General features: G+C 39.2%; 1 non-coding gene across 1 annotated transcript; it reads left to right on the forward strand.

Moving 5' to 3' along the window:
• The first annotated feature begins 25,007 nt into the window (after positions 1 to 25,007).
• LOC130964497 (small nucleolar RNA R71) lies at positions 25,008 to 25,115 on the forward strand. Its single transcript, XR_009080588.1, has one exon. It is a non-coding gene; the product is annotated as a small nucleolar RNA R71 (small nucleolar RNA).
• The last annotated feature ends 46,974 nt before the right edge of the window (positions 25,116 to 72,089 follow it).

Raw genomic sequence — 72,089 nt, forward strand, 5'->3', positions numbered from 1 at the left:
CTTTATATTTAAGGCTCAAGGATACCCCTCTGTAACCATGGAGAGGGAGCATGAAGAGCTTCCCTCAAAACAGAGTCAAACAGAGCCCCCACAGTCAAACTCTAAGTTTGGTGTTAGGAGGCCACAACCAACTTCTAAGTTTGGTGTTGAACCCCCACATTCAAACTCTAAGTTTGGTGTTGGGAGGTTCCAACATTGCTCTGAGTATCTGTGAGGCTCCATGAGAACCCACTGTCAAGCTACTGACATTAAAGAAGCGCTTGTTGGGAGGCAACCCAATGTTATATTTATCTATTTTCCATTGTTATTTTATGTTTTCTATAGGTTGATGATCATGGGAAGTCACAAAAATAATTGAAAAAGCAAAAACAGAATGAAAAACAGAAAAAAAAACAGCACACCTTGGAGGAAAAACTTGCTGGCGTTTAAACGCCAGTAAGGGCAGCAAATGGGCGTTTAACGCCCAGTCTGGCACCATTCTGGGCGTTTAACGCCAGAAAGGGGCACCAGACTGGCATTTAACGCTAGGAATGGGCAAGAAGCTGGAGTTAAACGCCAGAAAGGGGCAGCAGCCCAGCATTTAATGCCAGGATTGGCAGAAAGGGCGTTTTTGCACGCCACTTGGTGCAGGGATGAGCTATCCTTGACACCTCAGGATCTGTGGACCCTACAGGATCCCTACCTACCCCACCACTCTCTCTCTTCTTCACCCATTCACCCATTCACCTCAATACCTCTTTCCCAAAAACCCCTCACCTATCAAATCCCACCATTCTTTTCACCACTCACATCCATCCTTCATAAAACCCCACCTACCCCACCATCCAAATTCAAACCACTTTCCCTCCCAAACCTACCCATACATGACCAAACCCTACCCACCTTCCCACCCCCATATAAACCCATCTTCACCCCCTTATTTTCACACATCATACACACTACTTCTCTCCCTTGGCCGAAACACAAAGCCCTCCCTCCATCTCCTCTATTTCTTCTTCTTCTACTCTCTTCTTTCTTCTTTTGCTCGAGGACGAGCAAACTTTTTAAGTTTGGTGTGGTAAAAGCGTTGCTTTTTGTTTTCCCATAACCATTTATGGCACCTAAGGCCGGAGAAACCTCTAGAAAGAGGAAAGGAAAGGCAAAAGTTTCCACCTCTGAGTCATGGGAGATGGAGAGATTTATCTTAAGGGTGCATCAAGACCACTTCTATGAAGTTGTGGCCAAGAAGAAGGTGATCCCCGAGGTCCCTTTCAAACTCAAAAAGAGTGAATATCCGGAGATCCGACATGAGATCCAAAGAAGAGGTTGGGAAGTTCTTACCAACCCCATTCAACAAGTCAGAATCTTAATGGTTCAAGACTTCTATGCCAATGCATGGATCACCAAGAACCATAATCAAAGCGTGAACCCGGACCCAAAGAATTGGCTTACAATGGTTTGGGGAAAATGTTTAGATTTTAGTATGGAAAATGTAAGGTTGGCATTCAACTTGCCCATGATGCAAGGAGATGAACACCCCTACACTAGAAGGGTCAACTTTGATCAAAGGTTGGACCAAGTCCTCATAGACATTTGTGAAGAGGGCGCTCAATGGAAGAGAGATTCAAGAGGAAAGCCGGTTCAACTGAGAAGGCTTGACCTCAAGCCCGTGGCTAGAGGATGGTTGGAGTTTATCCAACGCTCAAACATTCCCACTAGCAACCGGTCCGAAGTTACTATAGATCGGGATATCATAATTCATAGCATCATGATTGGAGAGGAAGTAGAAGTTCATGAGGTTATATCCCAAGAACTTTATAAGGTGGCGGACAAGTCCTCTACCTTGGCAAGGTTAGCCTTCCCTTATCTCATTTGTCACCTCTGTAATTCAGTTGGAATTAACATAGAGGGAGACATCCTCATTGATGAGGACAAGCCCATCACTAAGAAGAGGATGGACCAAACAAGAGATCCCACTCATGGACATGAGCATGAGGAAACACCTCATCATGAAATCCCTGAGATACCTCAAGGGATGCACTTTCCTCCACAAAATTATTGGGAGCAAATTAACACCTCCCTAGGAGAGTTAAGTTCCAACATGGGACAACCAAGGGTGGAGCACCAAGAACATTCCATCCTCCTCCATGAAATTAGAGAAGATCAAAGAATCATGAGAAAGGAGCAACAAAGGCAAGGAAGAGACATTGAGGAGCTCAAGCATTCCATAAGATCTTTAAGAGGAGGAACAAGCCGCCATCACTAAGGTGGACCCGTTCTTTAATCTCCTTGTCCTTTGTTTTTCTGTTTTTCGAATTTTTATACTTATGTTTATTTATGTTTGTGTCTTATGATCATTAGTGTCTTAGTGTCTATGCCTTAAAGTTATGAATGTCCTATGAATCCATCACCTTTCTTAAATGAAAAATGTTCTTAATTAAAAAAGAGAAGAATTGCATGAATTTTGAATTTTATAACAGATTAATTATTTTGATGTGGTGGCAATACTTTGTCTTCTGAATGTATGCTTGAACAGTGCATATGTCTTTTGAATTTGTTGTTCATGAATGTTGGCTCTAGAAAGAATGATGAAAAAAAAGACATGTTACTGAGGATCTGAAAAATCATAAAAATGATTCTTGAAGCAAGAAAAAGCAGTGAATACAAAGAAAAAAGAGAGAGAAAACAAGCAGAAAAAGCCAATAGCCCTTTAAACCAAAAGGCAAGGGTAAAAATAAAGTCGTGATCCAAGGCAAAAAAAGTGTGCTTAAGAACCCTGGACACCTCTAATTGGGGACTCTAGCAAAGCTGAGTCACAATCTGAAAAGGTTCACCCAGCTATGTGTCTGTGGCATGTATGTATCCGGTGGTAATACTGGAAGACATAGTACTTTGGGCCACGGCCAAGACTCATAAAGTAGCTGTGTTCAAGAATCATCATACTTAACTAGGAGAATCAATAACACTATCTGGATTCTGAGTTCCTATAGAAGCCAATCATTCTGAATTTCAAAGGATAGAGTGAGATAACAAAACTATTCAGAGGCAAAAAGCTAAAAGCCCCGCTCATCTAATTAATACTGATCTTCATAGATGTTTTTGGAATTCATTGCATATTCTCTTCTTTTTATCTTATTTGATTTTTAGTTGCTTAGGGACAAGCAACAATTTAAGTTTGGTGTTGTGTTGAGCGGATAATTTATACGCTTTTTGGCATTATTTTTAGTATGTTTTTAGTATGTTTTAGTTAGTTTTTATTATATTTTTATTAGTTTTTAGTTAAAATTCACTTTTCTGGACTTTACTATGAGTTTGTGTATTTTTCTATGATTTCAGGTATTTTCTGGCTGAAATTGAGGGAGCTGAGCAAAAATCTGATTCAGAGGCTGAAAAGGACTGTAGATGTTGTTGGATTCTGACCTCCCTGCACTCGAAGTGGATTTTCTGGAGCTACAGAAGCCCAATTGGCGCGCTCTCAATTGCGTTGGAAATTAGACATCCTGGGCTTTCCGGAAATGTATAATAGTTTATACTTTGCCCGAGATTTGATGGCCCAAACAAGCGTTCCAAGTCAGCTCAAGAATTCTGGCGTTAAACGCCGGAACTGGCACAAGAATGGGAGTTAAATGCCCAAACTAGCACAAAAGCTGGCGTTTAACTCCAAGAAAAGTCTCTACACATGAAAGCTTCAATGCTCAGCCCAAGCACACACCAAGTGGGCCCGGAAGTGGATTTTTATGTAATTTACTCATCTTTGTAAACCCTAAGCTACTAGTTATCTACAAATAGGACCTTTTGCTATTGTATTAGGAATCTTTTGATCATGTTTTTATGATTGAACCCTCTTTGGGAGGCTGGCCATTCGGCCATGCCTAGACCTTGTTCTTGTGTATTTTCAACGGTGGAGTTTCTACACACCATAGATTAAGGTGTGGAGCTCTGCTATAAATCGAGTATCAATGCAATTACTATTGTTCTTCTGTTCAATTCTGCTTATTCTTGTTCTAAGATATTCATTCGCACCCAAGAACATGATGAATGTGATGATTATATGACGCTCATCATCATTCTCACTTATGAACGCGTGCCTGACAACCACTTCCGTTCTACAAGCAAACAAGGCTTGAATGTTTATCTCTTGGATTCCTTAATCAGAATCTTCGTGGTATAAGCTAGAATTGATGGTGGCATTCAAGAGAATCCGGAAGGTTTAAACCTTGTCTGTGGTATTCTAAGTATGATTCAAGGATTGAATGACTGTGACGAGCTTCAAACTCGTGATTGTGGGGCACTAGTGACAGACGCAAAAGAATCACTGGATTCTATTCCGACATGATCGAGAACCGACAGCTGAATAGCCGTGCTGTGTCAGAGCGCGTTGAACATTTTCACTGAGAGGACGGGTGATGAACGGATAATTTATACGCTTTTTGGCATTGTTTTTAGATAGTTTTTAGTAAGTTCAAGCTACTTTTAGGGATGTTTTCATTAGTTTTTATGTTAAATTCACATTTCTGGACTTTACTATGAGTTTGTGTATTTTTCTGTGATTTCAGGTAATTTCTGGCTGAAATTGAGGGACTTGAGCAAAACTGTGAAAAAGGCTGACAAAAGGACTGCTGATGCTGTTGGAATCTGACCTCCCTGCACTCGAAATGGATTTTCTGGAGCTACAGAACTCCAAATAGCGCGCTCTCACCGGTGTTGGAAAGTAGACATCCAGAGCTTTCCAGCAATATATAATAGTCCATACTTCATTCGGAAATTGGCGACGTAACATGGCGTTGAATGCCAAGTACATGCTGCAGTCTGGAGTTAAACGCCAGAAAAACGTCATGATCCGGAGTTGAACGCCCAAAACACGTCATAACTCGGAGTTCAACTCCAAGAGATGCCTCAGCTCGTGGATTGATCAAGCTCAGCCCAAGCATACACCAAGTGGGCCCTGGAAGTGGATTTATACATCAATTACTTACTCATGTAATCCCTAGTAGCTAGTCTAGTATATATAGGACCTCTTACTATTGTATTAGACATCTTTGGTCTCAGTTTTATTTTATTCTTCATCTTAAGAGGCTATTGATCACGTTATGGGGGCTGGCCATTCGGCCATGCCTGAACCTTTTACTTATGTATTTTCAACGGTGGAGTTTCTGCACACCATAGATTAAGGGTGTGGAGCTCTACTGTACCTCAAGTATTAATGCAATTCTATTTTCTTTTATTCAAATCTCTCTTATTCTTATTCCAAGATATTCATTCGTACCCAAGAACATGATGAATGTGATGATTATGTGACGCTCATCACCATTCTCAACTATGAACGCGTGTGACTGACAACCACTTCCGTTCTACATGCAACAGAGCTTGAATGTGTATCTCTTAGATTCCCCAACAGAATCTTCGTGGTATAAGCTAGATAGATGGCGGCATTTATGAGGATCCGGAAAGTTTCACCTTTTCTGTGGTATTCCGAGTAGGATCTTGGGAATCTGGAAAGTTTCACCTTGTCTGTGGTATTTCGAGTAGGATTCCGGTAATGAATGACTGTGACGTGCTTCAGACTCGCAAGTGCTGGGCGTTAGTGACAGACACAAAAGAATCAAGGAATTCTATTCCAGTAGGAGCGGGAACCAACCAGTGATTAGCTGTGCTGTGACAGAGCGCGTGAGCGTAGTTTTCACTGCGAGGATGGGATGTAGCCTTCGGCCAGTGTGATGCCTCCAGACGATTAGCCATGCGAGTGACAGCGCAGAGGACCATTTTCCCGAGAGGATTGAAAGTAGCCATCGTCAAACGGTGAACCCCTATACACAGCTTGCCATGGAAAGGAGTAAGAAGGATTGAGTTGAAGCAGTAGGAAAGTAGGCGTCCTTGAGCCTTACAGTCTCTCCATTCGCTTATCTGAAATTCCCATCAATGAATCTGCATAAGTATTCTATCCCTTTTATTACTTCTATTTTCTTATTTCTATTTTCGAAACCATAAACAAATTTAATCTGCCTAACTGAGATTTACAAGGTGACCATAGCTTGCATCATACCAACAATCTCTGTGGGATCGACCCTTACTCACGTAAGGTTTATTACTTGGACGACCCAGTACACTTGCTGGTTAGTTGAACGAGATTGTGGAAAGAAAGTGCTGAGTTAGTTTTTTTAGGCACATGCCAAAGTGCCATTATTGTTGATCACAATTTCGTCCACCAAGTTTTTGGCGCCGTTGCCGGGGATTGTTCGAGTATGGACAACTGACGGTTCATCTTGTTGCTCAGATTAGGTAATTTTCTTTTCAAAAATCTTTTTCAAAATTTTTCTTTTATTTTTCGTTTTTCTAAACTTTATTTTCGAAAAAATTTAATAAAAATCCAAAAGAATAATAAAATCATAAAAATAAAAAATATTTTGTGTTTCTTGTTTGAGTCTTGAGTCAATTTTTAAGTTTGGTGTTAATTGTATGCTTTTAAAAATTTTTTGCATTTTTCGAAAATCCCATGCATTCATAGTGTTCTTCATGATCCTCAAGTTGTTCTTGATAAGTCCTCTTGTTTGATCTTGATGTTTTCTTGTTTTGTGTTGTTTATTATTTTTCATATGCATTTTTCAATTGTTAGAGTCCATGCATTAAAAATTTCTAAGTTTGGTGTCTTGCATATTTTCTTTACATCAAAAATTTTTTAAAAATATGTTCTTGATGTTCATCATGATCTTCAAAGTGTTCTTGGTGTTCATCTTGACATTCATAGCATTCTTGCATGCATTCATTGTTTTGATCTAAAAATTTCATGCATTAAGTATTTTTGTGTTTTTCTCTCTCATAATTAAAAATTCAAAAATCAAAAAAATATCTTTTCCTTATTTCCCTCCAAATTTTCGAAATTTTGGGTTGACTTGGTCAAAAATTTTTAAAATTAGTTGTTTCTTACAAGTCAAAGTCAAAATTTCAATTTTAAAAATCTTATCTTTTCAAAATCTTTTTCAAAAATCATATCTTTTTCATTTTTTTTTCTATTTTTCGAAAACTTTAAAAATTATTTTTCAAAAATCTTTTTTATCTTTTATATCTAATTTTCGAAAATTAGCTAACAAGTAATGTGATTGGTTCAAAAATTTGAAGTTTGTTACTTTCTTGTTAAGAAAGGTTCAATCTTTAAATTCTAGAATCTTATCTTGTAGTTTCTTGTCAGTTAAGTCATTTTAAAAACTAAATCTTTTTCAAAATATCTTTTTATTAAAATTTCTATCTTAACTTTTTATCTTATCCTCCTCAAAATTTTATCTTTTTCAAAATTTGATTTCAAAATATCTCATCTAACTTCGTATTTTCTTATCTTTTTAAAATGTTGATTTCAAATCTTTTTCAATCAACTAACTAACTTTTTGTTTGTTCCTTATCTTTTTCAAAATTACCTAACTACTTTTCCCTCTCTAATTTTCGAAAATACCTCTCTACTTTTCAAAAATTTTTTTTAATTAACTAATTGTTTCAAGTTTTAATTTTAATTTTAATTTATCTCTAATTTTTGAAAATCACTAACCCCTTTTTAAAATTATTTTCGAAAATTCTCTTTCTCTTTTCTTCTTCTATTTAATTATTTATTTACTAACACTTCTCTTCACCTCTCTTCATCCATAAATCCGAATCCATCCTTCTTCATTCTTCTACCCCTTCTTCTTCTACTAATATAAAGGAATCTCTATACTGTGACATAGAGGATTCCTCTTTCTTTTCTTGTTTTCTTCTCTTTCATATGAGCAGGAACAAGGATAAAGGCACTCTTGTTGAAATTGATCCAGAACCTGAAAGGACCCTGAAGAGGAAATTAAGAGAAGCTAAATTAAATTATTCTAAAGGTAACCTTTCAGAAATTTTCGAACAAGAGAAGGAGATGGCAGCCGAAAATAATAATAATGCAAGGAGAATACTTGGTGACTTCACAAAGCCAACGTCCAAGTTTGATGGAAGAAGCATCTCCATTCCTGCCATTGGAGCCAACAACTTTGAGCTGAAACCTCAGCTAGTTGCCTTAATGCAACAAAACTGCAAGTTTTATGGACTTCCATATGAAGATCCTTATCAGTTTTTAACTGAGTTCTTGCAGATCTGTGAGACTGTAAAGACGAATGGAGTTGATCCTGAAGTCTACAGACTCATGCTTTTCCCTTTTGCTGTAAGAGACAGAGCTAGAGTATGGTTGGATTCACAACCCAAGGATAGCCTGGACTCATGGGATAAGTTGGTCACTGCCTTCTTGGATAAATTCTTTCCTCCTCAAAAGCTGAGCAAGCTGAGAGTGGATGTTCAAACCTTCAAACAAAAAGATGGTGAATCCCTCTATGAAGCTTGGGAAAGATACAAGCAGCTGACCAAAAGATGTCCATCTGACATGTTTTCAGAATGGACCATTTTAGATATATTCTATTATGGTCTCTCTGAATTTTCGAAAATGTCATTGGACCATTCTACAGGTGGATCTATTCACCTGAAGAAAACGCCTGAAGAGGCTCAAGAGCTCATTGACATGGTTGCAAACAACCAATTCATGTACACTTCTGAGAGGAATTCCGTGAATAATGGGATACCTCAAAAGAAAGGAGTTCTTGAAATTGATACTCTGAATGCCATATTGGCTCAGAACAAAGTGTTGACTCAACAGGTCAACATGATCTCTCAAAATCTGAATGGATGGCAACATGCATCCAACAGTACTAGAGAGGCAGCTTCTGAAGAAGCTTATGATCCTGAGAACCCTGCCATGGCAGAGGTTAATTACATGGGTGAACCTTATGGAAACACCTATAACTCATCATGGAGAAATCATCCAAATTTCTCATGGAAGGATCAACAAAAGCCTCAACAAGGCTTTAACAATGGTGGACGCAACAGGCTGAACAATAGCAAGCCATATCCATCATCTTCTCAGCAACAGACAGAGAATCCTGAACAAAACACTTCTAATTTAGCCAATGTAGTCTCTGATCTGTCAAAGGCCACTTTCAGTTTCATAAGTGAAACAAGATCCTCCATTAGAAATCTGGAGGCACAAGTGGGCCAGCTGAGTAAGAAAGTCATTGAAACTCCTCCCAGTATTCTCCCAAGCAATACAGAAGAGAATCCAAAAGGAGAGTGCAAAGCCATTGACATAGTCAATATGGCCGAATGCACAAGGGAGGAGGAGGACGAAAATCCTAGTGAGAAAGACCTCCTGGGACGTCCCTCAAGCAAAAAGGAGTTTCCTATTAAGGATCCAAAGGAATCTGATGCTCATATAGAGACTATAGAGATTCCATTAAATCTCCTTCTGCCATTCATGAGCTCTGAAGACTATTCTTCCTCAGAAGAGGATGAAGATGTAACTGGAGAGCAAGTTGCTCAATATTTAGGAGCTATCATAAAGCTGAATGCCAAGTTGTTTGGTAATGAGACTTGGGAAAGTGAACCTCCCTTGCTCATCAATGAACTGGATACTTGGATTCAGAAAATTCTACCTCAAAAGAAATAAGATCCTGGCAAGTTCTTAATACCCTGTACCATAGGCACCATGATCTTTGAAAAAGCTCTGTGTGATCTGGGGTCAGGGATAAATCTTATGCCACTCTCTGTAATGGAGAAGCTGGGGATCATTGAGGTACAACCTGCCTTGTTCTCATTACAACTGGCAGACAAGTCATTGAGACAAGCTTATGGAATAGTAGAGGATGTGTTAGTAAAGGTTGAAGGCCTTTACATCCCTGCTGATTTCATAATCTTAGACACTAGGAAGGAAGAGGATGATTGCATCATCCTTGGAAGACCTTTCCTAGCCACAGCAAGAGCTGTGATAGATGTCAACAGAGGTGAATTAGTCCTTCAATTAAATGGGGACTACCTTGTGTTTAAGGCACATGGCCATCCCTCTGTGACAAAAGAGAGTAAGCATGAAGAGCTTCTCTCAGTTCAGAGTCAAGAAGAGCCCCCACAGTCAAACTCTAAGTTTGGTGTTGGGAGGCCACAACCAAACTCTAAGTTTGGTGTTAAAACCCCATATCCAAACTCTAAGTTTGGTGTTGGCAACTATACAACATTGACCTGATCACCTTGTGGCTCCATGGGAGCCACTGTCAAGCTATTGACATTAAAGAAGCGCTTGTTGGGAGGCAACCCAATTTTAATTATCTAATTTTATTTTATTCTATTTTATTGTTATTCTGTGTTTTATTAGGTACATGATCATGAGAAGTCACGAAAAAAATCAAAAAAATTAAAAACAGAGTCAAAAACAGCAGAAGAAAAAAAATTTACACCCTAGAGGATGCACAGGCTGGCGTTCAACGCCAGTAAGATGCATCTGGCTGGCGTTCAACGCCAGAACAGAGCATCATTCTGGCGCTGAACGCCAGAAACAAGCAACATTCTGGCGCTGAACGCCAGGAATGTGCCCAGAGAGGAAAAACTGGCGCTGAACGCCAGTAACAAGCATGAAACTGGCGTTCAACGCCAGAAACATGCTTTACATGGGCGTTGAACGCCCAGAATGTGCACCAATGGGCGTTTAAACGCCAGAATGGTGTGCAAAGGCATTTTACATGCCTATTTGGTGCAGGGATGGAATTCCTTGACACCTCAGGATCTGTGGACCCCACAGGATCACCTCAGGATTTGTGGACCCTACAAGATCACCTCAGGATCTGTAAACCTCACAGGATCCCCACCTACCTCGCCCTCTCTCTCTCCATTCATGGTCATCCCTTCTGTTTTTCATTCACCACCCACATTTATCCACTCTTCCCCATACACCCCTCTCCCTATAAATACCCTTCCTTTCTACTTCATTTTCACACAACACAACCCCTTCTTCTCCCACATAGCCGAACCTACTTCTTTCCCTCTCCTCCATATTTTCTTCTTCTTCTCCTTCTCTTCTTTCTTTTATTGCTCGAGGACGAGCAATATTTTAATTTTGGTGTGGTAAAAGCATAAGCTTTTTGTTTTTCCATTACCATCAATGGCACCTAAGGCCGGAGTATCCTCTAGAAAAGGAAAAGGAAAGACAAAAGCTTCCACCTCCGAGTCATGGGAGATGGAAAGATTCATCTCCAAGAGCCATCAAGACCACTTCTATGATGTTGTGGCAAAGAAGAAGGTGATCCCTGAGGTCCCCTTCAAGCTCAAGAAAAATGAGTATCCGGAGATCCGACATGAAGTCCGAAGAAGAGGTTGGGAAGTCCTAACTAACCCCATGCAACAAGTCGGAATCTTAATGGTTCAAGAGTTCTATGCCAATGCATGGATCACTAGGAACCATGATCAAGGTATGAACCCGAGTCCAAAGAATTATCTCACAATGGTTCGGGGGAAATACTTGGATTTTAGTCCGGAAAATGTGAGGTTGGCGTTTCACTTGCCTATGATGCAAGGAGATGAACGCCCCTACACTAGAAGGGTCAACTTTGATCAAAGGTTGGACCAAGTCCTTATGGACATTTGTGTGGAAGGAGCTCAATGGAAGAGAGACTCCAAAGGCAAGCCAGTCCAACTAAGAAGACTGGACCTCAAGCCCATAGCTAGAGGATGGTTGGAGTTCATTCAACGCTCCATCATTCCTACTAGCAACCGATCTGAAGTTACTGTGGATCGGGCCATCATGATTCATGGCATCATGATTGGAGAGGAAGTAGAAGTTCATGAGGTCATTTCCAATGAAATCTACAAAATAGCCGACAAACCCTCACCCATGGCACGGCTAGCTTTTCCTCACCTTATTTGCCATCTATGTTACTCAGCTAGAGTTATCATAGAAGGAGACATCTCCATTGAAGAGGACAAGCCCATCACCAAGAAGAGGATGGAGCAAGCAAGAGAGACCCCTCACGGTTCTCAAGAGGTGCATGAGGAAGCTCATCATCAAGAAATCCCTGAGATGCCTCAAGGGATACACTTTCTTCCAAACAACTATTGGGAACAACTCAACACTTCCTTAGAAGGTTTGAGCCACAATGTTGAACAACTAAGGGTGGAACATCATGAGCACTCCATCATTCTCCAAGAAATAAGAGAAGATCAAAGAGCAATGAGGGAGGAGCAACAAAGGCAAGGAAGGGACATAGAAGAGCTTAAGAACATCATTGGTCCTTCAAGAAGAAGACGCCACTAAAGGTGGATTCATTCCTTGTTCTTTATTTTTTTTCTGTTTTTCGGTTTTTAATGTTGTGTTCATCTATGTTTTGTGTCTTTACCTCATGATCATTAGTATGTAGTAACCATGTCTTAAAGCTATGAATAAAATCCATTAATCCTTCACCTCTCTTAAAAGAAAAATGTTTTAATTCAAAAGAACAAGAAGTACATGAATTTCGAATTTATCCTTGAATTTAATTTAATTATATTGATGTGGTGACAATACTTTTGTTTTCTGAATGAATGCTTGAACAGTGCATATGTCTTTTGATCTTGTTGTTTATGAATGTTAAAATTGTTGGCTCTTGAAAGAATGATGAACAAAGAGAAATGTTATTGATGATCTGAAAAATCATGAAATTGATTCTTGAAGCAAGAAAAAGCAATGAAAAAAAAAAGAAGGAGCAGTAGAAAAAGCCAATAGCCCTTAAAACCAAAAGGCAAGGGTAAAGAGGATCCAAGGCTTTGAGCATCAATGGATAGGAGGGCCCAAGGAAATAAAATCCAGGCCTAAGCGGCTAAACCAAGCTGTCCCTAACCATGTGCTTGTGTCATGAAGGTCCAAGTGAAAAGCTTGAGACTGAGTAGTTAAAGTCGTGATCCAAAGCAAAAAGAGTGTGCTTAAGAGCTCTGGACACCTCTAACTGGGGACTCTAGCAAAGCTAAGTCACAATCTGAAAAGGTTCACCCAGTTATGTGTCTGTGGCATTTATGTACCCGGTGGTAATACTGGAAAACAAAGTGCTTAGGGCCACGACCAAGACTCATAAGTAGTTGTGTTCAAGAATCAACATGCTTAACTAGGAAAGTCAATAACACTATCCAAAATTCTAAGTTCCTAGAGAAGCCAATCATTCTAAACTTCAAAGGAAAAAGTGAGATGCCAAAACTGTTCAGAAGCAAAAAGATACAAGTCCCGCTCATCTAATTAGAATTAATATTCATTGATATTCTGGAATTCATAGTATATTCTCTTCTTTTTATCCTAATTGATTTTCAGTTGCTTGGGGATAAGCAACAATTTAAGTTTGGTGTTGTGATGAGCGGATAATTTATACGCTTTTTGGCATTGTTTTTAGATAGTTTTTAGTAAGTTCAAGCTACTTTTAGGGATGTTTTCATTAGTTTTTATGTTAAATTCACATTTCTGGACTTTACTATGAGTTTGTGTGTTTTTCTGTGATTTCAGGTAATTTCTGGCTGAAATTGAGGGACTTGAGCAAAATTCTGAAAAAGGCTGACAAAAGGACTGCTGATGCTGTTGGAATCTGACCTCCCTGCACTCGAAAAGGATTTTCTGGAGCTACATAACTCCAAATGGCGCGCTCTCAACGGCGTTGGAAAGTAGACATCCAGAGCTTTCCCGCAATATATAATAGTCCATACTTCATTCGGAAATTGACGACGTAACTTGGCGTTGAACGCCAAGTATATGCTGCAGTTTGGAGTTAAACGCCAAAAAAACGTCATGATCCGGAGTTGAACGCCCAAAACACGTCATAACTCGGAGTTCAACTCCAAGAGAAGCCTCAGCTCGTGGATTGATCAAGCTCAGCCCAAGCATACACCAAGTGGGCCCCGGAAGTGGATTTATACATCAATTACTTACTCATGTAAACCCTAGTAGCTAGTCTAGTATATATAGGACCTCTTACTATTGTATTAGACATCTTTGGTCTCAGTTTTGTTTTATTCTTCATCTTAAGAGGCTATTGATCACGTTATGGGGGCTGGCCATTCGGCCATGCCTGAACCTTTTACTTATGTATTTTCAACGGTGGAGTTTCTGCACACCATAGATTAAGGGTGTGGAGTTCTACTGTACCTCAAGTATTAATGCAATTCTATTTTCTTTTATTCAAATCTCTCTTATTCTTATTCCAAGATATTCATTCGTACCCAAGAACATGATGAATGTGATGATTATGTGACGCTCATCACCATTCTCAACTATGAACGCGTGTGACTGACAACCACTTCCGTTCTACATGCAACAGAGCTTGAATGTGTATCTCTTAGAATCCCCAACAGAATCTTCGTGGTATAAGCTAGATAGATGGCGGCATTTATGAGGATCCGGAAAGTCTTACCTTGTCTGTGGTATTCCGAGTAGGATCCTCTGAATCCGGAAAGTCTCACCTTGTCTGTGGTATTCCGAGTAGGATTCCGGTAATGAATGACTGTGACGTGCTTCAGACTCGCAAGTGCTGGGCGTTAGTGACAGACGCAAAAGAATCAAGGGATTCTATTCCAGTAGGAGCGGGAACCAACCAGTGATTAGCCGTGCTGTGACAGAGCGCGTGAGCGTAGTTTTCACTGCGAGGATGGGATGTAGCCTTCGGCCAGTGTGATGCCTCCAGACGATTAGCCATGCGAGTGACAGCGCAGAGGACCATTTTCCCGAGAGGATTGAAAGTAGCCATCGTCGAACGGTGAACCCCTATACACAGCTTGCCATGGAAAGGAGTAAGAAGGATTGAGTTGAAGCAGTAGGAAAGTAGGCGTCCTTGAGCCTTACAGTCTCTCCATTCACTTATCTGAAATTCCCATCAATGAATCTGCATAAGTATTCTATCCCTTTTATTACTTCTATTTTCTTATTTCTATTTTCGAAACCATAAACAAATTTAATCTGCCTAACTGAGATTTACAAGGTGACCATAGCTTGCTTCATACCAACAATCTCTGTGGGATCGACCCTTACTCACGTAAGGTTTATTACTTGGATGACCCAGTACACTTGCTGGTTAGTTGAACGAGATTGTGGAAAGAAAGTGCTGAGTTAGTTTTTTTAGGCACATGCCAAAGAGCCATTATTGTTTATCACAATTTCGTCCACCAACGGGACTGTAGCCATTGACAACGGTGATACCCAACATACAGCTTGCCATGGAAAGGAGTAAGAATGATTGGATGAAGACAGTAGAAAAGCAGAGAGACAGAAGGGACAAAGCATCTCCATACGCTTATCTGAAATTCTCACCAATGAATTACATAAGTATCTCTATCTTTATTTTATGTTTTATTTATCTTTTAATCATTAATCCTCCATAACCATTTGAATCCGCCTGACTGAGATTTACAAGATGACCATACCTTGCTTCATACCAACAATCTCCGTGGGATCGACCCTTACTCGCGTAAGGTTTATTACTTGGACGACCCAGTGCACTTGCTGGTTAGTTGTGCGAAGTTGTGATAAAGAGTTGAGATTGCAATTGAGCGTACCATGTTGATGGCGCCATTGATGATCACAATTTCGTGCACCACCAAGACATTGGGATCCAATCACTTAAGATTGCCAAGGAGGTCAATGAATGAATTGATTGAAGAAGAGATGAAAATGAACTTGATCCGGAGGATTGCAATATCTCTTGATCCCAATGTTCATTTTATTTTTAGTTCTTACATTTACTTTATAGTCACTTACTTTTCTGCACTTTACATTTCCTGCACTTTTCTTCCTTGTACTTTACTTATCTTGCCATTTTACTTTTATGCACTTTATAGTTTTCCTTTACATTCATGCAATTTACATTTCCTTATTGCTTATCACTCTAATATGAACTGTCTAACTAGGATAATCAATTAACCATTTATTTCTTAATCCGTTAATCCTCGTGGGATCGACCTCACTCTTTTGTGAATTTTATTACTTGATACGACCCGGTACACTTGCTAGTAGTTATTACGTAGAAATTAATTTTTTCCGTATCACAACCCAAATTCAAATTTAACAAAAATCTTTTTAGTTTTTTGAAAAATTTTCAAAGACAATGCAAACAAAACTTGCACTTCAAGCAAAATGCAATTTAACAACAACTATTCTACAACTTAAGGCTTAAATCTAATCAAACAAACTAGCAACCAAAACACTAAAACAAGAATATGCAAAGAAGAAAACTACCTAACAATGACAACTCAATTTGTTTATTGATTTTATATACAAGATAATGGAAAGAGTTTATCATGGTGGGGTGTCTCCTACCTACCACTTTTATTTGAAGTCCTTAAGTTGGACCATTGATGGGGTCCTTGATAGGGTGGCTTATGCTTGAACTCTTCCTTGAATCCCCACCAGTGTTTGCATTTCCAATAGCCTCTAGGATCCCAAATTAGGCGCATAAGGCCTTTAAGGAAGATTGAGCAAATGATAAGGCCCTAAAGATGATAATTGTCTATGTATATTCCGAGGTCCCATACTTTGTTTGTCAACCCCCTTTCTTCTTGATTTTCATGCTTCCAATTGGGTGACAAACTTATTGAATTCTAAAATTTGAGCTTCACTCCAACCATGAATCCTAAAATTTGAGCTACCTTTCACTATGCACCTTGATTCTTGTTGCCAACCAACACCCAACTCTTTTTTACTTTCTAACCCACACATAGCTCTAAGTTGACCATCCATTTCTAACAATGCATATTAATATGGGCCAAGGAAATTAAAGGGTGAGATGGTTACCCACTCAATTTGTAGCTTGGATGGTGACTTAGCAAGGAAGATATCCAATGGTCTTGACATTGTAGGCTCCACTTCTTTTGACTCCTCCTTGATGACTTCCTTCTTTTGATAACCTTCTTCAATCTTCTCTTGTTTGCTAACTTCCTCCAACTCTTTCTCATTAATTACAATATGTATTGGAGGTTGTGCACATTCCTCCTCAATATCGGTTTCACATTCAATGGAAGAAGCTTCAACAAGATCCTTAGTGTTGCTTGGTGTAGAGTTGTCTTCAATGATGGAGCTCCCCTCTTGTTCAACCTTACCTAGATCTCCTTCAACTTCTTCTTCTTCAAAAATCTCCATCCCTTCCACTTTTTGCAAAACACACTGGTGCATGAAATTGTGATCATCAACAATGGCACCAATAGACTTGGTGCTCTCAAACGTGAATCACACTTTGTCACAATTTCGCACAACTAACCAGCAAGTGCACTGGATCGTCCAAGTAATAAACCTTACGTGAGTAAGGGTCGATCCCACGGAGATTGTTGGTATAAAGCAAGCTATGGTCATCTTGTAAATCTAAGTAGGCGGATTCAAATGGTTTATAATGGTTTTCGAAAATAATAATAAGTAAACCATAAAATAAAGATAGAGATACTTATGTAAATCATTGGCGGAAATTTCAGATAAGTGTATGGAGATGCTTTGTCCCTGTTGAATCTCTGTAACATACTGGTTTCTTACTTTCAATCCTTCATACTCCTTTCCGTGGCAAGCTGTATGTAGGGCATCACCGTTGTCAATGGCTACATCCTATCCTCTCAGTGAAAATGGTCCAAATGCTCTTGTCACAGCATGGCTAATCATCTGTCGGTTCTCGATCATGTCGGAATAGAATCCATTAATTCTTTTGCTACTGTCACCACGCCCAACAATCGCGAGTTTGAAGCTCATCACAGTCATTCAATCCCTGAATCCTACTCGGAATACCACAGACAAGGTTTAGAATTTTCGGATTCTCAAGAATGGCCGCCAAAGGGTTCTAGCTTATACCACGAAGATTCTGATTAAGGAATCCAAGAGACATTCGCTCATTCTAAGGTAGAACGAAAGTGGTTGTCAGTCACACGTTCATAAGTGAGAATGATGATGAGTGTCACGGATCATTATATCCATCATGTTGAAGTGCAACGAATATCTTAGAACAAGAATAAGCTGAATTGAATAGAAAATAGTAGTAATTGCATTGAAACTCGGGGTACAGCAGAGCTCCACACCCTTAATCTTTGGTGTGTAGAAACTCCACCGTTGGAAATACATAAGTGATGGTAGTCCAGGCATGGCCAAATGGCCAGCCCCCAAAACGTGATCAATAGTCTCCTAAGATGAGCAATAGAATAAAATTGAGACCAAAGATCCCAAATACAATAATAAAATATTCTATTTATACTAGACTAGCTACTAGGGTTTACAGAAATAAGTAATTGATGCAGAAATCCACTTCCGGGGCTCATTTGGTGTGTGCTTAGGCTGAGCTTGAGCTTTACACGTGCAGAGACTTCTCTTGGAGTTGAACGCCAAGTTGTAACGTGTTTTTGGCGTTTAACTCTGGTTCGTGACGTGTTTCTGGCGTTTTACTCCAGAATGCAGCATGGAACTGGCGTTGAACGCCAGTTTGCGTCGTCTAATATCGAATAAAGTATGAACTATTATATATTGCTGGAAAGCTCTGGATGTCTACTTTCCAACCTGTTAAGAGCGCACCATTTGGAGTTCTGAAGCTCCAGAAAATCCATTTCGAGTGTAGGGAGTTCAGAATCCAATAGCATCAGCAGCCCTTTGTCAGCCTCCTATCAGACTTTTGCTCAGGTCCCTCAATTTCAGCCAAAAAATATTTGAAATCATAGAAAAATACACAAACTCATAGTAAAGTCCAGAAATGTGAATTTAGCATAAAAACTGATGAAAACATCCCTAAAAGTAGCTAGATCCTACTAAAAACTACCTAAAAACAATGCCAAAAAGCGTATAAATTATCCGCTCATCACAACACCAAACTTAAATTGTTGCTTGTCCCCAAGCAACAATTTAAGTTTGGTTTTGTGATGAGCGGATAATTTATACGCTAAAGCAACTGAAAATCAAATAGGATAAAAAGAAGAGAATATACTATAAATCTCAAAATATCAATGAATATTAGTTCTAATTAGATGAGTGGGACTTGTAGCTTTTTGCTTCTGAACAGTTTTGGCATCTCAATTTATCCTTTGAAGTTTAGAATGATTAGCATCTATAGGAACTCAGAGTTCAGATAGTGTTATTGATTCTCCTAGTTAAGTATGTTGATTCTTGAACACAGCTACTTTTATGAGTCTTGGCCGTGGCCCTAAGCACTTTGTTTTCCAGTATTACCACCAGATACATAAATGCCACAGACACATGACTGGGTGAATCTTTTCAGATTGTGACTCAGCTTTGCTAAAGTCCCCAGTTAGAGGTGTCCAGAGCTCTTAAGCACACTCTTTTTGCTTTGGATCACGACTTTAACCACTCAGTCTCAAGCTTTTCACTTGGACCTGCATGCCACAAGCACATGGTTAGGGACAGCTTGATTTAGCCGCTTAGGCCTGGATTTTACTTCCTTGTGCCCTTCTATCCATTGATGCTCAAAGCCTTGGATCCCTTTTTTCCCTTGCCTTTTGGTTTTAAGGGCTATTGGCTTTTTCTGCTTGTTTTTTCTTTTTCTTTCTATTTTTTTGCCACTTTTTTTTTCACTGCTTTTTCTTGCTTCAAGAATCAATTTCATGATTTTTTAGATCATCAATAACATTTCTCTTGTTCATCATTCTTTCAAGAGCCAACAATTTTAACATTCATAAACAACAAGATAAAAAATATGCACTGTTTAAGCATTCATTCAGAAAACAGAAAGTATTGTCACCACATCAATATAATTAAACTAATTTCAAGGATAAATTCGAAACTCATGTACTTCTTGTTCTTTTGAATTAGAAACATTTTTCATTTAAGAAAGGTGAAGGATTCATGGAATTATTCATAGCCTTAAGACATAATTACTAGACACTAATGATCATGTAATAAAGACACAAACATAGATAAACATGAAGCTTAAAAACTGAAAAATAGAGAAATAAGAACAAGGAATGAGTCCACCTTAGTGATGGTGGCGCCTTCTCCTTGAAATACCAATGATGTCCTTGAGCTCTTCTATGTCTCTTCCTTGCCTTTGTTGCTCCTCCCTTATTGCTCTTTGATCTTCTCTAATCTCATGGAGAATGATGGAGTGCTCTTGGTGTTCCACCCTTAGTTAGTCCATGTTATAACTCAAGTCTTCATGAGAAGTGTTGAGTTGTTCCCAATAGTTATTGGGAGGAAAGTGCATCCCTTGAGGCATCTCAAGGATTTCTTGATGATGAGCTTCCTCATGTATCTCTTGAGATCCATGAATGGGCTCTCTTGTTTGCTCTATCCTCTTCTTAGTGATGGGCTTATCCTCTTTAATGAGAATGTCTCCTTCTATGATAACTCCAGCTGAGTAGCATAGATGGCAAATAAGATGAGGAAAAGCTAGCCTTGCCATGGTGGAGGATTTTTCGGCTATTTTGTAGAATTCAAGAGAGATGACTTCAAGAACTTCTACTTCCTCTCCAATCATGATGCTATGTATCATGATGGCCCGATCCGTAGTAACTTCAGATCGGTTGCTAGTGGGGATGATGGAGTGTTGGATGAATTCCAACTATCCTCTAGCCACAGGCTTTAGGTCTAGTCTTCTTAATTGAACCGGCTTGCCTTTTGAGTCTCTTTTCCATTGAGCTTCTTCCACACATATGTCCATAAAGACTTGGTCCAAGCTTTGATCAAAGTTGACCCTTCTAGTGTAGGGGCGTGCATCTTCTTGCATCATAGGCAAGTTGAATGCTAACCTCACATTTTTCGGACTGAAATCTAAGTATTTCCCCCGAACGATTGTAAGATAATTCTTTGGATTCAGGTTCATACTTTGATCATGGTTCCTAGTGATCCATGCATTAGCATAGAACTCTTGAACCATTAGGATTCTGACTTGTTGAATGGGGTTGGTCAGAACTTCCCAACCTCTTCTTTGGATCTCATGTCGGATCTCCGGATACTCATTTTTCTTAAGCTTGAAAGGGACCTCGGGGATCACCTTCTTCTTGGCCACAACTTCATAGAAGTGATCTTGATGGGCTTTTGAGATGAATCTCTCCATCTCCTATGACTCGGAGGTGGAAGCTTTTGTCTTCCCTTTCCCTTTTCTAGAGGTTTCTCCGGCCTTAGGTGCCATCAATGGTTATGGAAAAACAAAAAAGCTATGATTTTACCACACCAAACTTAGAATATTGCTCGCCCTCGAGCAAAAGAAGAAAGAATAGAAGAAGAAGAAGAAGAAGAAGAAAATATGGAGGAGAGGGGTTTATGGTTCGGTCATGTAGGGTGGGTTTGGGTGGGAAAGAGATTTTAAATTTGAAGGTAGGTGGGGTTTATGGGGAAGAGTGGATGGATGTGAGTGGTGAAGAGGAGATGGGGAAGAGTGTTATGAAAAGGTGTGAGACAGAGAGAGAAAGTGAGTTGAGGTAAGTGGAGATCCTGTGGGGTCCACAGATCCTGAAGTGTCAAGGATTTAACATCCCTGCACCAATTAGGCGTGTAAAATGCAATCTCTATGCAATCCTAGCATTTAACGCCAGATTGATGCTTGTTTCTGGCGTTAAACGCCAACTCTATGCTTGTTTTGGGTGTTCAACGCCAGTCTGCAGCATGTTTCTGGCGTTGAACGCCAGTTCTCCTCAGGGTGTAACCCTGGCGTTTAAACGCCAGACTGTTGCTTGTTTCTGGCGTTCAACGCCAGATCCATGCTCTATTCTGGCTTGAACGCCAGCCAGATGCTCCTTACTGGCGTTTAAACGCCAGTAAGCCCTTCCTCCAGGATGTGCTATTTCTTCTGCTATTTTTTATTCTGTTTTTAATTTTAGCATTTGTTTTGTGACTCACATGATCATGATCCTAATAAAATATAAAAGAATAATAAAATAAAAAATAAAATTAGATAAATAAAAATTGGGTTGCCTCCCAATAAGAGCTTCTTTAATGTCAATAGCTTGACAGTGGGCTCTCATGGAGCCTCACAGGTGATCAGATCAATGTTGTGGACCTCCAATACCAAACTTAGAGTTTGGATGTGGGGATTCAACACCAAACTTAGAGTTTAGCTGTGGCCTTGATGAGCGGATATTTTATACGCTTTTTGGGGGTAATTTCATGTTGATTTTAGCATGTTTTAATTAGTTTTTAGTAAAATATTATTAGTTTTTAGGAAAAAATCATATTTCTGGACTTTACTATGAGTTTGTGTGTTTTTCTGTGATTTCAGGTATTTTCTGGCTGAAATTGAGGGAGCTGAGCAAAAATCTGAGTTAGGCTGAAAAAGGACTGCTGATGCTATTGGATCCTGACCTCCCTGCACTCGAAATGGATTTTCTGGAGCTACAGGAGTCCAATTGGCGCGCTCTCAACGTCGTTGGAAAGTAGACATCCAGGGCTTTCCAGCAATATATAATAGTTCATACTTTGCACGAAGATAGATGACGTAACTTAGCGTTGAACTCCAAGTACATGCTGCTGTCTGGAGTTAAACGCCAGAAACACGTCATGATCCGGAATTGAACGCCCAAAACACGTTATAACTTGGAGTTAAAGGCCAAGAAAAGCCTCAGCTCGTGGATAGCTTTAGTCTCAGCCCCAGCACACACCAAGTGGGCCCCAGAAGTGGATTTCTGCACCAATTATCTTAGTTTACTCATATTCTGTAAACCTAGGTTACTAGTTTACTATTTAAACAACTTTTAGAGAATTATTTTTGTATCTCATGACATTTTCAGATCTGAATTACATACTTTTTGACGGCATGAGTCTCTAAACTCCATTGTTGGGGTTGAGGAGCTCTGCAGCGTCTCGATGAATTAATACAATTACTTTGTTTTCCATTCAAACACGCTTGTTCTTATCTAAGATGTTCATTCGCGCTTAATTATGGAGAAGGTGATGATCCGTGACACTCATCACCTTCCTCAATCCATGAACGTGTGCCTGACAACCACCTCCGTTCTACATCAGATTGAATGAGTATCTCTTAGATTCCTTAATCAGAATCTTCGTGGTATAAGCCGGATTGATGGCGGCATTCATGAGAATCCGGAAAGTCTAAACCTTGTCCGTGGTATTCCGAGTAGGATTCTGGGATTGAATGACTGTGACGAGCTTCAAACTCCTGAAGGCTGGGCGTTAGTGACAGACGCAAAAGAATCAATGGATTCTATTCCAACCTGATTGAGAACCGACAGATGATTAGCCGTGCTGTGACAGAGCATAGGAACATTTTCACTGAGAGGATGGGAGGTAGCCATTGACAACGGTGACACCCTACATAGAGCTTGCCATGGAAGGGACCTTGCGTGTGGGAAGAGGATTTCAAGGAAAAGTAGAAATTCAAAGGACAAAGCATCTCCAAAACTCCAACATATTTCTCATTACTGCACAACGAGTAACACTTTTATTCTCTTTTATTTTTCCAATCTAATAATTCCAACTGATAATTTTAATTAATATCCTGACTAAGAATAATAAGATAAACATAGCTTGCTTCAAACCAATAATCTCCGTGGGATCGACCCTTACTCACGTAAGGTATTACTTGGACAACCCAGTGCACTTGCTGGTTAGTGGTACGAGATCATAAGAAATTTTGACTTTGATAATTGGGATTAAGATTTCGTGCACCAGGCCTCCCAGCACCAAACTTTGAGTTTGATTGTTGGGGCTTTGTTTGACTCTATACTGAGAGAAGCTTTTCATGCTTCCTCTCCATGGTTGCAGAGGAATATCATTGAGCTTTAAACACAAGGTAGTCCCCATTTAATTGAAGGACTAGCTCTTTTCTATCAACATCAATCATAGCTCCTGCTGTGGCTAGGAAAGGTCTTCCAAAGATGATGCCTTCATCCTCCTCCTTCCTAGTGTCTAAGATTATGAAATCAGCAGGGATGTAGAGGCCTTTAACCTTCAATAACACGTCCTCTACTAATCCATAAGCTTGTCTTTGTGATCCGTCTGCCATCTCTAATGAGAATGTGGCAGGTTGTACCTCAATGATCCCCAACTTCACCATTACAGAGAGTCGCATAAGATTTATGTCTGACCCTAGGTCACACAGAGCTTTCTCAAAGGTCATGGTACCTATGGTACAGGGTATTAAGAATTTACCAAGATCTTATTTCTTTTGAGGTAACGTTTGCTGAACCCATGTATCTAGTTTACTAATGAGCAAGGGAGGTTCACCTTCCAAAGTCTCATTACCAAACAACTTGGCATTCTGTTTCATGATGGCTCCTAGATATTGAGCAACTTGCTCTCCAGTTACATCTTCATCCTCTTCAGAGGAAGAATAGTCTTCAGAGCTCATGAATGGCAGAAGGAGGTTTAATGGGATCTCTATGGTTTCTATATGACCTTCAGATTCCTTTGGATCCTCAATAGGGGACTCCTTCTTGCTTTAGAGACGTCCCATAAGGTCTTCCTCATTGGGATTCACGTCCTCTCCTTCCTCTCTAGGTTCGGCCATGTTGATTATGTCAATGGCCTTGCACTCTCTTTTTGGATTCTCTTCAGTATTACTTGGGAGAGTACTAGGAGGAGTTTCAGTGACTTTCTTTCACAGCTGGCCCACTTGTGCCTCCAAATTTCTAATGGAAGACCTTGTTTCACTCATGAAACTTAAAGTGGCCTTAGACAGATCAGAGACTATGTTTGCTAAGTTAGAGGTGCTCTACTCAGAATTCTCTATCTGTTACTGAAAAGATGATGGAAAAGGCTTGCTATTGCTGAGCCTATTTATTCCACCATTATTAAAGCCTTGTTGAGGCTTTTATAGTTCCTTCCATGAGAAATTTGGATGATTTCTCCATGAAAAATTATAGGTGTTTCCATAAGGTTCACCCATGTAATTTACCTCTGCCATTGTAGGGTTCTCAGGATCATAGGCTTCTTCTTTAGAAGATGCCTCTGTAGTACTATTGGATGCATTTTGCCATCTATTCAGACTTTGAGAAATCATGTTGACTTGTTGAGTTAGCATTTTGTTCTGCGCAAATATGGCATTCAGAGCTTCAATCTCAAGAACTCCCTTCCTCTAAGGTGTTCCATTATTCACAGAATTCCTCTCAGAAGTGTACATGAATTGGTTATTTGCAACCATGTCAATAAGTTCTTGAGCTTCTGTAGGTGTTTTCTTTAGGTGAATGGATCCACCTGCAGAATGGTCCAGTGACATCTTAGAAAACTTAGATAGACCATAATAGAATATATCCAGAATGGTCCACTTTGAAAGCATGTCAGAAGGACACCTTTTGGTCATCTGCTTGTATCTTTCCCAAGCTTCATAGAGGGATTCACCATCTTTCTATTTGAAGGTCTGAACATCCACTCTAAGCTTGCTCAGCTTTTGAGGAGGAAATAACTTAGCCAAGAAGGCCGTGACTAGCTTATCCCAGGAGTCCAGGCTATCTTTAGGTTGTGAGTCCAACCATGTTCTAGCTCTGTCTCTTACAGCAAAAGGGAAAAGCATGAGCCTGTAGACTTCAGGATGTACTCCATTAGTCTTAACAGTGTCACAGATCTGCAAGAACTCAATTAAAAACTAGTAAGGATCTTCTGATGGAAGTCCATGGAACTTGCAGTTCTGTTGCAATAGAGCAACTAATTAAGGTTTCAGCTCAAAATTGTTTGCTCCAATGGCAGGGATTGAGATGCTTCTTCCATCAAACTTGGAAGTGGGTGTAGTATAGTCACCAAGCATCCTCCTTGCATTATTGTTGTTGGGTTCGGCTGCCATATCCTTTTCTTGTTCGAAAATTTCAGTAAGGTTGTCTCTGGATTGTTGTATTTTAGCTTCTCTCAGTTTCCTCTTCAGAGTCTGGTGCACGAAATTGCAATCACACTTTTGCAATCCGCACAACTAACCAGCAAGTGCACTGGGTCGTCCAAGTAATACCTTACGTGAGTAAGGGTCGAATCCCACGGAGATTGTTGGTTTGAAGCAAGCTATGGTTATCTTATTAATCTTTGTTAGAATACCAATAGGATTCTTTAGCCTCGATTGTAAAAGATAAAAGAGCATGAAATAAATACTTATTATGCAGAAATGGAGAATATGTTGGAGTTTTGGAGATGCTTTGTCTTCTGAATTCGTGTAACATAATGCTTCCTCACTTTCAAAAGTGCAAAGTTCCTTCCATGGCAAGCTGTATGTAGGGCGTCACCGTTGTCAATGGCTACTTCCCATCCTCTCAGTGAAAATGGTCCAAATGCTCTGTCACAGCACGGCTAATCATCTGTTGGTTCTCAATCATATCGAAATAGAATCCATTGATTCTTTTGTGTTTGTCATCACGCTCAACAATCGTGAGTTTGAAGCTCGTCACAGCCATTCAATCCTTGAATCCTACTCGGAATACCACAGACAAGGTTTAGACTTTCCAGATTCTCATGAATGCCGCCATCAATTCTAGCTTATACCACGAAGATTCTGATTAAGAAATCTAAGAGATATTCATTCAATCTGATGTAGAATGGAGGTGGTTGTCAGGCACACGTTCGTGGATTGAGGAAGGTGATGAGTGTCATGGATCATCACCTTCTTCATAGTGAAGCGCGAATGAACATCTTAGATAGGAACAAGCATGTTTGAATGGAAAACAGAAATAATTGCATTAATTCATCGAGACGCTGCAGAGCTCTTCACCCCCAACAATGGAGTTTAGAGACTCATGCCATCAAAGAGTATAAAATTCAGATCTAAAAATGTCATGAGTTACAAAATAAGTCTCTAAAAATTGTTTAAATACTAAACTAGTAACCTAGGTTTACAGAAAATGAGTAAACTAAGATGGATAGTGCAGAAATCCACTTCTGGGGCCCACTTGGTGTGTGCTGGGGCTGAGACTTAAGATTCTCACGTGCCTGGACTGTTTCTGGAGTTGAACGCCAGGCTGTAATCTGTTTCTGGCGTTGAACTCCAACTTGTAACCTGTTTCTGGTGCTGAACGCCAGACTGCAACATAGAACTGGCGTTGAACGCCAGTTTACATCATCTATTTTCGCGTAAAGTATGGACTATTATATATTTCTAGAAAGCTCTGGATGTTGACTTTCCAACCCAATTGAAAGCGCGCCAATTGGACTTTTGTAGCTCCAAAAAATTCATTCCGAGTGCAGAGAGGTCAGAATCCAACAACATCAGCAGTCCTTTTTCAGCCTGAATCATATTTTTGCTCAGCTCCCTCAATTTCAGCTAGAAAATACCTGAAATCACAGAAAAACACACAAACTCATAGTAAATTCCAGAAATATGATTTTTTCCTAAAAACTAATAAAAAACTACTAAAAACTAACTAAAACATACTAAAATCTACATGAAATTACCCCCAAACAGCGTATAAAATATCCGCTCATCACAACACCAAACTTAAACTGTTGCTTGTCCTCAAGCAACTAAATAAATAAAATAGGATAAAAAGAAATCAAGAAGCAATAATATCTCAGAGTTTTAAGTGAAGCTCAGATTCTAATTAGATGAGCGGGGCCAGTAGCTTTTTGCTTTTGAACAGTTTTGCCATCTCACTTTATCCTTTGAATTTCAGAATGATTGGCATCCATAGGAACTCAGAATTCAGATAGTATTATTGATTCTCCTAAGCACTTTGTTTTTCAGTATTACCACCGGATACATAAATGCCACAGACACATAATTGGGTGAACCTTTTCAGATTGTGACTTAGCTTTGCTAAAGTCCCCAATTAGAGGTGTCCAGAGTTCTTAAGCACACTCTTTCTGCATTGTATCACGACTTTAACCACTCAGTCTCAAGCTTTTCACTTGGATCTGCATGCCACAAGCACATGGCTAGGGACAGCTTGATTTAGCCGCTTAGGCCTGGATTTATTTCCTTGGGCCCTCCTATCCATTGATGCTCAAAGCCTTGGATCTTTTTTACCCTTGCCTTTTGGTTTTAAGGGCTATTGGCTTTTTCTTTTTCTTTATCCAATGATTCCTTGTAATTTTTTTTCACTGCTTTTTCTTGCTTCAAGAATCAATTTCATGATTTTTTCAGATCAACAATAATATTTCTCTTTGTTCATCATTCTTTCAGGAGCCAACAATTTTAACATTCATAAAATTCAAGATAAAAAATATGCACTGTTCAAGCATTTATTTAGAAGACAAAAAGTATTGCCACCACATATAATTAATTAGAATTTTTCTTATTAAATACTCGAAAAATATAAATTGCCTCTTTATTCTAAAAATCTACTATTTTATTCATGTTTGATGATGATGAGAAAAATAAATTATAACTTAATTAAAAATAAAATCAAAATAGATATACTAATTACCACTACTTATATATAACTTCTAAGGAAAATTCCTATAATAACAACTATCACAGAGTTAAAGCTAAAATTAGAACTCAACTACCTTTATTTTGGGAAGTGGATGTTCCTCTAGTCTGTGGGGTGCTTGGTCCTTCAAGAGATAATTTTTTACGCTTAAGTTCCTTTAAGTCATGCCCTTGCTCTTCTTGTTCCCTAAGCAATTTGCAAAGTATGCTATTTTGATTATTTTGTTCTTCCTTTACTTGGTCCATAGCTTCTTGCAACTTGGCAACAGATACTTCAAGATGTTCCCAATATTCAATTTGAGGGATTTTCGGGAGGAATTCCTGTGCTCTCCTCTTGATGGTGTCATCCTGTGCTTGTTGTTCCCATGTTTACTCAACTGAGATATACTCAGTTATTCCCATGTTTACTCCAGCATCTTTACATAGCATAGAGATTAGGCTTGGATAAGCCAATTTGGCATCCTTGGAGTTCTTGTTTGCTATTTTGTATAGTTCACATGAAATTAGCTGATGAACTTCCACTTTTCTTTCCAACATAATGCAGTGGATCATCACTGCTCTTTTAACAGTGACTTTAGAACGGTTGCTAGTGGGCAATATGGAATGCCCAATGAAGTCCAGCCAGCCTCTGGCTACTGGTTTGAGATCTTCTCTCTTGAGTTGATTTGGGACGCCCGTGGTGCTGCTGGTCCACCTGGCTCCAGGGATGCATATATCCTCTAGAATCTTGTCCAGGCCCTTGTTTGTTCTCATCATTCTCCTATTAAAGGAGTCTGGGTCATCTTTCAGCTGAGGCAGCTTAAAGATCTCCCTGATTTTGTCAGGGTGGATGTGAACAATCTTTCCTCTGACCAAGGTCCGATAGTCATAGAGGGCAATTCCAGATATTCTCTGCCTGTCTGTTTGCCACAGATTAGCGTAGAAGTCCTGAACCATGTTTCTTCCCACTTTTGTTTCAGGATTAGCTAGGATTTCCCAGTTCCTGTTTCGAATTTGCTCTTGGATCTCCGGATATTCATCTTCTTTCAGATCGAATTTGACTTCCGGGATCACTGACCTTAGACCCATTATTTTGTAGTAATGGTCTGAATGTTCTTTGGTTAAGAACTTCCCTTGATTCCAAAGTGGTTTTGGAATACTCTCTTTCTTGCCTCTTGGAGTGGGTTATTTTCCTTTGGGAGCCATGATCTTAGTGGGTATGTTTTAGTGATCACGGATAAACACACCAAACTTAGAGGTTTGCTTGTCCTAAAGCAAAAGAAAAGAAAGGAGAGGGATAGAAGGAGAGCTAGTGTCGAATGGTGGATGAGATGAGGGAGGCCGAATGTGGAATTAAAAGGGAGGGGGTGGGGTTTTCGAAAATTTTAAAAAGATAAGATAGAAGATATGATTTATAAAAGATAAATATGATAAGAAAAAAATATAATTTAAAAATAAAAAGTTGTGAATGATATTTGGAAAAGATAAATCTAAATTTTTATTTTGAAAAAGATTTTAAAAGATAATTGAGTTTTGAAAAAGAGTTGGATTGGATTGGAAAAAGATTTGTGTTTATGGATTAAGATACATTTGATATTTTTGAAAAAGGGATTTTAGAAATTAGGATTAAAATTTTTGGAATTGAAGGATGAGAGTTTGTAACATGTTTTGCAAGAAATCATGAATTGAAATATAAAAAATTAAAAAATTGTGAAGTAAAAACGAATTTACCTCCTCCCCACCATTCTGGCGTTAAACGTCCAAATGCTGCATGTTTTGGGCGGTTAACGCCCATGTGCAGCTTCTCCTGGGCGTTCAACGCCCAGCTGTTGCTTCTTTCTGGCGTTGAACGCCAGGGACTCCTTTGTCACTGGGCATTTTTCTGAACGTCCTGGACGCTGTAAATCTGGCGTTAAACGCCCAGAAGGTGCTTCTTTCTGGCGTTCAACACCTAGAAGATGCTCCTTTCTGGCGTTTAACGCCCAGATGGCTATCCTTACTGGCGTTGAACGCCCAGTAGATGCTTCTTTTGGGCGTTCAACGCCCAAAACAGCTTTTACCGGCTTTTTCGCACGAGTGAGCTTCCTTTTTGCTGTTTTATCCTGCGAATCCTTCTGTAACTCTGTGAACTTAAGAATTACTATTTTACCTTGAAGATAATTGACATAAACCTATAAAAATCAATTAATTAACAAATAAACTTTGTAAATGGCTGGGCTGCCTCCCAGTAAGCGCTTCTTTATTTTCTTTAGCTGGACTATTACTGAGCTTTAGTCAGGTCTCAGTTTTGAGCATTTTTGCTCAAAATTACTTTCAAGAGAATGTTTGACTCTCTATCCATTAACAATGAACTTTTTGTTAGAATCATTATCCTGAAGCTCTACGTATCCATATGGTGACACACTTGTAATCACATATGGTCCTCTCCACCGGGATTTTAATTTCTCGGGGAACAATCTGAGCCTAGAATTAAATAGTAAAACTTTCTGCCCTGGCTCAAAGACTCTGGATGACAATTTCTTATCATGCCATCTTTTTGCTTTCTCTTTGTAAATTTTTGCATTCTCGAAAGCATTGAGTCTGAATTCCTCTAGCTCATTTAACTGGAGCAATCGTTTTTCTCCAGCTAACTTGGCATCAAGGTTCAAGAATCTGGTTGCCCAGTAGGCCTTATGATCCAGTTCCACTAGCAAGTGATAGGCCTTTCCATACACCAGCTGGTATGGAGAGGTCCCTATAGGAGTCTTGAATGCTGTTCTGTATGCCCACAGAGCAACATCCAAACTTCTTGCCCAATCCCTTCTACTGTTAATCACAGTCCGTTCTAGGATTCTTTTAAGTTCTCTATTAGAGACTTCAGCTTGCCCATTTGTCTGTGGATGATATAAAGTGGCCACCCTGTGGCTAACTCCATATCGAACCAAAGCAGAGTAAAGTTTCTTATTGCAGAAATGAGTACCCCCATCACTGATTAGTACTCTAGAGATACCAAATCTGCTGAAGATGTGTTTCTGGAGGAATTTCAGCACTGTCTTAGTATCATTAGTGGGTATTGCAATAGCTTTCACCCATTTGGATACATAATCTACTGCCACCAGAATATAAGTGTTTGAGTATGATGGTGGGAAAGGCCCCATGAAGTCAATACCCCATACATCAAACAACTCAATCTCCAAGATCCCTTGTTGAGGCATGGCATAACTGTGAGGCAGATTGCCAGATCTTTGGCAACTGTCACAGTTAAGTACAAACACTCGGGAGTCTTTATAGAGAGTAGGCCAGTAGAAGCCACATTGGAGGACTCTTGTGGCTGTTCACTCACTTCCAAAATGTCCTCTATACTGTGATCCATGGCAGTGCCAGAGGATCTTCTGTGCTTCTTCTTTAGGCACACATCTACGGATTACTCCGTCTGCACATCTCTTGAAGAGATATGGTTCATCCCAAAGATAGTACTTTCCATCCGTGATCAATTTTTTTGTTTACTACCTACTGTATTCTTTGGGTATGAACCTCACTGCCTTGTAGTTTGCAATGTCTGCAAACCATGGCATTTCCTGGATGGCAAAGAGTTGCTCATCCGAAAAGTTTTCAGAGATCTCAGTAAGAGGGAGGGACGCCCCTTCTACTGGTTCTATTCGAGACAGGTGATCTGCTACTTGATTCTCTGTCCCTTTTCTGTCTCTTATTTCTATATCAAACTCTTGCAGAAGCAACACCCATCTTATGAGTCTGGATTTTGAATCTTGCTTTGTGAGTAGATATTTAAGAGCAGCATGGTCAGTGTACACAATCACTTTTGATCCTACTAAATAAGATCTGAACTTGTCAATGGCGTAAACCACTACAAGTAACTCTTTTTCTGTGGTTGTGTAGTTCTTCTGTGCGTCATTTAGAACACGACTGGCATAATAAATGACGTGCAGAAGCTTGTCATGCCTTTGTCCCAACACTGCACCAATAGCATGGTCACTGGCATCACACATTAATTCAAATGGTAATGTCCAGTCTGGTGCAGAGATGACTGGTGCTGTGACCAGCTTAGCTTTCAGAGTCTCAAATGCCTGTAGACACTCTTTATCAAAGATAAATAGCGTGTCAGCAGCTAGCAGATTACTCAGAGGTTTGGCGATTTTTGAAAAGTCCTTTATAAACCTCCTATAAAATCCTGCATGCCCCAGAAAGCTTCTGATTGCCTTAATATTGGCAGGTGGTGGTAATTTTTCAATTACTTCTACCTTAGCTTGATCCACTTCTATTCCCTTGTTCGAAATTTTGTGCCCAAGGACAATTCCTTCAGTCACCATAAAGTGACATTTCTCCTAGTTTAAAACCAGGTTAGTCTCTTGGCACCTCTTTAGAACAGGCGCTAGATGGTCAAGACAGGAGCTGAACGAGTCTCCAAATACTGAAAAGTTATCCATGAAGACTTCCAGAAATTTTTCCACCATATCAGAGAAAATTGAGAGCATGCACCTTTGAAAGGTTGCAGGTGCATTGCACAGACCAAATGGCATCCTTCTGTATGCAAATACTCCAGATGGACATGTGAATGCTGTTTTCTCTTGATCCTGGAGATCTACTACAATTTGATTATAACCTGAATATACATCCAGGAAGCAATAGTATTCATGACCTGCTAGTCTTTCTATCATCTGGTCTATGAATGGTAAAGGAAAATGATCCTTTCTGGTAGCTGTATTGAGCCTTCTATAATCAATACACATACGCCACCCTATAACTGTTCTTGTAGGAACCAATTCATTTTTTTCATTATGAACCACTGTCATGCCATCCATCTTAGGGACGACTTGGACAGGGCTTACCCAGGGGCTATCAGAAATAGGATAAATAATCCCAGCCTCTAGTAATTTAGTGACCTCCTTCTGCACCACCTCCTTCATGGCTGGATTCAGCCGCTGATAAATCACTATTTCATGGTTCATCTTGTGCTCAATTGAGTGGTTTTTATCAACCCTTTACCCATTTATTCATACTAATCGCATGTTTTACATTTTCCTTCCTGATTTTGTGCTATGATTGAAAACATGCTTCTTTGATCTTATATTTGCTTATTATTAATCATCTCTTATTACCATTAGATGCCTTGATATGTGTGTTAAGTGTTTTCAGATATTATAGGGCAGGAATGACTTGGAGGATGGAAAGGAAGCATGCAAAAGTGGAAGGAATACAAGAAGTTGAAGAAGTTGTTAAGCTGTCCAGCCTGACCTCTTTGCACTCAAACGGCTATAACTTTAGCTACAGAGGTCCAAACGATGCGGTTCTAGTTCTGTTGGAAAGCTAACGTCCGGGGCTTCGATTTGATATATAATTTGCCATAGCTGCTCTGATGCCAGGCGACGCAAACGCGTGTGTCACGCGGACGCGTGACCTGGCAGGAACGCAACCCGCACGGCCGCGTGAGCCATGTGGCCGCGTCACTTTTCCGCGACCTGTACGGACCAGAAAGCGCTGGAAGTGACTTCTGGGCTGTTTCTGACCCAATTTTTGGCCCAGAGAACACAGATTAGAGGCTATAAAGTGGGGGAATGCATCCATTCATAATCAGGCTTTCATAATTCACTTTTTGTTATTTTAGATGTAGTTTTTAGAGAGAGAGGTTCTCTCCTCTCTCTTAGGATTAGGATTTAGGACTTCTCTTAGTTTTAGGAGTGACTCTCAATCCCAGGTTCAATGCTCTTTGTATTTATTTATTTTCAATGTTCCATATTTGGATTGATTTTCTTAATTAATGTTATTTGAGGTATTTCAGTTTATGATTGTTTTATTTATGAATGCTTTTTATTTAATTTAGATAGTTTTCTTTTTGGCTTTGGTTAAATAATTGGTGACTCTAGAGTTATCAAACTCATTGTTGATTGAAAATTGGATTTCTTCATTTCATTAATTCATATTCCAATAAGTCTAGCCTTTCCCAAGGAAAGATTAGGACTTGAAGATTCGAATTAATTCATCCACTTAACTTACCTTCATAGTTAAAGGTTAACAAGGTGGGAGAAAGATCCAATTCTCATCACAATTGATAAGGATAACTAGGATAGGACTTCCAGTTCTTATACCTTGCCAAGAGTTTATTTTACAGTTATTATTATTTTATTTTACTTGTCATTCAACTAACCTTTTACCTTAATCCAAAACCCCAAAACATACCTTTGTATAACCAATAATAAGAACATACTTCCCTGCAGTTCCTTGAGAAGACGACCCGAGGTTTAAATACTCGGTTATCAATTTTAAAGGGGTTTGTTACTTGTGACAACCAAAACGTTTGCACGAAGGGATTTCTGTTGGTTTAGAATCTATATCTACAATGCGACTATTTTTATAAAATTCTTTACTAGCAAAAATCCTAACGTCAAAATGGCGCCGTTGCCGGGGAGTTGCAACAGTGTTAATTTATTGATTGGTATTTATTTTTATTGCAAATTTTTTTCCTTTTTATTCTATCACTATGAACTGCATGTTTCTTTCGTTAAATGATGCATTCGCTTCCTGATCCAAGCTTGCCAACATTTGACCCTGAAATTGAAAGAACTCTTTCACATATAAGGCGAGCTAGGCGTAGGCGACTCTTCTTTGAGGACGAACCTGAACTGTCATTTAAGGAAGAAACAAACCCCCTTTCTACTGATCCAGTTCATTTACGTGCAGATGACATGGCAACGCCTAGAAGAGTCACCATCCAGGAGGAAGGAGCCCCTGATTTTACGCTCCAACCATTCCAGGCACACCACCCAGCAGTAGCTGTAGATTTTGAAATAAAATCTTCACTACTCAACTTGATGCCCAAATTTCATGGCTCACCTGCTCAAGAGCCTATCAAGCATCTTAGAGATTTCCAGACCGCTTGTTCTACTGTTAAGCGTGATGGCGCTGATGAAATCTCTATTCTATTGAAAGCCTTTCCGTTTTCTCTAGAGGGAAAGGCAAGAGAATGGTACTACACTCAGCCCTGAGAAACTGTTTCCAACTGGGATACACTTAGGAGAGAATTTCTGGATAAATTCTTTCCAGCTGAAGTTGTTGATAAGCTAAGGAAGGACATGTCTATGATCGTTCAGGATGAATCTGAGACCCTCTATGAATACTTGGAACACTTCAATACACTTCGAGATGCATGTCCCCATCATATGATTGACAAGATAGTTTTGCTCGGTTACTTTACACAGGGTCTGAGATCTCAAGATAAGACCACACTGGAAGGTGCTTGCAATGGTTCTATGAAAAAGTACAAGACTACAGACGAAGCATGGCAATTGATCAGAGACATAGCTGACTCTACTAGGAATCATAGGCAGAGATAAAGTCGGTCAAGAGCTGTTGCGGAGGTATCCACTAATACAGAGACTACTGCTATAGCCCAGAGTCTATGTGAAATGACTAACATGCTGAAGCAGATACAACTGAATCAATAACAACCTCAGCAAGTTCAGCCTTCCCTACCACAGCACAGCCAGCAGTTAGTTCCACAAAGAGTGTGCGGTATCTGTGCAGATTACAGTCACTATACCGATGAGTGTCCGCAGCTCCAACCAGAAGACAATACTGTAGTAGCCACTCACAACTTTCATGACCGCCCCAATCAAGGGTACAATCAAGGTGGCAACTATAACCAAGAATGGCAGGATAACTCTAACCAAGGCTGGAGAGATAATTCTAACCTGGGTTGGAGGGACAATTCTAACAGAGGAGGCAGAGATAACAATGGAAATCAGAGGTGGAATAACAATAACAATTTCAGGCAGCAGAATCAGACTCAATCCTACAGAGCACCTCATTTAAGACAACCTCAAGCCTCCCAGCAAACTTCTCAAACCACTAGCATCTCTTCATCTCCTAATGATGAATTACTACAAGCCATTGATTAGAGACATCAGGCTATGGAGAATAGTATGAAAGCAACTATGAATGTTTTGACTTCTACTTTACAAACTCTTGTCTCACAGATTGGATAAATGAACAACTCCAACAACCAGTCCTCAAGCTCTAGTGGACTCCCCTCTCAACCATTACCCAACCCAAAGAGTGGTATTAATGCCATCACCCTAAGATCTAGAACCACACTGTAGAAGAGAAATCAAGAGGAGCCAAGCCCACCAAAACACGCCTCAGCTGAAGAGGTAGTAGAAGTAGAAGATGTTGAAGAGGAAGAGGACATACAGGACATAGCTGAGAGAGAAGAAGCTCAACCACAGGAGGAAGCACCAAAAGGTAGAAATCTTTAAAAAGGTTGAGGTAACTGTTTCCCTTTTTGATGTCATTCAACAGGTACTTAAATATGCAAAGTTTCTAAAAGGTTTGTGCATACATAAAGACAAAATTAATGAATTAGAAACTATTCCTTTAAGAAGCTCTATATCTGCTTTAATGGGAAATTTACCTGAAAAATGTAGTGACCCAGGTCCTTGTATAGTTAGTTGTACTATTGGAGGTGCAGTAATTTATGATTGCATGTGTGATTTGGGAGCATGTGTTAGTATAATGCCTTTATCTGTATATGATGTTTTAAGGCTCCCTCCCTTAAAAAGGTCGACAGCTCGTTTTGTGTTGGCAGATAAAAGCATTATTACAGTAGCTGGAGTTGCTGAAGATGTTTTGGTGAACATTAAAGGGCTCACATTTCCCACTGATTTCTATATCTTGGAGATGCCCAAGAATGACTCAGATAAGTTATCATCAATCCTACTTGGCAGACCATTCCTGAAGACATCAAGATTCAAATTAGATGCTTTTTCAGGAACATATTCTTTTGAAATAGATGGCCGAATAGTAATCTTCAATTTGAATGGAGTCACAAACAACCCTCCAGAAGATCATTCTATCTTCCATTGTGATATCATAGATGAAACTGTAGCTGAAATTTACCAGGAAGAGCTAGAAGAAAAGTACACAGAACAAAGTCCAAGTGTAGGGACTCTATTAACTGACAATAAGGATACTTCGGCATTTTCACAAGCTCCAGACAATCCAGAGCCTGCCCATGACCAGAAGATAGAATTGAAACCTCTCCCTCCACATCTCAAATACGCTTACCTAGAAGATGGGCAGAAGTTTCCAGTTATCATTGCACAGGACCTCACTCCTGAACAGGAAGAGCAGTTACTTAATGTGCTGACGAAGCACAAGAAAGCAATTGGATGGAGTTTGGCAGACATAGTAGGCATCAACCCTCAAGTATGTGAGCACAGAGTATTTTTAGAAGAAGGAGCAAGACCTGTCTGCCAACTCCAAAGAAGACTGAATCCCACTATTTTGGAAGTTGTCAAAAAGGAAGTGACCAGACTATTGGAAGCAGGTATCATCTATTCCATTTCAGACAGTGAATGGGTTAGCCCAGCACAAGTGGTGCCCAAGAAGTCTGGAGTCACTACAATGAAGAATGAGCATGGAGAGCTCATAGCAACCAGAGTACAGAACGCGTGGAGAGTCTGCATTTATTACAGGCGTCTCAACCAAGCTACTCGCAAGGATCACTACCCACTTCCATTCATTGATCAAATGCTGGATCGCCTATCAGGTAAATCACATTATTGCTTTTTAGATGGTTACACAGGTTATTTTCAGATTCATATAGCTCCTGAGGATCAGGAAAAAGACTACTTTTACATGTCCTTTTGGGACTTATGCTTACAAGAGAATGCCCTTTGGCTTGTGCAATGCACCAGCTACCTTCCAGAGGTGCATGATGAGTCTTTTCTCTGATCTTATTGAGGACTGTATGGTGGTTTTTATGGATGATTTTAGCGTTTATGGTGATTCTTTTAGCCTTTGCTTAGATGAATTATCTAGAGTATTAGATAGGTGTGTCAGTACAAACCTTGTATTAAATTTTGAAAAATGTCATTTTATGGTTAAACAAGGGATTGTACTAGGACATGTTGTATCTAATACTGGTATTTCTGTAGACCTAGCAAAGGTGAATGTTGTTTCTAGTTTACCTTACCCCTCCTCTGTGAGGGAAGTCCGTTCGTTCCTTGGACATACAGGTTTTTACAGGAGATTTATTAAGGACTTCAGTAAGGTAGCACTTCCCTTATCCAGATTACTGCAGAAGGATATTGAGTTCGAGTTCAGTGAGGATTGTAAGCAAGCATTTGATAAGCTGAAGACCAACCTGACTCAAGCTCCAATTGTGAGAGGACCAGACTGGAGCCAGCCGTTTGAAATCATGTGCGATGCTTCCAACCATGCAGTAGGAGCAGCTGGCTCAGCGTGAAGGTAAGGATCCTTTTGTTATTGCTTATGCGTCTAAGACTTTAGACGTTGCCCAGTCCAATTATACTACTACTGAGAAAGAACTTCTTGCTATTGTTTTTGCTCTGGATAAATTCTGAGCTTATTTACTTGGTACTAGAGTAGTAGTGTATTCGGACCATACAGCTTTAAAGTATCTATTAGCTAAAAAGGAGTCCAAACCAAGGCTCATACGTTGGATACTGCTTTTACAAGAATTTGATTTGGAAATAAAGGATAGGAGTGGTAACCAGAATCTAGTGGCTGACCACTTGAGTCGCCTTGAGCATATTAAGGATGATTCTGCTCCTATAGATGATAATTTCCCATTGGATAACCTGCAAGTAGTATCTGAAGTAGCCCCTTGGTACGCACCTGTAGCTAATTATCTAGTTAGCCTCACATTTCCTCCACACTTTTCTAAGCATCAAAGGGACAAGCTGAAAAGCGAGTCTAAATACTATATATGGGATGACCCATATTTGTGGAGATGTGGCGCTGATCAGGTAATTAGACGTTGTGTGCCTCAATCAGAATTCCCGTCCATTTTAGAGGCCTGTCACTCATCTGAGAGTGGAGGACATTTTGGCCCTCTAAGAACAGCTAGAAAGATCTTAGACTGTGGATTCTGGTGGTCTACTCTTTTTAGAGACGCTGCTGAGTTTTGTAAATCTTGTCTTCCATGCCAAAAATTTGGTAATATATCCAGGAGGGATGAGATGCCTCAACAAAATATGCTTTTTTGTGAAATTTTTTATGTTTGGGGCATTGACTTCATGGGTCCGTTCCCAAATTCTAATGGTCATTTCTATATATTGTTAGCTGTGGATTATGTTTCCAAATGGGTGGAAGCAATTCCTACCTGCACTGATGATGCTAACAATGTTGTTTCCTTTGTGAGAAACCATATTATTTGCCGCTTTGGATCACCACGAGCAATCGTGAGCGATCAAGGCACACATTTTTGTAACGGGAGACTAACAGGGTTAATGAAGAAGCATGGGATAATTCATAAGGTTGCAACAGCATACCACCCTCAAACCAATGGGCAAGCTGAGGTGTCCAACAGAGAGATAAAGCGTATCTTGCAGAAGATAGTCAAACCTCATAGAAAGGACGGGAGCACCAGGCTACAAGATGCACTATGGGCATACAGAACAGCAGATTAGAACCAGAGAACATGCAGAAACTGGAGACAACATTCATTCTACATAGTTTTAGTTTTTAGATCTAGTTTTTACTCCTCCTCTAGGTTTTTCTCTCTCTACACATTGATAATTTAGGATTTTATTTTTCTCTCACTTTTTTCATTGGGATATTGAGAAGAGTTATTACCTCATCAAGACTTCGTCATTCTAGTTCGTTTTCCTTACTTGGCTTTACTCTTCCATGTCCTTTGCTTTGTTAATTTTACCATTGGAATATTATTAGGATTTATTGAATACAAGGATTACTTTTATTTTTATTTGTTTATTTTGATTCTATTTACAATGTCTCTCTTTAATTCCTTTTCATATGTTATGAATTTTACATTCACAATGAGTGAGTAGTTTTCTAACTTGATGGGGAGTTGATTGAAAGGAACCAATTGAGTTGGAAGGCTTGAAAGAAAAATTGTAATTGGGTTATTGTTGGTTTGCCCTCTAGTCCCTAACATCAATCCCTTTTAATTAAGTGGGTTGCAATTTGTGAACGGGCATAGCATCCCAACTTGTTTGACTTTCCCTTACCTAGTAAGAGATAATTAAACAGGATAACCTTTGATTATCAATTAATCTAGAGAGTAATCTAACAACAGCGGAACTTCCAAATAATCAACTCCCAATCAAGGCTTTTATTTACATTATTCAAATTCTCCAATTTTATTTCCTGTTTACTCAACTCAAACCTTTTTGAAAACATCTGATTAATAAAATAGCACACTTTTCTACAACTCGTTGGGAGACGACCTGGGATTTATACTCCCAGTATTTTAAAATTTAAATTTCTGTGACACCTTTCTAAATTGATAAGTGGATTTCTGGTGAGTTAAGAACTATACTTGCAACGTACACATTTTAATAATTTTTAATTCACCAATTTCCGCATCATAAATTTTTCTCTGTGGTTGAACCACTGGCTTAGCGTCACCCTCCAATAGGATCTTGTGCATGCATCTAGCTGGGCTAATGCCCTTAAGATCACTGATGGACCACTCAAGAGCTGTCTTGTGTGTCCTTAGCACTTGTATTAGTGCTTCCTCTTCCTGTGGTTCTAAGGTAGAGCTTATGATTACAGGGATGATGGTAATGGTTTGAGCTCGGGTTTGGGAGGTTTCTCCTCTTCCTGAGGGATTTTCAAAGGTTCTATTATTCTCTCTGGTTCCTCCAGATCAGGCTAAGCATCCTTAAAGATATCCTCTAGCTCTGATTCGAGACTCTCAGTCATATTGACCTCTTTTACCAGAGAGTCAATGATATCAATACTCATGCAGTCATTTGGGGTGTCTGGATGCTGCATAGCTTTGACAACATTCAACTTGAACTCATCCTCATTGACTCTCAGGGTTACTTCCCCTTTTTGAACGTCAATAAGGGTTTGGCCAGTTGCTAGGAAAGGTCTTCCTAGAATGAGAGTTACACTCTTGTGCTCCTCCATTTCCAGCACCACAAAGCCAGTGGGAAAGGCAAATGGCCCAACCTTGACAGTCATGTCTTCAATCACGCCTGATGGGTATTTAATGGAGCCATCAGCAAGTTGGAGACATATCCGAGTTGGTTTAACTTCATCAGTCAACCCAAGCTTTTTGATAGTAGATGCATGTATTAGGTTGATACTTGCCCCAAGATCACATAGAGCTTGCTTGGTACAAGTACCCTCTAATGTGCATGGTATCATAAAGCTTCTAGGATCTTTAAGCTTCTCAGGTAAGCTTTTCAGAATGACTGCACTGCATTCTTCAGTGAGGTAAACTTTTTCAGTTTCCCTCCAATGCTTCTTATGACTTAAGATCTCTTTTATGAACTTAGCATAAGAGGGTATTTGCAAACGGAATCTTTATTTCAAGAGTCCTGAGATAGTCTGCAAAGCGGGCAAATTGCTTATCCTGTTCCGCTTGGTGGAGTTTCTGAGGATAAGGCATTTTGGCTTTGTATTCCTCAACCTTAGTTGCTGTAGGTTTATTGCTGATGAGCGGATAATATATACGCTTTTTGGCATTGTTTTTAGTATATTTTTAGTATATTTTAGTTAGTTTTTATTACATTTCCATTAGTTTTTATTTAAAATTCACTTTTCTGGACTTTATTATGAGTTTGTGTATTTTTCTGTGATTTTAGGTATTTTCTAGCTGAAATTGAGGGACCTGAGCAAAAATCTGATTTAGAGGCTGAAAAGGATTGCAGATGCTGTTGCATTCTGACCTCCCTGCACTCGAAGTGGATTTTCTGGAGCTACAGAAGCCCAATTGACGCGCTCTCAATTGCGTTGGAAAGTAGACATCCTGGGCTTTCCAGCAATGTATAATAGTCCATACTTTGCCTGAGATTTGATGGCCCAAACCGGCGTTGCAAATCAGCTTCAGAATTCCCGGCGTTTAACACCGGAACTGGCACAAAAATTGGAGTTAAACGCCCAAACTGGCATAAAAGCTGGCGTTTAACTCCATAAAAAGTCTCTACACATAAAATCTTCAATGCTCAGCCCAAGCACACACCAAGTGGACCCCAGAAGTGGATTTTTACGTCATTTACTCATTTCTGTATACCCTAGGTTACTAGTTCACTATTAATAGGACCTTTTGATATTGTATCTCTACCTCATGACACTTTACTCGTTTCTCATTGTATCTTCTATGGCATGAGTCTCTAAACTCCATGGTTGGGGGTGAGGAGCTCTGCTGTGTCTTGATGGATTAATGCAATTACTACTGTTTCTCATTCAATCACGCTTGCTTCTATTCTAAGATATCACTTGTTCCTAACTTGATGAATGTGATGATCCGTGACACTCATCATCATTCTCACCTATGAACGTGTGCCTGACAACCACCTCCGTTCTACCTTAGATTGAGTAGATATCTCTTGGATTCCTTAATCAGAATCTTCGTGGTATAAGCTAGAACTAATGGCGGCATTCAAGAGAATCCGAAAGGTCTAAACCTTGTCTATGGTATTCTGAGTAGGATTCAAGGATTGAATGACTGTGACGAGCTTCAAACTCCTGAAGGCTGGGCGTTAGTGACAAACGCAAAAGAATCATTGGATTCTATTCCAACCTGATTGAGAACCGACAGATGATTAGTCGTGCTGTGACAGAGCGCGTTGAACATTTTCACTGAGAGGATGGGAGGTAGCCATTGACAACGGTGAAACCCTACATACAGCTTGCCATGGAAGGAGCCTTGCGTGCTTGAAGAAGAAGATAGTAGGAAAGCAGAGATTCAGAAGATAGAGCATCTCCAAAACCTCAACCTGTTTTTCATTACTGCAAAACAAGTACTTATTTCATGTTCTTTTACTTTTTCACAATTAAACCTGATAATTATTGATATCCTGACTAAGAGTTACAAGATAACCATAGCTTGCTTCAAGCCGACAATCTCCGTGGGATCGACCCTTACTCACGTAAGGTATTACTTGGACGACCCAGTGCACTTGCTGGTTAGTTGTGCGGAATTGCAAAAGTGTGATTGCAATTTCGTGCACCAAGTTTTTGGCGCCGTTGCCGGGGATTGTTTGAGTTTGGACAACTGACGGTTTATCTTGTTGCTTAGATTAGGATTGTTTTATTTTTGTTGGTTTAGAGTCTTTTATTTGAGTTTAGTTTCACATTTTAAGTTTGGTGTCAATCGCATGCTTTTGTTTTCTTTTAATTTTTCAAATTTGCATGTTCTTAGTCCTTTCTTGATCCTTAAAAATTCTAAGTTTGGTGTCTTCTTTGTGTCTCCCTTTAAATTTTCGAAAATTTGTGTTTGATTTTCTAAAAATTTTAAGTTTGGTGTCATTTTGTTGTTTTTCTCTTTCCTCATTTCAAAAATCAAATCTTTTTCAAAATAATTTTCAATCATATCTTTTCAATTGCTAATTCCAAAATCTTTTCAATTAACTAATTGATTTAGTTTTTAATTTGTTTTGATCTTATTTTCTTTTAGTTTTCGAAATTTTATTTTATTTTCCATTTATTTTATTTTAATTTCTTTTTTTTCGGTCACCTTTAATCAAAAAAAAAATTTCTACTTTACTTGTGAATCCATATCATACTCCCTTTCTCCATCATGGACCTAAGTGGAATTGAGCAGTCCAGAAGGACTCTGGGGTCATATGCTAACCCTATTACAGCTGCATGTGGGAGTAGCATCTGTATACCTCCCATTAAAGCAAGCAGCTTTGAGCTAAATCCTCAACTCATTATCATGGTGTAGCAAAATTGCCAGTATTCCGGTCTTCCACAGGAAGAACCTACTGAGTTTCTGGCACAATTCTTACAAATTGCTGACACAGTACATGACAAAGAGGTGGATCAGGATGTCTACAGACTATTACTGTTTCCATTTGCTATAAAAGATCAAGCTAAGAGGTGGTTGAATAACCAACCTACAGCAAGCATAAAGACATGGAGACAGTTATCAGACAAATTCCTGAATCAATTTTACGCTCCAAAAAGGATGACACAGCTAAGGCTGGACATCCAAGGCTTTAAACAAGAGGATAATGAATCCCTTTATAATGCCTGGGAGAGGTATAGAGGTATGCTAAGAAAATGCCCCTCTGAAATATTTTCAGAGTGGGTACAGTTAGACATCTTCTACTATGGGCTTACAGAAGAAGCTCAGATGTCTCTAGACCACTCAGCGGGTGGATCTATACATATGAGGAAGACGATTGAAGAGGCTCAAGAGCTTATAGACACTGTTGCTAGAAATCAACATTTGTACTTTAGCAGTGAGTCCTCTATAAAAGAAGAAGTTATGGCAGTAGCCACTGATCCTAATCCTCAAGAACAAATTGTTGAGCTTAATCAGCAATTACACCTGATGACAAAACAGTTAGCAGAATTTAAAGAGATGCTCCAAGAGACTAAAATTGCTAACAAGAACATAGAATCGCAGTTGAATCAGACAAAACAGCAGTTATCTAAACAGATAACAGAAGAATGCCAAGCAGTTCAACTGAGGAGTGGGAAGACATTGAATAACACTTCTCAAAGTAGCAAAAAACCAAGAAAGGAACAATTGACAGAGGATAACCAAACCACTGTCCAAAATCCCTCTGAGGACAGTAAGAGCTCAAAGAGGAATACTCTTGGCGTTCAAACGCTAGAAAGGGGGGAAAAGCTGGCGTTAAACGCCCATTCCTTGCCCAGTTCTGGCGTTCAAATGCCAGAAAAGGGGGAAAAGTTGGCGTTAAACGCCCATTCTTCACCCAATCCTGGCGTCCAAACTCCAATGGGGAATCAGACACCTGAGAGTGCTGATAGTAACCCCTCTAAAAAGGCTTCTCCAACCACCTCTGTAAGGAATAAACCTGCAGCAACTAAGGTTGAAGAATATAAAGCCAAGATGCCTTATCCTCAGAAACTCCGCCAAGTGGAATAGGATAAGCAATTTGCCCGCTTTGCAGACTATCTAAGGACTCTTGAAATAAAGATTCCGTTTGCAGAGGCACTTGAGCAAATACCTTCTTATGCTAAGTTCATGAAAGAGATCTTAAGTCATAAGAAGGATTGGAGAGAAACTAAAAAAGTGTTTCTCACTGAAGAATGCAGTGCAGTCATTCTAAAAAGCTTACCAGAAAAGCTTCAAGATCCAGGAAGCTGTATGATACCATGCACATTAGAAGGTGCTTGCACTAAGACAACCTTGTGTGACCTTGGAGCAAGTATCAATCTAATACTTTCATCCACTATCAGAAAGCTTGGGTTGACTGAAGAAGTCAAACCAACCCGGATATGTCTCCAACTTGCTGATGGCTCCATTAAATATCCATCAGGCATAATTGAGGACATGATTGTCAAGGTTGGGCCATTCGCCTTTCCAACTATCACAGCACGGCTAATCATCTGTTGGTTCTCGATCATGTCAGAATAGAATCCATTAATTCTTTTGCGCTTGTCATTACGCTGGTGTATGGAGATGCTGTGTTCCTCTTGAAACTCTACTTCACTACTCGCTCTTCCTTCAATTCTTCTTACTCCTTTCCATGGAAAGCTGTATGTAGGGCATCACTATCATCAATGGCTACTTTTAATCCTCTCGGGAAAATGGTCCTATGCGCTGTCACTGCACGGCTAATCGTCTGGAGGCATCACCCTTGGTTGATAGCTACATCCCATCCGCTCAGTGAAAATGGTCCAAATGCTCTGTCACAGCACGGCTAATCATCTGTCGGTTCTCAATCAGGTTGGAATAGAATCCATTGATTCTTTTACGTTTGTCATCACGCCCAGCCTTCAGGAGTTTGAAGCTCGTCACAGTCATTCAATACCGGAATCCTACTCGGAATACCACAGACAAGGTTAGAGTTTTCGGATTCCCAGGATCCTACTCGGAATACCACAGACAAGGTTAGACTTTCTGGATCCTCATGAATGCCGCCATCTATCTAGCTTATACCACGAAGATTCTGTTGGGGAATCTAAGAGATATGCGCCCGGCCTAAGGTAGAACGGAAGTGGTTGTCAATCACGCGCGTTCATAAGTGAGAATGATGATGAGTGTCACGGATCACCACATTCATCAAAGTGTTGTGCAACGTATATCTTGGAATAAGAATAAGAGAGAATTGAGTGAAAAGTAATAGTAATTGTATTGAAACTTGAGGTACAGCAGAGCTCCACACCCTTAATCTATGGTGTGCAGAAACTCCACCGTTGAAAATACATAAGTAAAAGGTTCAGGCATGGCCGAATGGCCAGCCCCCAAAACGTGATCACAAGATTCAAAATACAATCCAGGATCCAGGATGATAATATGATAGTAAAAAGTTCTATTTATAATAAACTAGCTCCTAGGGTTTACATGAGTAAGTAATTGATGCATAAATCCACTTCCGGGGCCCACTTGGTGTATGCTTGGGCTGAGCTTGATCAATCCATGAGCTGAGGCTTCTCTTGGAGTTGAACTCCGAGTTATGACGTGTTTTGGGCGTTCAACTCCGGATCATGACGTTTTTCTGGCGTTTAACTCCAGACAGCAGCATGTACTTGGCGTTCAACGCCAAGTTACATCGTCAATTTCCGAATAAAGTATGGACTATTATATATTGCTGGAAAGCTCTGGATGTCTACTTTCCAACGCCGTTGATATCGCACCATTTGGAGTTCTGTAGCTCCAGAAAATCCATTTTGAGTGTAGAGAGGTCAGATTCCAACAGCATCAGCAGTCCTTTTGTCAGCCTTTTTCAGAGTTTTGCTCAAGTCCCTCAATTTCAGCCAGAAATTACCTAAAATCACAGTAAAACACACAAACTCATAGTAAAGTCCAGAAATGTGAATTTAACATAAAAACTAATGAAAACATCCCTAAAAGTAGCTTGAACTTACTAAAAACTACCTAAAAACAATGCCAAAAAGCGTATAAATTATCCGCTCATCACAACACCAAACTTAAATTGTTGCTTGTCCCCAAGCAACTCCAAATCAATTAGGATAGAAAGAAGAGAATATACTATAAATTCCAGAATATACTATAATTAGATGAGCGGGACTTGTAGCTTTTTGCTTCTGAACAGTTTTGGCATCTCACTTTTTCCTTTGAAGTTTAGAATGATTGGCTTCTCTAGGAACTTAGAATTTTGGATAGTGTTATTGACTTTCCTAGTTAAGCATGTTGATTCCTGAACACAGCTACTTATGAGTCTTGGCCGTGGCCCTAAGCACTTTGTTTTCCAGTATTACCACCAGATACATAAATGCCACAGACACATGACTGGGTGAACCTTTTCAGATTGTGACTTAGCTTTGCTAGAGTCCCCAGTTAGAGGTGTCCAGAGCTCTTAAGCACACTCTTTTTGCTTTGGATCATGACTTTAACCACTCAGTCTCAAGCTTTTCACTTGGACCTTCATGACACAAGCACATGGTTAGGGACAACTTGGTTTAGCCGCTTAGGCCTGGATTTTATTTCCTTGGGCCCTCCTATCCATTGATGCTCAAAGCCTTGGATCCTTTTTACCCTTGCCTTTTGGTTTTAAGGGCTATTGGCTTTTTCTGCTTGCTTTTTCTTTTTCTTTCTATTTTTTTTGCCACTTTTTTTTTCGCAAGCTTTTGCTATTCACTGCTTTTCTTGCTTCAAGAATCAATTTCATGATTTTTCAGATCATCAATAACATTTCTCTTTGTTCATCATTCTTTCAAGAGCCAACAGTTTTAACATTCATAAACAACAAGATCAAAAGACATATGCACTGTTCAAGCATTCATTCAGAAAACAAAAGTATTGTCACCACATCAATATAATTAAATTAAATTCAAGGATAAATTCGAAATTCATGTACTTCTTGTTCTTTTGAATTAAAACATTTTGCATTTAAGAGAGGTGAAAGATTAATGGAATTTATTCATAGCTTTAAGACATGGTTACTACATACTAATGATCATGAAATAAAGACACAAAACATAGATAAATACAACATAAAAAATGAAAAGTAGAAAGAAATAGAGAACAAGGAATGAATCCACCTTTAGTGGCGTCTTCTTCTTGAAGGACCAATGATGTTCTTAAGCTCTTCTATGTCCCTTCCTTGCCTTTGTTGCTCCTCCCTCATTGCTCTTTGGTCTTCTCTTATTTCTTGGAGAATGATGGAGTGCTCATGATGTTCCACCCTTAGTTGTTCAACATTATGGCTCAAATCTTCTAAGGAAGTGTTGAGTTGTTCCCAATAGTTGTTAGGAGGAAAGTGCATCCCTTGAGGCATCTCAGGGATTTCTTGATGATGAGCTTCCTCATGCATCTCTTGAGAACCGTGAGGGGTCTCTCTTGCTTGCTCCATCCTCTTCTTGGTGATGGGCTTGTCTTCTTCAATGGAGACATCTCCTTCTATGATAACTCCAGTTGAGTAACATAGATGGCAAATAAGGTGAAGAAAAGCTAGCCGTGCCACGGGTGAGGGCTTGTCGGCTATTTTGTAGATTTCATTGGAGATGACCTCATGAACTTCTACTTCCTCTCCAATCATGATGCCATGAATCATGATGGCCCGATCCACAGTAACTTCAGATCGGTTGCTAGTGGGAATGATGGAGCGTTGAATGAACTCCAACCATCCTCTAGCCACAGGCTTGAGATCCAGTCTTCTTAGTTGGACTGGCTTGCCTTTGGAGTCTCTCTTCCATTGAGCTCCTTCCACACATATGTCCATAAGGACTTGGTCCAACCTTTGATCAAAGTTGACCCTTCTAGTGTAGGGGCGTTCATCTCCTTGCATCATGGGCAAGTGAAATGCCAACCTCACATTTTCCGGACTAAAATCTAAGTATTTCCCCCGAACCATTGTGAGATAGTTCTTTGGACTCGGGTTCATACTTTGATCATGGTTCCTAGTGATCCATGCATTGGCATAGAACTCTTGAACCATTAAGATTTCGACTTGTTGCATGGGGTTGGTTAAGACTTCCCAACCTCTTCTTCGGATTTCATGTCGGATCTCCGGATACTCATTTTTCTTGAGCTTGAAAGGGACCTCAGGGATCACCTTCTTCTTTGCCACAACATCATAGAAGTGGTCTTGATGGCTCTTGGAGATGAATCTTTCCATCTCCCATGACTCGGAGGTGGAAGCTTTCGTCTTCCCTTTTCCTTTTCTAGAGGATACTCCGGCCTTAGGTACCATTGATGGTAATGGAAAAACAAAAAGCTTATGCTTTTACCACACTAAACTTAAAAGATTACTCGTCTTCGAGCAATAGAAGAAAGAAGAGAAGAAGAAGAAGAAGAAAATATGGTAGAGAGGGAGAGAGGTGGTTTCGGCTAAGTGGGAGAAGAGGGGTGTGTGTTGTGTGAAAATGAAGTAGAATGGAAGGGTATTTATAGGGAGAGGGGGGGATGTGAGTGGTGAATGGGGTGGGATTGGGTGGGAAAATGTTTTTGAATTTTTGAAGGTTGGTGGGGTTTATGGGGAAGAGGGGATGGATGTGAGTGGTGAATGGGGTAATTAGGAAGTGGAATTGAGGTGATTGGTGAAAGTTGTTGGGGAGTGTGATATGGGGAAGAGTAATCACAAAAACTAGGATTAGGAGGTAAGGTGGGAATATGGTAGGTGGGGATCCTGTGGGGTCCACAGATCCTGAGGTGATCCTGTGGGGTCCACAAGTCCTGAGGTGTCAAGGAATTCCATCCCTGCACCAAATAGGCATGTAAAATGCCTTTGCACACCATTCTGGTGTTTAAACGCCGTGTGGTGCACATTCTGGGCGTTCAACGCCCATGTAAAGCATGTTTCTGGCGTTGAACGCCAGTTTCATGCTTGTTACTGGCGTTCAGCGCCAGCTTTTCTTCTCTGGGCACATTCCTGGCGTTCAGCGCCAGAATGTTGCTTGTTTCTGGCGTTCAGCGCCAGAATGATGCTCTGTTCTGGCGTTGAACGCCGGCCAGATGTATCTTACTGGCGTTGAACGCCAGCCTGTGCTTCCTCTACGGTGCGAATTTTTTTCTGCTGTTTTTGACTCTGTTTTTAATTTTTATGAATTTTTCGTGACTCCTCATGATCATGTACCTAATAAAACACAAAATAACAATAAAATAAAATAAAATAAAAATTAGATAAATAAAATTGGGTTGCCTCCCAACAAGCACTTCTTTAATGTCAATAGCTTGACAATGGCTCTCATGGAGCCACAAGGTGATCAGATCAATATTGTGTAGTCCCAACACCAAACTTAGAGTTTGGATATGGGGTCTTAACACCAAACTTAGAGTTTGGTTGTGGCCTCACAACACCAAACTTAGAGTTTGACTGTGTGGGCTCTTCTTGACTCTGAACTGAGAGAAGCTCTTCATGCTTACTCTCTTCTGTCACAGAGGGATGGCCATGTGCCTTAAACACAAGGTAGTCCCCATTCAATTGAAGGACTAATTCACCTCTGTTGACATCTATCACAGCTCCTGCTGTGGCTAGGAAAGGTCTTCCAAGGATGATGTAATCATCCTCTTCCTTCCTAGTGTCTAAGATTATGAAATCAGCAGGGATGCAAAGGCCTTCAACCTTTACCAACACATCCTCTACTATTCCATAAGCTTGTCTCAGTGACTTGTCTGCCAGTTGTAATGAGAACAAGGCAGGTTGTACCTCAATGATCCCCAGCTTCTCCATTACAGAGAGTGGCATAAGATTTATCCCTGACCCCAGATCACACAGAGCTTTTTCAAAGATCATGGTGCCTATGGTACAGGGTATTAAGAACTTGCCAGGATCTTGTTTCTTTTGAGGTAGAATTTTCTGAATCCAAGTATCCAGTTCATTGATGAGCAAGGGAGGTTCATTTTCCCAAGTCTCATTACCAAATAGCTTGGCATTCAGCTTCATGATAGCTCCTAAATATTGAGCAACTTGCTCTCCAGTCACATCTTCATCCTCTTCAGAGGATGAATAGTCTTCAGAGCTCATGAATGGCAGAAGGAGATTTAATGGAATCTCTATGGTCTCTATATGAGCCTCAGATTCCTTTGGATCCTTAATAGGAAACTCCTTCTTGCTTGAGGGACGTCTCAGGAGGTCTTCCTCACTAGGATTTTCGTCCTCCTCCTCCCTTATGCATTCGGCCACATTGATCACATCAATGGCCTTGCACTCTCCTTTTGGATTCTCTTCTGTATTGCTTGGGAGAATACTGGGAGGAGTTTCAATGACTTTCTTACTCAGCTGGCCCACTTGTGCCTCCAAATTTCTAATGGAGGATCTTGTTTCACTCATGAAACTGAAAGTGGCCTTTGACAGATCAGAGACTACATTGGCTAAATTAGAGGTGTTTTGTTCAGAGTTCTCTGTCTGTTGCTGAGAAGATGATGGATATGGCTTGCTATTGTTTAGCCTGTTGCATCCACCATTGTTAAAGCCTTGTTGAGGCTTTTGTTGATCCTTCCATGAGAAATTTGGATGATTTCTCCATGATGAGTTATAGGTGTTTCCATAAGGTTCACCCATGTAATTAACCTCTGCCATGGCAGGGTTTTCAGGATCATAAGCTTCTTCAGAAGCTGCCTCTCTAGTACTGTTGGATGCATGTTGCCATCCATTCAGATTTTGAGAGATCATTGACAAACCCCAATTTGACGGTTTATCTTGTATTGAATTTAGAGGATTTTATCACCTTTTACCCACATTTATTCAACGAAATAGCATGGTTGTGTATATTCTCCTTTAATTGTGCTTAAGAGTGAAAACATGCTTTTTAGGTCTTAAAATAGATAAATATAATTTACCTTGATTCCATTAGATGCCTTGATATGTTTGTTAAGTGATTTCAGATTTAGGAGGCAAAGATTGGATTAAAGGAATGAAGAAAAAGCATGTAAAGTTGGAGAACTCATGAAGAAATGAAAGAACCGGAAAGCTGTCAAGCCGACCTCTTTGCACTTAAACGACCATAACTTGAGTTACAGAGGTCCAAATGATGCGGTTCTAGTTGGGTTCAAAAGCTAACATCCAGGGCTTCGAAATGATATAAATTTTGCCATATGTTGCTTCGCGTTCAGGGGCGCGCACGCGCACTTTGCGCGCGCGCGCCGATTCTGTCCGTGGCCCACTTTAATGAAATCGTCCCCAGCGGTTTTAGGAGCCTTGTGGGCCCAATCCAACTCATTTCTGATGCTATTTAAGTCAAGTATTGAAGGGGAATCAACATACTTTAGATACTTTTGATCATTAGTTTAGTTTTAGGAGTTAGAGTTAGTTTTAGAGAGAGAAGCTCTCACTTCTCTCTAGGATTAGGAATTAGGGTTAGATTAGGATCTCATAGTTCTAGGTTTAATTCAAGTCTCCTTCTACTTCTACCTTCAAGTGGTGATTGCTACACTTTGGTTCTTCTTTCTATCCCTATCCTCTTGTTGTAATTTCTCTTATTTTGTTTCTAGGTTTTGTAATTGAGATACTCTTGTTCTTTTGTTTTCTTTTAATAATGCAATTTGAGATAATTCATGTGATTGTGGTGTTGTTGATTGTTGTTTTGTTAATTCTTTGTAATTGTTGGTTGTTGATTCCTTTTATTCCTACAAATAAAAATGCTTTCTTTCATTACCCTCCAAGTGTTTGATGAAATGCTTGAGAGGATGTTAGAGTAGGATTTTATGTTCTTGGCTTGAGAAGGTAACTTAGGATTTCTTGAGTCACTAGTGTCCAATTGATTGCTAGTTGATAGCCATTAACTCTAGCCTTCATTAATCCAATTAGTGGAAAGCTAGGACTTATGGACTAGGATTGATATAACTCACTTGACTTTCCTTTGTTAAATGATTTAAGGATGACTAAGTGGGATTAATCCTTGCAACTACCATACTTGTGGCTAGTGATAATGATGAAGACCCTTGACAACCAAACCTTGCCAAGACCATTTTGTTAATAAAGTTTTCTTACCATTTACTATTCATTTTTCTCATCTAAAACCCCAAAATCAACAAATCCATAACCAATAACAAGAACACTACCCTGCAAGTCCTTTGAGAGAACGACCCGAGGTTTGAATACTTCGGTTTATAAAATTAGGGGTTTGTTACTTGTGACAAACAATCTTTTGTATGAAAGGATTTTTGATTGGTTTAGAAACTATACTTGCAACGAGACTTCAATAGTGAAATTCTATACCGTCAAAAATCCAATCGTCAATCATGTTGACCTGTTGAGTCAACACTTTGTTCTGAGCCAATATGGCATTCAGAGCATCAATTTCAAGAACTCCTTTCTTCTGAGGTATCCCATTATTCGCGGAATTCCTCTCAGAAGTGTACATGAATTGGTTGTTTGCAACCATATCAATGAGTTCTTGAGCCTCTTCAGGCGTTTTCTTTAGGTGAATAGATCCACCTGCAGAATGGTCCAATGACATTTTTGAAAATTCAGATAGACCATAATAGAATATATCTAATATGGTCCATTCTGAAAACATGTCAGATGGACACCTTTTGGTCAGTTGCTTGTATCTTTCCCAAGCTTCATAGAGGGATTCACCATCTTTTTGTTTGAAGGTTTGAACATCTACTCTCAGCTTGCTCAGCTTTTGAGGAGGAAAGAATTTATCCAAGAAGGCTGTGACCAGCTTTTCCCAAGAGTCCAGGCTATCCTTGGGTTGTGAATCCAACCATATTCTAGCTCTGTCTCTTACAGCAAAATGGAAAAACATGAGTCTGTACACTTCAGGATCAACTCCATTCGTCTTTACAGTCTCACAGATCTGCAAGAACTCAGTTAAAAACTGATAAGGATCTTCATATGGAAGTCCATAAAACTTGCAGTTTTGTTGCATTAAAGCAACTAGTTGAGGCTTAAGCTCAAAGTTATTGGCTCCAATGGCAGGAATGGAGATGCTTCTTCCATCAAATTTGGATGTTGGCTTTGTGAAGTCACCAAGCATTCTCCTTGCATTATTATTATTATTTTCGGCTGCCATCTCCTTCTCTTGTTCGAAAATTTCTGAAAGGTTACCTTTAGAATAATGTAATTTAGCTTCTCTTAATTTTCTCTTCAGAGTCCTTTCAGGTTCTGGATCAATTTCAACAAGAGTGTCTTTTTCCCTGTTCCTGCTCATATGAAAGAGAAGAAAACAAGAAAAGAAAGAAGAATCCTCTATGTCACAGTATAGAGATTCCTTTACGTTAGTAGAAGAAGAAATGGGAGAAGAATGAAGAAGAATGGTTCGGATTTTTAGATGAAGAAAGGTGAAGAGAAGTGTTAGTAATTAAATAATTAAATAGAATAAGAAAAGAGAGGGAGAATTTCGAAAATAATTTGAAAAAGGGTTAGTAATTTTCGAAAATTAAATATAAAATAAGATTAAAATTAAAATTTAAAACAATTAAAAAGAATTTTTGAAAAAGGGATGAGATATTTTCAAAAATTAGAGAGGGAAAAGTAGTTAGGTGGTTTTGAAAGAGATAAGAAACAAACAAAAAGTTAGTTAGTTGATTGAAAAAGATTTAAAAATCAAATTTGAAAAGATAAGAAGATAAGAAGTTAGATAAGATATTTTGAAAAAGATTTAAATTTTAAAATGACTTAACTAACAAGAAACTACAAGATAAGATTCTAGAATTTAAAGATTGAACCTTTCTTAACAAGAAAGTAACAAACTTCAAATTTTTGAATCAATCACATTAATTGTTAGCATATTTTCGAAAATATGATATAAAAGATAAGAAAAAGATTTTGAAAATATTTTGAAAAAGATTTTTGAAATTTTCGAAAAATAGAAAAAATGAAAAAGATATGATTTTTGAAAAAGATTTTGAAAAGATAAGATTTTTAAAATTGAAATTTTGACTTGACTTGTAAGAAACAACTAATTTTGAAAATTTTTTGACCAAGTCAACCCAAAATTTCGAAAATTTGGAGGAAAATAAGGAAAAGATAATTTTCTTTTATTTTTGAATTTTTAATTATGAGAGAGAAAAATAACAAGAATACTCAATGCATGAAATTTTTAGATCAAAACAATGAATGCATGCAAGAATGCTATGAATGTCAAGATGAACACCAAGAACACTTTGAAGATCATGATGAACATCAAGAACATAATTTTGAAAAATTTTTGATGCAAAGAAAACATGCAAGACACCAAACTTAGAAATTTTTTATGCTTGGAAAACATGAATGCAAAGATGCACATGAAAAACAAGAAAAGACACAAAACAAGAGAATATCAAGATCAAACAAGAAGACTTACCAAGAACATCTTGAAGATCATGAAGAACACTATGAATGCATGGAATTTTCGAAAAATGCAAGAAAAAATTTTAAAAGCATGCAATTGACACCAAACTTAAAAATTGACTCAAGACTCAAACAAGAAACTCAAAATATTTTTAGTTTTTATAATTTTCTAATTTTTTTTGGATTTTTATTAATTTTTGTTTTCGAAAATATTTTTGGAAAAACGAAAAAGAAAAGAAAAATTTTGAAAAAGATTTTTGAAAAGAAAATTACCTAATCTGAGCAACAAGATGAACCGTCAGTTGTCCATACTCGAACAATCCCCGGCAACGGTGCCAAAAACTTGGTGGACGAAATTGTGATCCATATTCTTTTGTACTTGAATGAAATCATTATTATGGCACCGGTTGAATTCACAACTCCGTTCAACTAACCAGCAAGTGTACTGGGTCGTCCAAGTAATAAACCTTACGTGAGTAAGGGTCGATCCCACAGAGATTGTTGGTATGAAGCAAGCTATGGTCACCTTGTAAATCTCAGTTAGGCAGATTAAATTGGTTTATGGTTTCGAAAATTAATAATAAAATAGAAAATAAAAGGGATAGAAATACTTATGTAAATCAATAGTGGGAATTTCAGATAGGTGTATGGAGATGCTGTGTTCCTCTTGAAACTCTACTTCACTACTCGCTCTTCCTTCAATTCTTCTTACTCCTTTCCATGGCAAGCTGTATGTAGGGCATCACTATCATCAATGGCTACTTTTAATCCTCTTGGGAAAATGGTCCTATGCGCTGTCACTGCACGGCTAATCGTCTGGAGGCATCACCCTTGGTTGATAGCTACATCCCATCCTCTCAGTGAAAATGGTCCAAATGCTCTGTCACAGCACGGCTAATCATCTGTCGGTTCTCAATCATGTTGGAATAGAATCCATTGATTCTTTTGCGTTTGTCATCACGCCCAACCTTCAGGAGTTTGAAGCTCGTCACAGTCATTCAATACCGGAATCCTACTCGGAATACCACAGACAAGGTTAGACTTTCCGTATTCCCAGGATCCTACTCGGAATACCACAGACAAGGTTAGACTTTCCGGATCCTCATGAATGCCGCCATCTATCTAGCTTATACCACGAAGATTCTGTTGGGGAATCTAAGAGATATGCGCCCGGCCTAAGGTAGAACGGAAGTGGTTGTCAATCACGCGCGTTCATAAGTGAGAATGATGATGAGTGTCACGGATCACCACATTCATCAAAGTGTTGTGCAACGTATATCATGGAATAAGAATAAGAGAGAATTGAGTGAAAAGTAATAGTAATTGTATTGAAACTTGAGGTACAGCAGAGCTCCACACCCTTAATCTATGGTGTGCAAAAACTCCACCGTTGAAAATACATAAGTAAAAGGTTCAGGCATGGCCGAATGGCCAGCCCCCAAAACGTGATCACAAGATTCAAAATACAATCCAGGATCCAGGATGATAATATGATAGTAAAAAGTTCTATTTATAATAAACTAGCTCCTAGGGTTTACATGAGTAAGTAATTGATGCATAAATCTACTTCCGAGGCCCACTTGGTGTATGCTTGGGCTAAGCTTGATCAATCCACGAGCTGAGGCTTCTCTTGGAGTTGAACTCCGAGTTATGACGTGTTTTGGGCATTCAACTCCGGATCATGACGTTTTTCTGGCGTTTAACTCCAGACAGCAGCATGTACTTGGCATTCAACGCCAAGTTACGTCGTCAATTTCCGAATAAAGTATGAATAATTATATATTGCTGGAAAGCTCTGGATGTCTACTTTCCAACGCCGTTAAGAGCGCGCCATTTGGAGTTCAGTAGCTCCAGAAAATTCATTTTGAGTGCAGGGAGGTCAGATTCCAACAACATCAGCAGTCCTTTTGTCAGCCTTTTTCAGAGTTTTGCTCAAGTCCCTCAATTTCAGCCAGAAATTACCTAAAATCACAGAAAAACACACAAACTCATAGTAAAGTCCAGAAATGTGAATTTAACATAAAAACTAATGAAAACATCCCTAAAAGTAGCTTGAACTTACTAAAAACTACCTAAAAACAATGCCAAAAAGCGTATAAATTATCCGCTCATCACACGCCCAACAATCGTGAGTTTGAAGCTCGTCACAGCCATTCAATCCTTAAATCCTACTCGGAATACCACAGACAAGGTTTAGACTTTCCGGATTCTCATGAATGCCGCCATCAATTCTAGCTTATACCATGAAGATTCTGATTAAGAAATCTAAGAGATACTCATTCAATCTGATGTAGAACGGAGGTGGTTGTCAGGCACACATTCGTGGATTGAGGAAGGTGATGAGTATCATGGATCATCACCTTCTTCATAGTGAAGCACGAATGAACATCTTAGATAGGAACAAGCATGTTTGAATGGAAAACAGAAATAATTGCATTAATTCATCGAGACGCTGCAGAGCTCCTCACCCCCAACAATGGAGTTTAGAGACTCATGCCGTCAAAGAGTATAAAATTCAGATCTAAAAATGTCATGAGTTACAAAATAAGTCTTTAAAAGTTGTTTACATACTAAACTAGTAACCTAGGTTTACAAAAAATGAGTAAACTAAGATGGATAGTGCAGAAATTCATTTTTGGGGCCCACGTGGTGTGTGCTGCGGTTGAGACTTAAGCTTCTCATGTGCCTGGACTATTTCTGGAGTTGAACGCCAGGTTGTAACCTGTTTCTGGCGTTGAACTCCAACTTGTAACCTGTTTCTGGCGCTGAACGCCAGACTACAACATAGAACTGGCATTGAATACCAGTTTACGTCATCTATTTTCGCGCAAAGTATGAACTATTATCTATTTCTGGAAAGCCCTGGATGTCTACTTTCCAACCCAATTGAGAGCGCGCCAATTGGACTCCTGTAGCTCCAAAAAATCCATTCTGAGTGCAGAGAGGTCAGAATCCAACAGCATTAGCAGTCCTTTTTCAACCTGAATCAGATTTTTGCTCAGCTCCCTCAATTTCAGCTAGAAAATACCTAAAATCATAGAAAAACACACAAAGTCATAGTAAAGTCCAGAAATATGATTTTTGCCTAAAAACTAATAAAAATCTACTAAAAACTAACTAAAACATACTAAAATATACATGAAATTACCCCCAAAAAGCGTATAAAATATCCGCTCATCAGAGTCCTTTCAGGTTCAGGATCAGCCTCAACAAGAATACCTTTTTCCTTGTTCCTGCTCATATGAAAAAGAAGAGAACAGAAAAGGAAGAGGAATCCTCTATGTCACAGTATAGAGATTCCTTTATGTTAGTAGAAGAAGAAAGGAATAGAAGAAGGAAAAGAGGTAAGAATCCAAACACAAGGGGGAAGATAGGTTCGAATTCTTGAGATGAAGAGAAGTGTTAGTAAATGAATAAAAAATATAGAAAGAGATGAGAGAGGGAGAAATTCGAAAATCAATTTTGAAAAAGGGTTAATAATTTTCGAAAATTAAGAGAAGAAAAACAATTAAAATTAAATTTTAAAACAATTATTTAATTAAAAGAATTTTGAAAAAGAGGGAGGTAATTTTCGAAAATTAGAGAGAGGAAAGTAGTTAGGTGATTTTGAAAAAGATAAGAAATAGTAAAACAAACAAAAAGTCAACTAGCTAGTTGAAAAAGATTTGAAATTCAATTTTTGAAAAGATAGGAAGTTAGAAAAGATTTTTTGAAATCACACTTTTGAAAAAGATATGATTTGAAAAAGATATTTTGAAAAAGATTTGATTTTTAAAATTAAAATTGATTACTTGACTAACAAGAAACTAAAAGATATGACTCTAGAATTTAAAGATTGAACCTTTCTTAACAAGAAAGTAACAAACTTCAAATTTTTGAATTAATCACATTAATTGTTAGTAAAGTTTTCGAAATTTTGAAATAAAGATAAGAAAAAGATTTTGAAAATAAATTTTAAAATTTTCGAAAATAATTAAAAAATGAAAAAGATTTGAGTTTTGAAAAAGATTTTGAAAAGATAAGATTTTTAAAATTGAAAATTTGACTTGACTTATAAGAAATAGCTAAGTTTTAAAAATTTTTGACTAAGTCAACTCAAATTATCGAAATTTATGAGAAAAAAAAGGAAAAGATATTTTTTTATTTTTTTTAATTTTTAATGATGAGAGAGAAAAACACAAATATGACCCAAAACATAAAAATTATGGATCAAAACTAATGATGCATGCAAGAACACTATGAATGTCAAGATGAACACCAAGAACACTTTGAAGATCAAGATGAACATCAATACTTATTTTTGAAAAATTTTCAAGAAAAGAAAAACATGCAAGACACCAAACTTAGAAATTTTTAATGCTTAGACACTATGAATGCAAAAATGCATATGAAAAACAACAAAAGACACAAAACAAGAAAATTTAAAGTATTTTCTAATCTCGAATAAAGTATTGACTATTATATATTTCTGGAAAGCTCTGGATGTCTACTTTCCAACACCGTTGAGAGCACGCCATTTGAAATTCTGTAGCTCTAGAAAATCCATTTCGAGTGCAGCGAGTTCAGAATCCAACAGCATCAGCAGTCCTTTGTCAGCCTCCTATCAGACTTTTTCTCAGGTCCCTCAATTTCAGCCAGAAAATACCTGAAATCACAGAAAAATACACAAACTCATAGTAAAGTCTAGAAATATGAATTTAGCATAAAAACTGATGAAAACATTCCTAAAAGTACCTAGATTCTACTAAAAACTACCTAAAATAATGCCAAAAAGCGTATAAATTATCCGCTAATCACACACTCCATTTTCTTGTTCTCAAGTTGAGACTCTAAAATCTCCCTCATACTCCTCTCTTCAGTTGCTTCTCCACAATCATCTGTGGTCATGTTTTGCTTGTGGTATGAATCCCATGAGTCCAACTTTTGACGGATGGTTGCTTGAAGCTGATCCATTACTTCCTTGAGGCGATCCTTTTGCTCTTATTCCACTTTCCTAACATAAGTAGGATCATATTGCTCTTGGATTGATGGACATGGATATTCTTCTATGGAGGGTTGTGATGGAAAGGAGAATTCAGCATGTGGTTGGAAAGGAGATTCATCAAAGCCTTGAGGTTGGAAGGTGTTTTGATTGTTGGTAGAAGATAGAGGTATACGGAATATAAGCTCTTGGAGGGCGGAGGTGAAACCGATGAGTACTTTTTAGAGCTCTTCTTGCTCTTAAGGAATGATACCAAGTGTATCATCCATAGGGTAGTGATGTTGAAATGGTAGTGGTTCCATGGGTGCTTGTTCATAATGGTTATAAGTGTGTGCATATGGAGGATATGGATTAGGATTGTGTGGAGGTGATTGATGAAAATAGGATGTGGATTGAGAATATGGTGGTTTGAATGATGGTATTTGAGAACTATGTTGAAAGTATGGTGCATGGAATGATGGTGGTTAAGTGGTATAATCATGATAATAACCATCATATCCATTGAATGATATGCATTGTAGGAGGGGTTGCAATCATAGTAGCTTGGTTGAGGATGTTGCCATGGTGAGCGCTCATATGGATGTGGCTCCCTTCTCAAGAATTCTTCCCTCTCATAATGTGAGAAATCATTAAAGTTTTCATTACCTACAACATAGACACAACCATATCCAAAACCACAAGGATGAGAATTCATGTGGAAAAGAGGAAATCAAAACAAAAATATCAAAGACACAAAGAAAGAGTAAACTCCTAATTACTAGCAAGACCTAGAAATAACCAAAAAGTAAGATATTCACAATATTAACATATTCACAATAGCCAATAACATAACACCATTGTAATTTTCCTGCAACAGCGCCAAAATTTGATGAAAGAATATTATCGGTAAAGAATTTCACAAAAATAATCACGTTTGAAGTATAGTTCTAAACCAATAATGAATCCTCAAATAAAATTTTAATATAGTTGTCACTAATTCAACCCTAATAAAAAATAATTGAAAATATTAATCCCAAGTCGTTCTCCCTAGGAATCACAATGAAGTGCTTTATTATTGGCTATAAAGGAATGTTTTGGGGTTTTTATAATAAGGAACAAGAAATGTAAATAGCAAAAGAAATAAACAAATAGCTAAGAAAGCTCTTGGCAAGGGATGAGAACTAGAAGTCCTATCCTCATTATCATCATCAATTGTGAAAAGAATTGTCCATCGCTCCCACTTAGTTAACCTCTAACTATGAAGGAAAGACAAGTGGATACAATTGGCTCTTATCCCCAAGTCCTAGTCAAATCATAAGGAAAGACTAGCTTTAGTGGCATTCAAGTCAATGAGCAACTTCCAATTGTCAATCAACAAAATAGTTTAATAACTCAAGAGTTTCCAATTTCCAATTACTCAACTCAAGCCAAGAGAAGAAAAATCTAACTCATGACTAAAAGAAACATTTCATCAAACACATAGAGGGAAATAAAAGTAAACATCATAAATTGCAAGAATAATAAAAGCTATAACTAATCAAAGCAAGAAATCAACAATAGAAATTAAAGCAAACATCAAAAGACATGGAAATCATAAATTGCATTAAAAGGAAATGGAAATCAGAAAAAGAGTTCATAAACTAAAGTTGATAAAATAAAGGAATTAACAAGAGAAGTAAACTACTATAACAAATAAAGGTAAAAGGAAAATTAAAGCAAGGAAGAATGAGATCCAGATCTAAAAGGAAGAAAACCAAGAACCCTAATCTAGAGAGATAAGAGAGCCTCTCTCTCTAGAATTCTACATCTCTCTAAAGCTAAAGTGTATAGATGGTCCTCCCCCATCCTCTTTCACTCCCAGCCTCTTATCTACATATTGGGCTTGAAACTGGGCCAGAAATCAGCTCAGAAATCGCCCCCAGGGATTTTAATTTAGTGAGGCACGTGCCGCTCGTCACGCGTACGCGTCAGCCACGCGTACGCGTCGCTTGGAAGATGCATTGATCAAGCGTACGCATCATGTCACGCATACGCGTTGCTCGGAGTATGGTGCGATCACGTACACACATCGTCCATGCGTGCGCATCGACATCAGCTTCTCAAATCTTTATTTTCTTGTGTTCTTTCTACTTTTTCATGCTTCCTTTCTATCCTCTAAGCCATTCCTGCCATATATATCTTGAAATCACTTAACAAACATATCACAACATTGAATGATAATAAGAGAGGATTAAAAATTAGTGATTTTAAGGCCTTGGAAGCATGTTTTCATTCATAACACAAAATCAGGAAAGAATCTTAAAACCATGCAAATTGTGTGAATAAGTGTGACAATAGTTGACAAAATCCACTAACTTTAGCACAAGATAAACCCTAAAACTGGGATTTATCAACAATCAGCTCTGTTCATCATACTAAGACAAACGTGCCTGACAAACACCTGCATCTAGTTGGGTTCGTGTGAATACGTTGCCGAAAAGCGCAAACCAATAGCTATGTTTATACATCTCTCAGACGGCTAATCCACGACATCATTGGTGACTTCTCGAGACACCAATTCAGCCAATTTCCAGGGAGATTAGGGTCTCCATTGTATAGGCTAGAATTCACAGAAGAAGCATTCTCTAATCTGGAAGATTCAACCTTGTCTGTGGCATTTTGAGTATGATCGCCAAGAGAATGAACTGCTAGAGCTTCACCCTCTATCAGATTGGATGACCACGAGCAATAGCGTTTGATCTAGAGCAGAGGAGATCAATGACCACAGGTGATGGCTTTGATCACATACATCCTGCCATAGAAGAGATCATTCACAAACAAAGAAGACAGTGATACCAGAGTTAATTCAAAAAGACAAAGCAACTCCAATATTCAACTATATTCCTATTACTGATTCCAATTTACAAAGTATTAGCACCCTGTTATATTAGACCTTTTTCACTCTATCAATCCAACAACCTTCTGATTTTTCCTGACTAAGACCTGCAAGATAACCGTAGCTTGCTTCAAACCATAATTCTCGTGGGATCGACCCTGACTCGCTCAGGTATTACTTGGACGACCCAGTGCACTTGCTGGTACAGCTGTATGAAAGTGTGAAAATTGATAAAACCCAGTTTTAGGGCTTATCTTGTGTTGAATTTAGAGGATTTTATCAACATTTCCCATATTTATTCACTAAAATAGCATGGTTTTGTAAATTCTCCTTTATTTGTGCTTAAGTGTGAAGACATGCTTTTTAGGTCTTAAAATAGCTAAATTTAATTCATCTTGATTCCATTCGATACCTTGATATATTTGTTAAGTGATTTCAGGTTTAGAAGGCAAAGATTGGATTAAGGGAATGAAGAAAAAGCATGTAAAAATGGAGAACTCATGAAGAAATGAAGGAATTGCTAAGTTGTCAATCCTAACTTCTTGGTACTAAATCGATCATAACTTGAGCTGTAGAGGTCCAAATGAGGCGATTTTAGTAGCATTGGAAAGCTAACATCTGGGGCTTCAAAATGATATAAAATTTGCCATAGTTGCCTGGCATTTAGGTGACGCGCACACGTCGTCAATGCGTGCGTGTCGCAGGATCAGCGTGGGCCATTTTTAGCAACTCGTGGTCAGCAATTTCTAGCTCATTTTTCAATCCAACTCATTTTTGATGTTATTGAACCCAAGGATTGAAGGAAAATGAACCAAGTAGTGTTAGTTTGAGTTTTCATCATGTTTTAGGTTAGAATTCAAGAGAGAGAAGCTCTCTATTCTCTCTAGAATTAGGTTAGGGTTCTTAGGTTAATTTCTCTTAGATCTAGCGTTTAATTCTTGCTTTGATTTAGTTTCCTTTACCATTTCTTATTCCTACATCTTTGCTCTCTTAGTTTTATTTTTTATTTCCTTTATTTTGTTATTTTTATGAGCACTATTGTTTCCTTTCATTTCCTTTAAAGCAATTTATGTTTTATGTTTCTTATTGTTTAATTGCCTTGTTATTGTTATTTCTTTGCATTTGGTAGTGTTAGATTTTATATTTCTTGTCATTTTATTATGCTTTCCTTTTATGCCTTCCAAGTGTTTGATAAAATGCTTGGTTGGATTTTAGTGTAGATTTTCTATTCTTGGCTTGGGATGGTTACTTGGGTGACCTTGAGTTACTAATGTCTAAGTGATTGATAATTGGCGTCCATTGACACTAGCTTTCTCTAATTCAATTAGTGTGTGGCTAGGACTTATGGATTGGGATTGATAAAGCTCAATTGTCTTTCCTTCATTTATTAGAGGATGACTTAATGGGATTGATCCTTGCAATTATCATGTTGTGGTTAGTGACAAGGATAAAGATCCTTAACCATCAACCCTTGCCAAGACCTTTTACAATTTTAGTTCCTTTACCTCCTTGTCATTAATGTTTCTTGTCCCTTACCACAAAACCCAAAAATATACAATCTATAACCAATAATTGAGCACAATTCCCTGCAATTCCTTGAGAGATGACCCGAGATTTTAATACTTCGGTTATTTTTATTAGGGTTTGTACTTGTGACAAACAAATTTTGATTGAGGATTGTTTATCGGTTTAGAACTATACTTGTAACGAGATTTCATTGAGAAATTCTATACCGACAAATTTTCTCTTCATCAAATGGCACCGTTGCCGGGGAATTGTAAATGTGTGCCTTGTTAATGGTTATTGTTCATATATGAATAGTGTGAATAGCTTCATTTTTTGTTTTGATTGCTAGTTTTTGGTAGTTTTAGGAGTTTTCTTTCATTATTTCCTATTAGCTTTTGATTTTATTTTGTCTTTTCACTATGAATTCTACTTTGGCTATGAGTGTGGCTACAATTATGTTGTAGGAAATGGAAGCTTCAATGAAGATGTGCATCAAGGGTGGAATGATCAAAGATGGGAGGAGCCTCAAGGGATTGATCAACCTTCTTGGCAACAACCTCCTCCGGTTTCTCATAGGTATAATCCAACTCCTAATGCATGTCAATCCAATAGTTATGGTGGACATCCTTGTGACTATCAACAACCACCACCATATGCCTATGAACCTCATCCTCAACATAGCCCTCAACCATACTCACAAGCCCCTTTTTATTAAACACCTCCATATGACCCTAATCCTTATCCACCATACCAACAACCATATGAGCCATATGAACCACACATAGAACCACCACCATTCTAACCTCAATACCTCCAAGAACCACCACCTCCATACTATTACCAAGATGAACCACCTCCAATGTATATGAATTTTCAACCACAAGATGAATTCTACTTTCCACCACAACCCTCCATGGAAGAATATCCATGTCCATCAATCCAAGAGCAATATGATCCTACTTATGTTAGCAAAGCAGAACAAGAATCAAAGGATCATCTCAGGGAATCAATGGATCAACTTCAAGCAACCATCCATCAAAAGTTGGACTCGTGGGAGTCATACCACAAGCAAAACATGTCCACGAATGATTGTGGAGGAACAACCGAAGAGAGGAGTATGAAGGGAATCGTAGAATCTCAACTTGAGAGCAAGGTATTGGAGTGTATTGTGTAACAAGTGAAAAAAATGGAGAGTGTTGAACTGCCACACTCTTACCAAGTAAAACTACCTTCCTATTATGAACCCTTCCTTCAAAACAATGAACTCTCCTATCCACCCCAATCTCCAATAGATAAAACCCTTGGTCCTATTCTTCAAGGGCAAAAAGAGATGAAAAGGGAGGTACTAGAATTCACGGTCGCCTTGACCAAGGTAGTAAACCGATTAGCCTCCCAATGCTTGAACACACAAAGTACTCCCATGGCCACATGTGGAGAATCAAATGAAGAGCATAGCATGAAGGAGAGATTGAAAACTCCGGTGAAAATGAGGAATATTGCTTTGTGTTAGAACAATTGGAGGAAGCTATAATTCTTGAAGAAGAGGAAGAAGTGGTTGAAGACTTAGGAGATGCGGAACCTCCATGGGAACTTAGAGTGAAAGAAAACCCCTCCAAGAATATTGAATTTGATGTTGAGGAGGAAAGTGCACAACCTCCAAAGCATATTACATATGAAGAATTGGACGGGATAGAGCAAGAATTGAGTTCCCTTGGCAATGAAGATCAAGCATCAAATCTTCTTGGTGAAGAATCCTTTGAACTTGAAGAACCTTCTCCTGGTGAATTTGAAAGTGTTGTGGAGGTAGAATTCTCTCACCCTCCCAATTATGGTTTTAGTAAGGGAAAAAAATTGGATAAAATTGATGAACCAATGATTGAATTTGAGAAATCTTGTGAAGAGGTGGAAGTCCTTAGAAAAAGAAGGACGGGAGTTGAACATGCTTGGTCAAGATCCTTGGAAGCTTCTTTACCTAGGTTATCGTCTACTCCTTCATTAGAATGGGTAAAACTCATATCTATTAGCTTTATTGTCCCACTCGAGTATGGCTTGCTTCAAATGAATGGTTGATGCAAATGCATATTTGCACTATTAGTTAGTTAGTTTAGTTAGTTTTAGCTTAATTTCACTCATTTTCTCTAAATAAACAAGTCCTTTTATGAGTTTTGCTTCCATGCATGATGATATCAAGGAACATGTTAATTTTAGCCAAATTCATGCAAGTGCTTTAAGGAATGCATATATGAATGAGTATGAATGAATCTCATGGAATTTGTGCATGAATTGGTAAGACTTTGAAGCTATTTCCTTGGTTGATGATAGGTGATGAAACAAGGAAGCATGGAAGCAAGAAGGAGGCAACCAAGGCAAGAAGTTGGCGTTGCCAACTTGGGATTGGCGTTGCCAACTCCACAACACAAGGCAAGCTTGGTCCTGGAGGCAACCAAGGCAAGAAGTTGGCGTTGCCAACTTGGGATTGGCGTTGCCAACTCCACAACACAAGGCAAGCTTGGTCCTGGAGGCAACCAAGGCAAGAAGTTGGCGTTGCCAACTTGAGATTGGCGTTGCCAACGCCACACAACCACACCAAGCAAGCTTGGCAACCCTGGAAGCAAAGTTGGCGTTGCCAACTCTAGAACCAAGTTGCCAACGCTCACACACAAGGAACTTGGCCCTGGAAGCAAGGTTGGCGTTGCCAACTCTAGAACCAAGTTGCCAACGCCACACACAAGACACAAGCAAGGAACTTGGCCCTGGAGGAAGCAAAGTTGGCGTTGCCAACTTGAAACTGGCGTAAGAAGTTGGCGTTGCCAACTTGGGATTGGCGTTGCCAACTCCAACACAAGCAAGCTTGGTCCTGGAGGCAACCAAGGCAAGAAGTTGGCGTTGCCAACTTGAGATTGGCGTTGCCACGCCACACACAACCACACCAAGCAAGCTTGGCAACCCTGGAGCAAAGTTGGCGTTGCCAACTCTAGAACCAAGTTGCCAACGCTCACACACAACTTGGCCTGGAAGCAAGGTTGGCGTTGCCAACTCTAGAACCAAGTTGCCACGCACACACAAGACACAAGCAAGGAACTTGGCCCTGGAGGAAGCAAAGTTGGCGTTGCCAACTTGAACTGGCGTTGCCAACGCCACCCCAACACCAAGCAAGCTTGGCAGCCCTGGAAGCAAAGTTGGCGTTGCCAACTTGAAACTGGCGTGCCAACGCCAACACAAGCAACTTGGCCTAAAGAAGAGCTCGGCACGTTGAGCTAAAGTTGGGCTTGCAACGCGGCTAACAACGCCACACAACCAAGCAACAAATGGAGCCTGGAACAAAAGGAGCTGGCGTTGCCAACTCAAAATGGGCGTTGCCAACGCCACACAAGAGCTTGGCTAGCACCAAGTCTTGGCGCAGCAGTTGCCAACGCCCAATGGCGCACCAACCAGGTTGCCAAACGCCCAATGGCGCACCAACCAGGTTGCCAAACGCCCAATGGCGCACCAACCAGGTTGCCAAACCCATCACCCACCATCCGCGTTCCAACGCCAATGGCATCATCCAAGTTGCCGCCCACAAGTTGCCATGCACGTTGCCAACGCCCAATGGCCTTGCCATGCACGTTGCCAACGCAGGAAATTATGGTCACGTTGCAACGAAAGGTATGGGCGCACAACAACTCCAACAAGGCGCCTGACATGTCCTCTTCAATGGAAGATATCTTGAGCTACAGAGATCCAAATTGAGTGCTTCCAGTTGTTGGAAAGCTACATTCAGAGCTTTCCAACCATATATATAGTCATGATGGAGCACAAATTGAAGCCAAACCAGAGTCATCTTTAGGCCCTAAAACAAGAACATGAAATGAAATTCAAGGGAGTAGAGATGATCCTTGGATGTGGGATCGAGCACGTTGCCAACGTGCACAAAGGGGGTGTTTTGCAACAACGCCAGCCTCAAGTCCTTGCCTTGGGAGAGTGATGCTCGAGCACGTTGCTACTTGGGGTTGAGGTGCGTTATTCACAACAACTTGGCAACAACTTGGCAGCTTGACCTTACCTTCTTTGAGGAACCATAACTTGAGCTAGGAAAGTCCAATTGAGGTGATTCCAATGGCATTAGAAATAGACATCAAGAGCTTTCCAATGATGTATAATAGTCCATATTGAAGCTGAAGGTTGACACTCAAATTCTGGGCTACATTTAGCATGAAAGTAAGGCCAAGAAGAAAAGAGCAAGTTGTTTGCAACAACTTGGGCTAGCAACGCCCAAGTCTCAAACTCACTTCCAGGAAATTGGCATGCACGTTGCCAACGTGCACTAAGGCCTGAGTTATTGCCAACAACGCCCTCAATGGGCCAGAATTGGTGCCAACTTGCTTTGCTTCCCCTATTCCTTTCCAAAGGCAACACCTCAATTGAGCCAAGAATTCAACAATGAGAAAGCCCACATTGCTAACCCAATTGAAGATCTCTGAAGAGTTTTAGAGTAGTATAAATAGGATTGATGTACTTGTAGGGACTTTTACACTTTTGAATACTTTTTGACACTTAGAATTTTTTCACTTTTAGCACTTGTATTTGAGAACACTTTTGGTACTTCCGCCAGAGAGCTATTTTGGTCTCTTGGAATTTCTTCTTCATTTCAATCTTAAGCACTTCATTCTTCTTCTTCTTCTTCTTTACATTAGTTTAATTTTGTTTATGGCAATTGTTGTTGAATTGGAGCAATGACTCACTAAACCCCACTTTCATTAGGGGGAGGAGCTCTGTTGTTGGAATGGATTGATGAACCCATCTTTCCTCCTCAATTCTAGTGGTTGATCTAAAGAGGGAACTCTTGCTCTTCAGATTCACCACCATCGAGAGAGGGGTTAATCTATGAATTATGTGGTGATTTGAGGAATGAGCCACATAATTCAGTTTAGAGTTCATCCTTTCATGATTTCTTTAATCAATATACCTTGGTTAGTAGTGAGATGTAACTCTCCTTGGTTGAGATTATGAAATTGTGTGGCTGGATAATATATGAGCTTCATCTCTTCTCATGAACAATTAGATCACGAGAGTGGCAATTGGTTATGTTGAGAGATTGAATCACCAAGAGATTGGGTTCAATCACCCACTTGCCATAGATCTATACCCATGATTGAGAGGATTTGACTACATCAATTCATGAAACTAACATCTCTGATCCCTAATGATCTCTCTATCTATTCTCATTCTTTTGTTCTTAGTTGTTTGAAACCCATCCCAACTCCCTTTACATTCTTGCAATTTATTCTTGTATCTACATTCTGTCTTATTTCTTGTTTACTCTTATGCTCTTTAAATTTCTGCAACCTTTAATTCCTGCAATTTATCTTTGATGTCATTTAAGTTCTTGCACTTTAAGTTTCCGTCATTTACTTCCATTATTTCTATTTCTAGTTTTACATTTTTGTCATTTACATTCTGCAATTATGTTCAAAAATCAAAATCAAAATCAAAACTATTTTGCTTGACTAAATCTACCATTTAACTAAAGTTGCTAATCTACCAATCTCCGTGGGATCGACCTCACTTGTGAGTTTATTACTTGATACGACCCGGTATACTTGCCGGTTGTACGTGAAATCTAATTTTACGTATCAAGTTTTGGCGCCGTTGCCTTGGAAAGATTGACAATGATTAAGTGAAAGGTGGTTTAGATTAAGCATTTTTTTTTATTTTTGTTAAGCCCACTAACTGTTTGATACTTTGTTTCACTAACTCCAATTCCACTCTAGTTCTAGAATATTTCACTTGTGATTTTGTTCTGTTTGTGTATGTCAGGAACAAGTAGACGTGATATTGAGGACGAGAGAACCCGCCGAAGGTTAAGGAGAGCAGAAAGAGGAAAGTTCATAGTTGGTGAAGAAGGGTCAGAGGAATCAGGGAGAAGATCAAGTCATGGAGAGATGAGACAACCCTCCTGGAGGGGTCAACAATAATGGTGGACACGCTAGAAGGGTGTTATCCTCATATACTATCCCTGATCCAAGACATTGTGGGAGCAGCATTGCTACACCAAATGTTCAGGCCAATAACTTTGAGCTAAAACCTCAGCTCATCACTTTGGTACAGAACAATTGCTCTTATGGAGGGGGACCTCTTGAAGACCCAAATCAACATCTCTCTGTTTTTCTGAGGATATGCAATACAGTGAAGACAAATGGAGTGCATCCAGATGTCTACAAGTTGTTGCTATTTCCATTCTCTTGAGGGATAAAGCCACTCATGGCTAGAATCATTCCCCAAGGAAAGCCTCAATGATTGGAATGAAGTGATGGGCAAATTTCTAGCAAAATTCTACCCACCTCAAAAGGTCATCAAGTTGAAGACAGAGGTTCAGACTTTTAGGCAAATGGAAGGGGAGTCATTGTACGAAGCCTGGGAAAGATATAAGGCACTAATGAGAAGATGTCCCCCAGACATGTTTAGTGATTGGGTTAAGCTCCAAAACTTCTATGAAGGCTTAAGCTTAGAAGCAAGGAAGGGACTAGACTACTCATCAGGAGGATCAACATGATGAAAACTGCTGAGGAGGCTCAAAACCTCATTGAGATTGTGGCAAACAATCAATATTATTACTCATCAGAGAGGCAACACAATCCACCCCCAAAGAAAGGTGTAATGGAGCTTGAAGGTGTTGATGCTATCTTGGCACAAAACAAGTTAATGCACCACAAATCCAACAACAAATGGAGATGATAACAAAGAGAATGGATGGTATGCAACTTGCATCAGTGAACACAACAAATCAACCATCACTTGAATGGAACCAAGGTGAAGGGATCACGGTTGAACAACCACAAGAACAAGTTCAATACATGCAGAATACCTCAAACTCTCAGGATGAATTCCATGGTGATACATACAACTCTTGGAAGAATCCCAATTTAAAGGGGAGAAAACCATTGGCAAAAGAACAACAACCAAATCACCCCTAACAAACACTAACCAATATAAAACACAAAACACATATCAACCCCCATCATAACTCACAAACCACCAAAATAACTTCTCTGCACCACATCCAACTCACAAAATTACCACACTAATCCACCCAACAACTTCCAACAACAATCAACCCCCATCACCTCCAATTGACCATCATGAGGCCAGAATCTCAAGTCTGGAAGCAACCTTGCAAGCACTTGCTCAAACCACTCAGCTTTAGCTAAGGGACAACAAGAACAGCGGTCACTATGAAGAACATTGAGAGACAAGTGGACAACTAGCCAAACAAGCCGAGAACCAACCCATGTCCTCCCAAGTGACACAATACCCAACCCAAGAGAAGAATGTAAGGCTTTGCAGTTAAGGAGTGGCAAGGTAGTTGGTGAAAGTTCAATAAAGAAGCAACAAAACCCAAAGAGCAAGACAGTGGAGAGCAAGATGAGAAAAGGCTTCAACATCTAACAAAGGCAAGGGTTGTCAAGCCACAAGGCAATCCACCAAGTCAAGGAGGCAACCGTGATGGCAAGGAGAGTATGAATCCACAAAAGAAAAAAATGAAGGAGTGAAAGCTTATGTACCCGCTTCCATACCCAACTAGGATCACAAAGGAGCAAGGACCAACAATTCCCAAG

This window comes from Arachis stenosperma, chromosome 2 (assembly GCF_014773155.1).
Source record: "Arachis stenosperma cultivar V10309 chromosome 2, arast.V10309.gnm1.PFL2, whole genome shotgun sequence".
Lineage (NCBI taxonomy): Eukaryota > Viridiplantae > Streptophyta > Magnoliopsida > Fabales > Fabaceae > Arachis > Arachis stenosperma.